This window comes from Zingiber officinale, chromosome 8A, assembly GCF_018446385.1.
Source record: "Zingiber officinale cultivar Zhangliang chromosome 8A, Zo_v1.1, whole genome shotgun sequence".
Taxonomy (NCBI): domain Eukaryota; kingdom Viridiplantae; phylum Streptophyta; class Magnoliopsida; order Zingiberales; family Zingiberaceae; genus Zingiber; species Zingiber officinale.
The window spans coordinates 45523778-45585814 of NC_056000.1; the positions used below are offsets into that span (position 1 = coordinate 45523778).

The window sequence follows — 62037 nt, forward strand, 5'->3', positions numbered from 1 at the left end:
AATCAACAGAGTCTAATTGAGTCGAATTGGTTTTGCTCAATAATTAGAGGTTTGATATAGATGGGCTTAAAGAAATAAATAAATAATATTATAAGAAAAAATAAATATTATATAATTATGTAATGTAGCGATATTATAGATAGACTTATCTCATATAACTAAAGAATATTTAATATTATTATAATATTAATAAAGACGTACCTATGTTTGACGGAGCCTGAACCACATATAAAAAATGACTCTTTTATTATGATAAATAATAATAATGTTTAATTTACAAATAACATATATACTAAATATATAAATAAACTAAACATAAATATATTACATCAATAAAAAATTAATAAATATTTAAAATAATTATATAAATACTATTCGTCGAACTTTTTCTTTCTCAATCGATAGCATTGATAGCTCATTTAGTATATCCTGTAATACTTAGACCAATGTGGTGGTCGCAGGCAGTAGCAAGGCGACAAGTAATAATCACCATGTAATTAGGTCGCAGTTTGCACAAGCGACTGAGGTAACGTACGACAACTCTGTGCTACGCAATTAGGTCACGCGAGCAAAGGCCAATCGCCAATCCGCGTCGAGTGAGATAGTCACTGCAAGAATTGACGCAATTAGATCTCACAAACGATCCTTGATGCACAATTAGGTTACAATTAGTGTCACGTGTTGCAAGACGAAGAAGATGATCGAAGAAGAAGATTATGATTACCTCTTGTTCCGTGGATCCGTGCCTTGGTAGAAAGAACGCTGGAAAAGAAATCGCGTGCAAAGAAGAACAACAATGAAGAAGAAATTACGTGCAAAGAAGATTCATATATATAATTCAAAAAAATGGACACTTCATTGGGTCAGACCTTGAGATGGTTACATCTTCAACATCATGAAAGTTACGGCTCTGAATATTAATTATCCATTCTTTTCTTCCCTAATATAAATCATTCTATTTTTTAAACATAATTATAAACATTAAATTGAAATCTAACTTAAAAAAAAGGTCTAACTAAATAGTTTAACGTGGTCATTATTATAATTGGTGCAATAATGCTCTTAAAAGATTTATGAAGTTTATTGGTGCAATAATAGTTATAAATAATTAGATTTGCTCATATTATTTCGGAGGATATTGTTAGGACATTTTCGAAGCTGGTGGGGGATGTGAATATCTTTTTTCGCTTCGTCTTGATGATTTACAACGGGTACTCGAAGCAAAGATCATAATGCTAATACCTCTGATTTATTAGGCCTCCATCTCATTGAGATGATTAATCTAAGGATTCACATGGTGCACACTGTTCCACTATGAACACTATGAACACAATCCACTATGAACACTCTACTTTGTATGTAACTAATCAATGGTGATCTCTATCAAAAGATAGACTTCATTAAAAAATTTTAAAATAATTTTGAAATGATTTTAAAAATAAATTTTCAATTATGTTCTTTGGGCTAGATGCACATGACTTGTACATTAGCTTTCCAAATGATTAGACTTTACAAAATTATTTGTTTTGATGATACTAAAACTCAAAAAGATACATTAAATCAAGATATTGAATTTTGTTCATCTTCTTAACATCTCACCTGTATCTAATATGTCTCAACACATGTACAAGTCAACCTTATGATTTTTGTGAGATGAATCTCTGGTGTAATGGTCAGGGGTCGATTCTCAGAAATTGATGATCTGGGGTTTATTCCACCATACGTCTAACACTTATGTACCTGTATTTACCTCCTTCCATATTTATAGGGCTGATACTAAGAGTCGTTAAGATAATAGATTTACCTTGATAAAACTGCAGAGCACTAAATAATGCTCTTCTTTGCCGCACATTCACCAAACACACCAGATTATATCTTCAGTTGTGCTAAAACTATACTTTGTAGCTTTGGCTTGTATGTCATTCTTGTGGCAATTGTCTTAGCAACATACAACGATAACCAAAATTTCCATTATTAAATTATTATTTAAAAGTGTGTATAAACATGTCTTTTTTTTTACCAATTTTTTGTGGAAAAATGATGATGATAGGTGTTCATGAGAACTAATATGGATATTCATGAAAACTTTGTTGTTGCTTTGACAATACTCCAGTTATTTGAGAGAATTTATAAATTGTCGATTAGTTGTATGGGAGGAAAAAACTAATGACGGTCATCCCTAAATGTTTGTTCGTTAAGTAAAACACAGTTACAGTATTGAATGGAAAAAAGAGAAAATCCTTTAACTCAAAAAGATTGTGATCCTTATAAATCGAGCGGAAGATAATCCGTTTCAAGCTGTCATTCCACCCTCATCTAAATTCTACAATCATCTACATTGTAATGACATTGAAGATAACACTATAAAAAAAAATAGCATTATCGACAGAATATTCGATCGTAATTCCGTCGGTGAAGATGTTTACCAACAGAAAATAATGTGCCAATATAAAATTCATCGAAAAGTATTTTCCGACCGATTTAGGTATTTCGTCAGTAGTATTACGGATGGAATAGCTTATTCCATCGGTAATCTTAACTTAATTCATCAGTAATCCCATTTACGGATTATCGACAGAATTAGTATTCCGTTAGAAAATACCGACGGAATACTAATTCCGTCATTTAGGGATTATCGACGGAATACCTAATTCGGTTGATATTTTCTGACAGAATTAAGAATTCAGTTGGAAAATATCGTTCGATATTTTCCAACAGAATGCCTAATTCCGTCAGTATTTCGACGGAAATAAAAAAAATCACAGGTTGCCTTCCTATTTAAGTCATAACCTATATACAGTTTTCATACATAAAGAACTATCACAAACGATAATATTTTCATACATACAAATGATATAAAGTGCTCACAATCCACAATTACATTTCACATTCATATATTTATACATTTAACAATCCAAATAGTATCTGAAATAGCAATAGAAAACTCATATATATCCATATCCATAATAGAAAATTCTTACAAATAAACTAATAGAAAAAAAATTACACTATCCATTCATAATCCAAATAGTACATCTATATCTAAAATTGCAATAGAAAATTCTACAGAAAGTCAAATATGATAGACTTATATCATATTTATATATAACTAATATATATATATATTAGTTATATATACCTGGATAGTCAGCATGAGTAAATGATGATCATCAATGACAATAGGTCTGGACTCCTGAAATATATAGTAATACAATATTTAAATATTAGTCTAGTAAATTATCAAAATATAATAAATATATTTTGCATGAGTTATGGTTGAACAAACCTAAAAAAACTAATTATCATGATCTGATGGATCCTAAGTCTCCTATGGCAGCGGGGGCAAATGAGCTATGAACGCTCGCATCTAAGTCATGAGAGCATCATGATCCTATTTTCGCATACAATCATCCTCGGCTTGTTGCCGCTCAGCTGCCATTGACTCATTCATCTTCTGATCTATTGAGGCAATTTGAGTGCGCAGTGCTTGATTTTCTCATCTTAAACGCTGCATCACAGTAAAAGAACAGGAAGAGGAACCATCATGACCCCTAAGAGTCCTCAAACAATCGAATACGACTTTAGCTTAGGAGCTAAGGTCGTAAAGGGTGGAGTTTTTTTCCCGTTCACCAACAACATCATAATAAATATCCTTTAGTGCCTCAATGGATAAAGGTTGTGACCCCCCCCCCCCCCCTCTGCTTGTGGTAGAGATGTCTGAGTCACTCTATCTGTCATTTGATCCTGCGTGAAAAAAAAATAATATAAATATTATTCAATTTAATCATAATTACAAAGTTAATAAAGATAAAAAGTTAAATGTAATAAAGTAAATGATTTTACATGTATGGCCTTCGATCTGAGATCGACAAATGTATATCCATCCTTTTGTGCTTAAGAAAGACCTTTATACAAGTAGGTTGGCGGGTTAGTTCATATTCCTACATTCACAAATAATTTGGGACAAAATTATATAAATTTAATAATAAATACAAAAATTTATTTATTTAACTTTAAATTAAACTCACCAGATTCATGGTGTGTTCAACAATGGATTTGGATCCTAACGTATGCCGAGCAGTTCCAGTGCTCAGGCCACCTGGCTCTGTACTTCTCTTTGTTCAAATCTTTTCTACATTTTCTTGCCACCTCTCTATAGCCCAGGTGGTCGCCCATGCACTCCATGTCGCCTCGAAAACATATGTCAGTCTAGTGCCTTTCTTTCTTATATAGTACATCATGTCTCTTTAAAGTTTGGCACAGTAGTTATTCCATGTCACTTTAAATTGTTTTTCTTGGTCTTCCTCCCATGTATATCTTTTCTACAAACATAAGTTGAACATTTAGTATATGAAAGGATAAATATATTATGGAATACCAAAATATTAAATTTACTTACCACGAATTTATTATAGTAAAATGTCTTCATCTCCTATGTCACGCCCCGAGGGTATACTTGTCTGTCAAATCAGACAGTACCCCTAGTGAGAATATAGGAAATACTTGATATCAAACAAATTCAAGCCAATACAAACTCCAATGCAATAAAATAACACCAAGTCACCAACGACAATACGTGTATGTATGCGTTAACATGTGATCATATTAAACTAACCAAAAACATAACTAACAACATAAATTACTCAATACAAAAGAAAACCAAAATTTTAAAATAGCGGAAGGTACACCAACAACTCAAATAGAAATTCAAACTTAAGTGGGACCGACAGTCAGGACCTCTGAGCAACACAACACCTCCTCTATCTACTAACCTGAAAGTCAAAGGAAAAGCAAGGGGGTAGTGAGTACAACAACTCAGTGGGTAAAAGAAAATAGCGCATGAATAATATACTATCAAGAGATCAAAGAATGCAGTCTCAGGTAAAATACTTACTAACCGATGTAGATGCCCTAACAAAATCACCAGCTAACCAAAAGTATAATCAATTACATAGCACTTCATTAACTTGCTCAACCAAGTATAATCAACAAATCGGAAGTACATACAGTACGTTCAAATCTGCATGAACAAATACATGACCGACATATAGTAAGCACATAACAAATACTGACTGCAAGAGAAACGCTCTACCACGGATGGTCCCGTGGGCAATCAAGGTAAATGACTAGTTACTATATGAGGGAGAACGCTCTACCACCGATGGTCTCATGGGATGACAGGGTAAATAACTAGTCGCTGTCTGCGAGAGAAGGCTCTACCAAGGATGGTCCCATAGGCAAACAGGGTATATACCAATGGTCACTAATGACTCTTTCAACCACACATGGGAGATAAGATATACTAACGATCGCTGACGACTCTCTTAATTATAAATGGGAGACAATAGTCAATAGAATATACCAATGATTGCTGACGACTCTCTCTCAACCATTAATAGGAGACAATGGTCAACAGGATATACCAACGGTTGCTGATGACTCTCTCAACCATAAATGGGAGACCATGGTCGATAGAATATAGCAACCAAGGGTCTAGTTGGATCCTCGAAATACTATACCATAGTATAATTCTACTAATGTATAGGCATGAGCCTATATAACAAGTAAGGGTCTACTAGGATACTCGGTACCCTATATTATGATATAATCCTATTAGTCTATAGGCAGAAAATAGACAATCATGTCCCTAAGTTAGTATTCACCTAGCATTAATATCTTGACTAATTCCATGAAATCATCTCAGATATAATAAACAATGAGATCAAGATCAAATAATCCTAGGGGTTGATTCAAAGGGGAAAGCCTAGTGGAATACACTACCCTTCCATCAAGTATAAGTCAATATAATATCACTAACATATATGCCCTCACACCAGTATACAACTATACTACCTATAATATTAGTGCCTTGTAGGCACGAGTCTAAGTATATAACCATACTATAATATAAATTCATGAACATAAGCTATAGGCCTAAATAACATCAAGGGTATATTAGAATACTCAATATCCTATACCATAGTATGAAATAACAAACACAAGTTTAGCAAGATACTTAATATCCTATACTACAGTATGATTGTCATACACTAGGGTCTGGTAATATCATGCATATATATATGAGTCCAATCATAAATAACAATTATAACTACATAGTTATCAATAATAGGTCAACATATAAGGGCAAGCAATAAGGTATCAACTCAGGAGCAATATAGGATAGATTTAAGGTAGGTGAGTAACTGTAAATTCATCGAACATGGAAGTAAATAATCATGTACTATAATCAAAGCTATCAAGAAGATAAGTTGGATCTACCTACCTGATCTGTAGATCGTGTTAACTATCTTCACATCCGGGAGTCACATCAAGCTCATACAAGTGTATAACACAAAGCTGATATAAGGATGTATGTTTACAACTTATATAATCAATCTATTGATCAATCAGATAACTAATCAATTAATTAATTAATTAATCAACCTATTAATTTATTAATCAATTCATTAATTAGTCACAATTATAGCTAATTAATAAATCTATTATCCATTTGATAATCCCTATTACTTGCTTAACCACTGTAATAAAATTGATTATTGTTTAACAACTCAATCAATTAACCTTATTCATCATTCCAAATCAATCAAATACCCTAAACCTGTTAGTGAGTGCATCCTAAGATAATTATCTGAACTAATTAATCACATACACAATTAATCAACCTTAGCTTCTAATCAAGCTCTTAGAGATTTCTAATACTAATTAATCAATCAAATAAAAATTTGTTACCCTCTTCTCCTTTGGTGGTGGCTCGCTGCGGACGATAGTAGAAATGTAGGGAACAGGCAGTGCTCATTGCTGGTCGCTCTGGCGGTGAAGCAAAGTGGCGACCAACGATGAGGTGGTGACGCACGAGCGCAAGGGGAAGAAGAAGGGCTAATTGGCAGTGCTTCGGCTGGCGCGGTCAAGCAAACTATTAGCAGGGTACACAATGTCAACCACAATGTAGTAGTAAACTCGTGTGGTGGAGAAGCGCGGCTGCTCGTGGCGACGGGGAAGGGGATCAGGAGAAGACCGGTGCTCAGGGAGACAGTTGTCGGTACAGAGATCTGGTCGTGATGGGGGAAAGAAAGGCAGCTTGTGCCGCTGATCGCTCGTGATGGGATCGTCGCTAGTGGAATTGGGTAAAGGGAACCACAGTGTCTAGCGAAGGGAACCACAATGTCGGCGAGGCAGGCATGGCGTCGTGAGGCAGCGCATCAAGCTCTCCACAGGTGCGGCAGTGGCGAGGCATGTAATGCATGTGGAAAGCATTGACAGTGACTAAGGGAAGGAAATGAAAAGCCGCCGGTGTCGGGTACTCACTTGGACGGAGGGCTTGCGCCAGTAGTCGAGCATGTTGTGGCGGCTGTGATGTTAGGATGGTGGGGCTCGCAGCAATTGCCGCGACCACGGAGGGAGGCTTCTTGTTCGCAATAGGAATATTAAGATTAGGTTTTAACTTAGGGTTAAACTATGAAAGCCTAACTTTATCTCAATCAACTCTTACTTTAATTGGATATTCAAAACAGACTTTTCTCTTATCCATTTATACCCCTTAAAATCTAAAAAGTTTCCATTAAAATCTAAACAAAAATCCAATAAATGTCTTAGATTCATATAAACCTATTTCCTGATAAATTATCTACTAAAATATATTTATTTCACTTAAAATAATTTAATTATATCAACCTTTAATTATTTTAAATCCTTAGCTATATTTTTGGTATATTACATTCTGCTCTACATGCCTCCATGTAGTACCAGAAGTGCATATTCTTTCTTTAAATTTTTCGATGATGTAAGATGCAATCCAATGGCTATCAAGAATAAATCTACAAGAAAAAAAATATGAAGATATGAAATTTATTAAAGTAATATATGAAATTGAATTACTAATAATAAAAAATACTTACGTGTCTCCAACAACTCTAATAGCCTTGTAATCACGGGGTGTTATTGCTTGCTGCTCAGCCATAATAATATCTGTAAAATAATATTACAGCACAACATTTATACTAAAGTTTACAAATATGCATGACATCAATACAAAACAATATGGAAATATAACTTATTTGATGAACAATAATACTAATATTTTATCATTTTTAACATCTGACTAATCAATAATAACAGTTTCTACATCCTCATCACTAGACTCTGTTAGTATAACTTCATCCTCACTATTAGACATCTCTGCATCATCTATCTCCTCGTAAGTGATATTAACATCTATAAGTAATTGAGATGTGGATTAGAGTTGTGCATCAACTGAATGTCTCTTCTCTTCGTAGGGTATTCAAGATAAAAAAAACATGGCCTGCTTGTACCTCAAAAATGAAAGGTTCAAACTTATTGAACCTTTTGTTTGCATTAACCTTAACTAAATTATAATTTGGATGTATTCTAGTACATGTTCTTGGGGTATGATCATACCATGAACATTTGAATAGCACACACAGTTTTATAGGTAATGCAGGATATTCAACATCTATAATTTCCTCAAGTCTACCATAATAATCAAACTGAGTGTTATTGTTGTCCATAGATCATTTGAATCAAACACTAGAATTATAGGTTAATCTCCGTGAATCTCATTGTGCCACGTGGAATTTGAGGATATTAACATAGTGACTAGAGTAGACCTTTATTTTATGAAGGGGTCCTGATGCAAGATTCATTATCGTATCATCTACTACATTTGATATTCTATGATCTTTAACCTATAAAATTAGTAGACATTAGGACATTTCTTAATACACATGAACTTAAAGATTTGATAAAATTTCCAACTTATATATATTTCAAATTATAATGCAAATGTGACCTCTAACTTTTCAGCTACCCCACCTGCATCCATTGATGGATTTTGTAGATATAGTTATTGTTCATATAAGCTGGGAAACAAGATAATTTTAAGATAATTGAGTTATCAAGCAAACAAATTAAATGGGGGATACATTTTTTATTAGAGAAGTCAACTTACTTTATGTATGGTTTGACCTCATCACAGTTTAAGAGTATGTATATTCTTACAATATGGTATTTTTTTTGGAGATAAAAATCTAGAAACAAATGCAATCATTGGCTTGCTAGGAAACTTGCAAATAGAAAGCATTGAATGGTCTATTGCCTGAGCATCATCAAAATTTCTAGGACACTTGTGATGTCAGGTTTTCATACATTATCAGTAAAATAATAGGAGCAGAAAGAAGATGTTTCTTCAACCAAATAAGCATTACATATTAAGCCCACAACTCTTATTTTGTTACAAACACTATTCTTTAATTTCCATAAAAATCATTTGAATGGATACATCCATCTGTATTGCACAGGACCAGCTATTTATGCCTCGTATGGTAAATGTACTGGTAGATGTTCCATTAAATCAAAAAATAGATGAAAATATGTGCTTTAGCTTACATAGTGTGAGAGAAATGTCTATTTCTAACAGAAGCATATCATCCATCATAATACACCTCGCTATCAAATCTCTAAAAAATAGATTCAATTCTGTAATTACTTGCCAAATATTATGAGGAAGTAAATCATGGAAAGTTGTTGGTACGGGAAACATCCGACGATCGAACCTGTATTTTGATTATGTCAAAGGGTCCAAAGTTAAGTTGTTTTGTTATCCAATAAGGTTCATTGAGCTTACAGAAAAGTCCCAAGTTATCTTAGGCAAAAGTCCTAGTAGATTCTAGGCAGGTGAAAACCCCTAGGGGGTGGTAACCCTAGGTCTTAGGGGGCGGTAACCCTAGGTGGTGGAAAGTCCTAGCTGTGGTTAGATAGGTGGAAACCCCTAGAGGATGGTAGCTCTAGGTCCTAGGGGGTGGTAACCCTAGGTTGAAGAAACCCCTAGGGGTGGTAACCCTAGGCTGAGGAAAAATCCTAGGGGTGGTAACCCTAGGTGGAAAGTCTTGGCGGGTCGAAGGCTTCGGGCAAAAATCCTAGAGTCGGGGACTCTAGGTTGAAATCCTGGTGTCGCAAACCAAGTGAAAGTCTGGACGGGTCGTAGAGCAGACGCCCAACATGAAGACCGGAAGCTTCGGACGCTGAACAAAAGTCCAGTTGGTCTGGAGGATCAATCTGACAACTGATAACTTCTCCTGAGAGGAGTAAGTGAGGATGCATTCCCCGAAAAGGGAACAGTAGGCGTCGGTTCGACCTAGAGTTTTATTCGAAACTCAAAGTCAGAACCGGACAGTCAGAGGCCGTCGAATTTCAGTTTATATATTGTTTTATGTCTGAACTAACTTTATTTTGCATAAAATAAAGGAGCTGGAAAAAGTTGGTCCGGGCACCCGAAAGGGGTCTGGGCCCCCCGAGCTGGTCCGGGCGCTCGGAGTCAGTCCAAGCACCCGGGACCCTAAAGTTATCGCCAAGCTAATGTGGTGCATGCGGAGGGGTTTCGGGCGCCCGGAACAGCCTATAAAGGAAACTTCAACTAGGAGCTTCATAACGACATTCAGAACGACTTCTTCTCTTACGCATTGCCAAGAAAACACTTCCACGACACCCCGAAGCTCCAACGTTAACCGAGAACAAGAATCTTCATATCTGTAGTCGTCGGTATTCTTTACTTTGGAGTTGTTTTTAATATTGTAATTGCTTACTTGTACTTATTCGGAATTGATAGTGGATTGTCCATCGAAAGCACTCTTACGTGTGAGCCTTGGAGTAGGAGTCGACACAGGCTCCGAACCAAGTAACCAAAAGTGTTAGCGATTTCTTTTAACTTATTTCTATATTCCGCTACGTATTTACTTTGAGTTTTCCGAAACAAACGAAATAGCCACGAGCACTATTCACCCCCCCCCCCACCCCTCTAGCGCTTTACGATCCTACAATTGGTATTAGAGTGGGGTCACTTTGAATCGGTGAAACCACCATTTAAGTAATTTTTTCATGGTAATTTTTAATTTTTCGGAGTCAATCGGAATCGATAAAATTGTCATCTTTTGATTTTTTTTTTCTATCAAATTCTTTCATTTCTCGAAGTAGGTGCAACACCACTCTAGCTCGCCTTTTTAATTCATTATCCCACACTACTGATCCAAGACCAAGTCTTGGAACAAGTTTTCTTATTTTTCTATCGTGCTAGATTTTTAAATTGCCCATCAAGAAGGCTTCAGCACGGCTCGCCCGCCTCTTTTCTCCGACGAAGATTTTGGCTACTGGAAGGGGCGAATGGAATACTACCTCCAAACCCAACTCGAGATGTGGATAATCATCAAAATCGACATCTCACTCCCACTCTACAGCACTAGAAAACTAGTATCTTGTGAGAACTGGGACGCAAGTCTGATGAAGAAGGTCAATGCCAACGCTAAAGCGACATGTACTCTTCAATGTGGTTTAACAAAGGAGGAGCTAAACCGAGTAGGCTCATTCTCAAGTACGAAAGAACTATGGGAGAAGTTGATCGAGCTCCATGAGGGAACTTCCGACACGAAGGTAAGTAAAAGAGATTTGATTTTAAATAAGTTATATAACATAAAAATGCAGGATGGAGAATCTGCAAGTCAACTACATGCACGCATCCAAGACCTTCTCAACAGTCTCCACGCAATCAGACAGAAGGTGGAAAATTACGACGTTATCAGGTATGTTAAATGCATTCCCTAGGAACATCTTGTGGGCATCAATGGTAGATTCTTACAAGGTCTCTAAGGACCTTTCCTCCATTAGATTAGATGAATTATTTTTAGAGTTTGAATTACATGAACAGACTAATACACCTATGGCCGAGAAAGGTATTGCTTTGATTACATGTATGAGCAGAACGCGAGAAGCAAAAGCAAAGTACAGAACTGAACCCGAGTCCGAAGAAGAGCCGAATTTAGATGAAGACGACGATGAAATCACAGCAGCGGTGCTGGTGAATCTGGTATGAAAACTCTACAAGAAGAAGAAGGGATTCATCAAGAAGGACATCAAAAAGGTAATTCAGTCCAAAACGGTGCAACCAAGTCCAAAAATAAAGACCGAGGTAACTTGTTATGGTTGTAACAAGAAGAGGCATATCAAAGCCAGTTGTCCAAATCAAAAGGAAGCGAAGAAGCAAAAGAAGAAGAAAGTACTGTAGGCGATGTGGGATGAGTCTTCCTCTGAAGATTTTGATGAAGAGCTCAAACAGATGAGCTTCCTCGTGCTTACAGCCCGGGAACAAGTCGACAAATCAGAAATCGAGAGTGAGTCAAAAAAAGAGTCCGAGAGAAGCCACAAATCCATATCCATTTCCGAAGGGCCTAACCCCCACTGTAAGTACTTCTCAGATAACTAAACTACACAACTTAGTTAATTATCTTATGCGTAAGTTAGCAAAATCCAACGTCCGAATCAAGTCACTCATTCTTAAGGAGGCGACTAAACTTAGTTTTTCAACTAAGCTAGTTCAAAGTGGAAGTTCAATTCAAGTCCAACAACTTGAGGAAGAAAATTCCAAATTAAAAACTCAAGTTAAAGAACATAAGGACACATTGGAATGGTTTATCTTGGGTTTCAAGAATCTTGATCTGATTCTTGAAAAATAAAGAGTTATATACAACAGATCTGGGCTTGGATTTAAGGCTAAACGAAAATACAAGTCTTACTTATCACTTATAATTAGAACTAATAAAAAATAGTCCAAACATGGGTCCCCAAGTCAAACTTGATTAATTAAGTTAGACTTGGTCAATATTGGATCCCCAAGGATCAAATCCATTACTTTTATAGATCCTATCGAGACTATGATCTAGGGGGAGTCAATAGAAAGACCATCTTTATCGATAAATTAATATGTTTGATGCTTGTTTTTACTGCCTTTATTATACATGCTTAGACTAGGCTAGATAAGGACCTAGGCATGATTTACACTTGACTAGTTAGACCTAGGGGTTTCAAAAGGAAAATTAAATATTCAATTTCTTTGAAAGGCTTTGTCTAGAAGTGGTGGATGATCTCATACCCAAGAAGGTCTAATGCCTCGCCACAGCCTGGAAGTCAATCTTTGAAATGAATATTTAATGGACTGATTGTAAAACCTGAGTCTAACTTAAATGTAAATCAATCCTTAGATGATAATCTAAATCAAAGGTAAAATTAACCATCTCACAAGAACCTATAAGGTTCTCTGATTAAAAATCTAGAAAAGGGTGAGATGGACCTAGGTTTAAAGTAGTTAACCAAACCAAAATTAATTAATTCAATTAAGTTAACTTAATTATTTTGGAAAAATTAATTTCAAAATGTTAACTATTTTCAAAATCATTAGTTACAAAATTATAATTAATTTCAAAATCATTACTTACAAAATTATAATTAATTTCAAAATCATAATTAATTTTAAAATCATAATTAATCTCAAAATTAATTATAATGAATTTCAAAAATCTTAATTTTTTTATTATTATTTTTCAAATCATAATTAAATTTTAAATTATTAATTCTTAGATTTTTAAAATATTAATTATTTTTAAATGATAATTAAATTTTAAATCATAATTAATATGTAAGTTTAAAATTTCAAACTTAATTAATTTTAAATATATTTTCAAAATCTTCAAAATATTAATTATTATCAAATGTTTAAATCTAATTAAACTTATATTTTAAAATTTAAAATTCAAACTCATTGAAAATTCAAACTTATATTTTAAAATCTCAATTTCAATATTTTTTAAATATTGATAAAATTAAAATAAATTTAACTCTGTCTTACACACACTCATAAGCTGAACATGCTTGATAATCTAGAATGAGTGAGATGGAAAATCAAGAAAGTAAATAATAACTTTTATGTTTTTTTTCATACTTGGACACTAGGACTCTAAAAAAAATTTGGCATTAATAAAGGGGAGGGCAAAGAAATTTAAGACATTTTTTTAAATTTTGTTAGAGCATTGTTTTCAAAGTTAAACTTTTCAAAATGAGGGAGTTCAATTTTTTTTACTATTTTTGAAAAGAAAAATAAATTATTTTTTGAAAAGATAGAAACTAAGTATTTGATAAAGTATATTTAAGTATTTTTTTCAAAAAAAAAATCATTTACTTAGCTAAGTATTTTTTTTCAAGAAATTATTTTTAAAAACTAAGTGTTTAAGTAAAATTATTTTTAAAAAGCTAAGTGTTTAAGAAAAATTATTTTTAGGCTAAGTGTTTAAGTAAAATTATGTTTTTAAAACTAAGTGTTCAAGCAAAATTATTTTTAAGCTATGCACTTAACTAAGTTTTTATCAAAAATTTTTTTAGCTAAGTACTTAACTTAGTTTTTATCAAAAAATTTTAACTAAGCTTTAATCAAAATCCTTTTTATGCTAAGTACTTTTAATTAAGCCTTTTTCAAAAACATTTATAAAGCTAAGTTCTTATCAACTTCTCTCGAAAGCTAAAGTACTTGACAAAATAATTATTTTCAAAGCTAAGTTTTTTTTTCAACCGCTTAAAAATTAGCTAAGTTTTTTAACTGATACCCTTCAGGGGGAGCTTAAAGTTAAATAGATTAAATATTTTTTGTCTATCTCTACTTAGTATTATTTTTTATTTATATCAAAGGGGGAGAATAAAGTCAAAGTTAAGAATTTAAACATAATTTTTATGAAATGGGGAGCATAAGGAAGTTTTTTACAAATTATTGTATTTATGCTCATGCTTAAATTTCTTAATTATTTTGTTATATTTTACTTAACTTTGAACCGTGTTGCTATAATAAAAAAAAGGGAGATTGTTGGTACGGGAAGCATCCGATGATCGAACCTATATTTTGATTATGTCAAAGGGTCCAAAGTTAAATTGTTTTGTTATCTAACAAGATTCATTGAGCTTGCAGGAAAGTCATAAGTTGTCTTAGGCAAAAGTCCTAGTGGATTCAAGGCAGGTGGAAACCCCTTGGGGGTGGTAACCTTAGGTCCTAGGAGGCAGTAACCCTAGGTGGTGAAAAGTCCTAGCTGCGGTTAGGCAGGTGGAAAATCCTAGGGGGTAGTAACCCTAGGTCCTAAGGGGTGGTAACCCTAGGGTGAAGAAAACCCTAGGGGGTGGTAACCCTAGGTTCTAGCGGGTGGTAACCCTAGGCTGAGGAAAATCCTAGGGGGTGGTAACCCTAGGCGAAAAGTCTTGGCAGGTCGAAGGCTTGGGGCAAAAATCCTAGAGTCGGGGACTCTAAGTTGAAATCCTAGTGTCACGAACCGGGTGAAAGGCTGCGCGGGTCATGGAGCGGACGTCCAACATGAAGACCAGAATCTTCAGATGCTGAGCAAAAATCCAGTTGGTCTGGAGGATCAATCTGACAACCGGTAACATCTCCTGAGAGGAGTAGGTAAGGGTGTGTTCCCCGAAGAGGGAACAGTAGGCGTCGGTTCAACCTAGAGTTTCGTCGAAACTCAAAGTTAGAACTGGACAATCAGAGGATGTCGAATTTCAGTTTATATATCATTTTTGTAGGACCGTTAGATTCGATAGAGGGGGGCTGAATATCGATTCGAAAATATCGAGTATAAGCGCAGCGGAAAAGTAAAGTAGACACAGGGTTTTTTACTTCGTTCGGAGCCTGTGACGACTCCTACTCGAAGGCCCGTACTCCTTGAGTACTTTCGTTGGGCAATTCACTAGCAATTCGGATAATTACAATTTAAGTACAAAAAGATGCTAATGATAAGAAAAACAAAGCTATACCGACAGACAAGGAATTTAAAAGAGCGGGAACGTGTCGTCGGAGCTTTATATATGAGCATCGTTGGAGCGCAGAGCAGCAGAGCGAGTAATCTCAGAGTTCTCAGATGTGAAAGGTTGATTCTGAAGCTCCTGCCTGGGGCTTCTTTTATATGTTGCTCCGGGCGCCTGGAATGTGACGTAGCTGCTCAAACCGAGATGCTCCAGGTGGCGACGACTTGGCCTGGATATAATTTGCTTTCTGGGCGCCAGGATCCCTTCCGGGCGCCCGGACCACCTTGTTCTAGAAAACTCCCTTTTCCTGCAAAACAAAGTTAGTCCGAGGCAATATATATCCTGCAAAATAGATTGTTAGCACATTTTATAATAGTATGAACTAGCACAAATAGTATTACTTAGATTCCGTCTTTCCGAGACCGGAATCTAGTCATGATCTCGACTTAGACATCCGAAATGGATCTAAGCCGGATCGACGCCTAATGTTCCCTTTCCGGGAACGCATCCTCGCAGTCACTCCCCTCTAGTGACTTACCTCACTTACCTGCCAGACGTCCGGTCAGCCCTACGACCCGTCTGGACTTCTTGCCAGCTATCCGGTCAGCCCGTCGACCTAGCTGGACTTCTCGCCAAGCGTCCGGTCAGCCCGTCGACCCGCTTGGACTTCTCGCCAGCTATCCGGTCAACCCGTCGACCTAGCCGGGCTTCGTGCCAGACATCCGGTCAGCCCGTCGACCTGTCTGGACTTCTCCTGCACACTTGATCAAAGTGTCAGACAACAACAAAACTAACTTAACCCATTTGTCATCCATCAAAACCTAGGTTAGACCGTTAGTACTACCCGCACCAACAATCTCCCCCTTTTTGATGGAATGACAACCTGGTTAAGTTAGTGAAAAGACGCAATAAATAAAATAGGTACATGGTTAGTTTTGGTGTTTTCAATTTGGTTTAGCTAACTTAACCACCTATACCACTTGTAGGACCGTTAGATTCGATAGAGGGGGGGTGAATATCGATTCGAAAATATCGAGTATAAGCGCAGCGGAAAAGTAAAGTAGACACAGGGTTTTTTTACTTCGTTCGGAGCCTGTGACGACTCCTACTCGAAGGCCCGTACTCCTTGAGTACTTTGGTTGGGCAATTCACTAGCAATTCAGATAATTACAATTTAAGTACAAAAAGATGCTAATGATAAGAAAAACAAAGCTGTACCGACAGACAAGGAATTTAAAAGAGTGGGAACGTGTCGTCGGAGCTTTGTGAGCGTCGTTGGAGCGCAGAACAGCAGAGCGAGTAATCTCAGAGTTCTCAGATGTGAAAGGTTGATTCTGAAGCTCCTGCCTGGGGCTTCTTTTATATGTTGCTCCGGGCGCCTGGATTCCTTCCGGGCGCCTGGAATGTGACGTAGCTGCTCAAACCGAGATGCTCCACGTGGCGACGATTAATTTGCTTTCCGGGCGCCCGGACCACCTTGTTCCAGAAAACTCCCTTTTCCTGCAAAACAAAGTTAGTCCGAGGCAATATATATCCTGCAAAATAGATTTTTAGCACATTTTATAATAGTATGAACTAGCACAAATAGTATGATATAGATTCCGTCTTTCCGAGACCGGAATCTAGTCACGATCTCGACTTAGACATTCGAAATGGATCTAAGCCGGATCGACGCCTAATGTTCCCTTCACGGGAACGCGTCCTCGCAGTCACTCCCCTCTAGTGACTTACCTCACTTACCTGCCAGACGTCCGGTCAGCCCTTCGACCCGTCTGGACTTCTTGCCAGCTATCCGGTCAGCCCGTCGACCTAGCTGGACTTCTCGCCAAGCGTCCGGTCAGCCCGTCGACCCGCTTGGACTTCTCGCCAACTATCCGGTCAGCCCGTCGACCTAGCTGGGCTTCGTGCCAGACATCCGGTCAGTCCGTCGACCTGTCTGGACTTCTCCTGCACACTTGATCAAAGTGTCAGACAACAACAAAACTAACTTAACCCATTTGTCATCCATCAAAACCTAGGTTAGACCGTTAGTGCTACCCGCACCAACAATCTCCCCCTTTTTGATGGAATGACAACCTGGTTAAGTTAGTGAAAAGACGCAATAAATAAAACAGGTACATGGTTAGTTTTGGTGTTTTCAATTTGGTTTAGCTAACTTAACCACCTAACCCTCTCCCTTTGGCATTCATCAAAAATAGGCAATGGTAAATAAGTATAGTGTAGAGTTACTGTAGAAATTTGTAAATTTAAGAGACAGCTAAAAAAGATACTGATAAAAGTACAATTTTTTAAAACTTGTAAATAAGCATAGTTAAGTTGACTTGGGGGAGTCTAGAAAAATTGCTTTAGGTTATCAAAAAACTTAGATTGCAGAGTAATTTTCAAAAGATAATATTTGCAATAATGAATTTTAAAAGTTATAAGTTTAAAGTTGATAATCTTTTCAAACGTTTAAAATTTTTCAAATCAGGTTTTTCAAATTTCGAATTTAAGTAACATATACTTTTCAAAAGGTAAAATCTAATTTTCAAATTCCAATTTTCAAACACTAAGTTGAATCTAGTTTTAAGTAAATAAAATTTTAGCCAAAATAAATTTGTTATAATTTTCAAGCATATGTTACAAAACTGAATAAGTTTAAATTTGCAATATTCAACTTTTAAAATCAGGTTTAAAAATTAGGTGGGATTAGACTTCCAAGTTTTTCAAACACTTAGTTAAATTTAACTTTTTGAAAACTAAGTGTAAATTTGTGTTTAAAAATAAGTTAGTTTTAAAATAGATGTACAAAAGCATTTTTCAAACACACAAAATTTTAATTAATTTCTCCCCCTGAACTTGATACTTAAATTTAAACAGCTGTGTAACCAATTAGGTACTAACTAACTATCAGAAGATAGTAGCTTTCACTTGGTTAGTCAGATTAAGGTGATTATAAGCAGTCAGTGTTTGACTTGACTAATGATCTTAATCTGATTACTGTCTGATTTGTATTTAACGTCCAGACTTATGCTGATGCACTGAAATAAGCATCTTAAGTCTAGACAGTTAGCATATGCATCTCACCCCTTTCTATGTTTGTCAAACACAAGCAAGGTAAGCCTAAGGTGTTGGTGAGATGCTCAAAAACTAGTCCTATGGGTACATGCTTTCTAAGGATTCAAAACTAGTCTAAGGCCAAAACTGTTTTTAAAATCTAAAAATGGAAAGTTTTGAAAACAAACAAGTTTAACTTATAATTTGATAAAACCATTTTTGAAAATATTTTTGAAAAATCCTAGTCTATTAAGCACATCCCTAATTTTCGACATAAGTTGCTAAAGTCACTTTCAGGGAGTGGTTTTGTGAAAATGTCTGCTAAATTTGATTTGGACTCAATGTATTTGAGTTCAATATCACCTTTAGTAACATGATCCCTGATAAAGTGGTGCCTAATTTCAATATGTTTGGTTCTTGAATGATGCACAGGGTTCTTGGTTAAGTTAATTGAACTTATATTGTCAATTAATACTTTTACATTTGTGATATTTAAGTTGAAATCTTTTAGAGTATTCATCATCCATAATAATTGTGCAACACATTCGCCTATAGCTATGTATTCTGACTCAGTTGTAGATAGAGCAACACAATGTTGCTTTCTACTAAACCAGTTAACAAGTGATGAACCTAATAATTGGCATCCACCACTTGTGCTTTTGCGGTCTAATTTACATCCAGCATAATCTGAGTCAGAATACCCTATTAGTTCAAAATTATTGGTCCTGGGATACCAAATTCCTACATTTGTTTTTCCCTTAAGATATCTAAAAATTCTTTTAACTTGTGTCAAATGGGATTCCTTAGCACAAGTTTGGTATCTAGCACACATACTAACTGCAAATAAAATATCAGGTCGGCTTGCAGTTAAGTACAGTAGGCTACCTATTGCACTCCTATAATATTTTAAGTCAACTGATTTTCCACTTGGGTCATTGTCTAAGATTGTGTTTACTGCCATAGGTGTTTTTATTTCTTTTGTATTTTCCATTCCGAATTTTTTAAGTAAGTCTTTAGTGTATTTATGTTGATAAATATAATTTCCTTCATTTGTTTGTTTGATTTGTAATCCTAAGAAATAAGTTAATTTTCCTACTAAGCTCATTTCAAATTCTTTTTCCATTAGATTAATAAATTCTTCTAAAAAATCTGAATTTGTTGAACCAAATATTATATCATCTACATATATTTGTGTAATAAATATGTCTGTATTTAATGATTTAACAAACAAGGTTGAGTCAATTTGACCTTGGTTGAATCCTTTAGATGTTAAGTAGGATGTTAGTCTTTCATACCATGCCCTGGGTGCCTGTTTAAGTCCATATAATGCTTTCTTTAACTTAAAAACATAATCAGGGTGTTCTAGACTTTCAAACCCAGGAGGCTGACCTACATAAACTTCTTCTTTAATTAGTCCATTAAGAAAGGCAGACTTAACATCCATTTGGTATAGTTTGAATCCCTTATGGGCTGCATAACTTAGTAACATTCTAATGGATTCTAATCTGGCTACTGGGGCATAGGTCTCATCATAGTCAAGTCCTTCAACCTGACTAAACCCTTTGGCAACTAGCCTAGCCTTATTTATAGTAATTTCTCCAGTTTCACTTAATTTGTTTCTGAATACCCATTTTGTTTCTATTATTTTCTTATTCTTAGGTGGTGGTACTAGGTCCCAAACTTCATTACGCTCAAATTGGGCTAGTTCTTCTTGCATAGCTATAATCCAGTCTGGGTCTAGTAGGGATTCATCCACAGTTTTGGGTTCAATTTTTGAAATTAAGGAAATTTGACTTAGGTTTCTAAAGGATGATCTGGTTTGAACTCTCAAGTCTGGGTCACCAATTATTTGATCAGTTGGGTGATTTGGGTTGACCCTTATTGTTCTAGGGGGTTCATGTTCTTGAGTGTGTTCATCTTCTTCATAGTCTAGGGATTGATTGGTTTCTTCAAAATTATTAATTTCAGTAGGTTGAAGTTGAGTTTGTCCTTGGGTTTCTTCAAATTTTACATTTGTGGTTTCCTCGATTTTTAGCGTAACTTTATTATATATTCTGTAACCCCTACTGTTTAGAGAATATCCTACAAAAATTCCATTTTCTACTTTAGAGGTGAATTTTCCTAAATGTTCTCTAGTATTTAGGATGAAGGCTAGACACCCAAATACTTTAAAATATTTTATGTTGGGTTGTTTGTTATAAAATATTTCAAAGAAGGTTTTATTATGTCTTTTATTTAATGTTGTTCTATTTTGCACATATCAAAATAGCTTCTGCCCAGAAATATTTAGGTAGGTTATATTCATTTAACATGGTTCTAGAGGCTTCTAGTAAGGTTCTATTTTTTCTTTCTACAATTCCATTTTGTTGGGGGGTTTTAGGACATGAAAATTCGTGATGGTAGCCATTTTCAAGATAGAATTTGTTAAAATTATGATTTTTAAATTCTCCCCCATTGTCACTCCTAATTCTTTTAATTTTAATATCTTTTTCGTTTTCAATTTGTTTGCAGAAGTTTATAAAGATTTCAAAAGTTTCATCTTTATGTTTTAAGAATTTTACCCAAGTAAATCTAGAATAATCATCTATAATTACTAAACAATATAAGTTTCCATTTATAGATTTGACTCCATGGGAGTCAAAAAGGTCTAAATGTAGAAGTTCTAATATTGAGTTAGTTTGTGGCTGATTTGTTTGTTTGTGAGTGGATTTAGTTTGTTTACCTTGTTGACAAGCATTACATATGGTTGAATCTAAGTTAGGTAATTTTGGTAAGTCTCTCACAAATCCATTTAGTTTATTTATATTTCTAAAGTTAGTGTGAGACATCCGCCTATGCCATAACCAAGTTTCTTCTTTTTGTGTTAAATAACACTTAATGGAAGAAGTGGTTAAGTTGATGGCATAGATATTGTCTTTTCTAAAACCTTTTAGGCTTATGGTAGGATTATCTAGATGTTTGATTAAACACTCTGTGGATAGAAATTTAACCTTATACCTAGTATCACACAATTGACTTATACTCAGAAGATTATATTTAAAATTTTCAACAAGTAAAACATTTGTAATTATAAAGTCTATTTTTAATTCAATATTACCTATACCAATTATCTTGAGTTTGCCGTTGTTTCCAAAGGCAACTGTTCCTAAGCTTTTGTAAGTGAGTTGAGTGAACTTAGTGTGATCTCCAGTCATATGTTTGGAGCAACCACTGTCCAAAATCCACTTGGTTTCCTACAATAAGTAGGATTTAAAGTTAGTCTTTTTATTTTTGAGCAGTCATTATTTAAGTTAAGTTTTAAAATTAAAGTGAGTTTTAAGTTTGAAATTGAAATTAATTTTAAAATTAAAATTTTGAAATTAATTTTTAAGTTTCAAATTTTAAGTTTGAAAATTAATTTTTAAGTTTTAAAATTAAAATTTTGAAATTAATTAATAAGTTTAAAATTAAAATTTTGAAATTAATTTTTAAGTTTAAAATTAAAATTTTGAAATTAATTTTTAAGTTTAAAATTAAAATTTTGAAATTAATTTTTAAGTTTAAAATTAAAATTAATCTTTAAGTTTAAAATTTTTAAATTTGAAAATTAATTTTTAAGTTTTAAAATTAAAATTTTGAAATTAATTAATAAGTTTAAAATTAAAATTTTGAAATTAATTAATAAGTTTAAAATTAAAATTTTGAAATTAATTTTTTAAGTTTAATTAAAATTTTGAAATTAATTTTTAAGTTTAAAATTAAAATTTTGAAATTAATTTTTAAGTTTAAAATTAAAATTTTGAAATTAATTTTTAAGTTTAAAATTAAAATTTTGAAATTAATTTTTAAGTTTAATTAAAATTTGAAATTAATTTTTAAGTTTAATTAAAATTTTGAAATAATTTTTAAGTTTTAAGATTAAAATTTTGAAGCCTTATTCATCTCACCCGATCTATATTATCAATCAAGAAATCCTATGATTTTGTGAGATGAAATTGGATTTTTAATTATGGAGTTTTAGTTTAACTTGTGTTAGATTCAGATTTAGCTTTGGTCTCCACGAATAGGCAATCTTCGGATAAACTTCTAAGCTTGGTGAGTCACATGGACATCATTAGAAGTAACCAACCTTTCGAGGTTTTCCGAATAGTCCTATCCACGGAGCTTAGTACTAAATCTTGGTCTAACTGGTTAGGGTTCATTTAAGGGTAGCTTCGGTCAGTTCCACTTGGCCAAATGCACCAGATCGAAACCATATCTTTCTAGACATGCGATGCCCAAGCTTCCCTAACGTACTATCATCCAAAAACTTCACCAGTACCATGATTCAAGTTAAACTTGGTCTCTTTTTAACTAATCCTAATTACCCTGCCGGGTTAGTTAATTTTGGAGGTGCCAGCTATTCTGGAGCCTCCCCCTGAATTATTGACCTTTTAATTTAAATTTTCGTTTTAGGTTTGTGTCGATTCCTTTTATAGTTATGGTTAACTTGGTGATAATTTTGTTGATTTTTAAAGTGTTTAAATTTTGATTTAGGTTTGTATTTTGGATTTTGGTTTGGTTTATTCGATTTTATATAATGTATTTTTTCTTTAGGTATATAATATTGATTAAGTCCTATTTGCGTGGTTAAGCACGCTTTCGGAACCCAAGCTAGATTGGTTGATTTGTATTGGGTTATTAATGATTTGAAGGTTTTATTTGAATTCGACTTATATCCTAGTCCGGTTTTATTATAGCATGCTTTTTGATTATTTAGGATTAAGTCTAGATTTTTTGATCTTGTTGTGAATTTTTCTAACATCTCTTTTAAATTGTTTATTTCATTTTTTAATGATAAATTCTCCTCCTCAAGTGTTAGATCTTGAGTTGGATTCGAATTTTTTATTTGTTCCTTGAGGTCTTGATTTTCCTCAAGAAGTGATTTGTTTTCCTTTTCTATTTTAATTAATTTACTATTTAAACAGGAAATAATTCTAAAAAAAATTGTTTAAATTAAAATCTACCTCATTCGGGCCTTCAGAAACGAGTACGGACTCGTGGCTTGTTTCGGGTTCAGACCCGTCTTCATCTTCCGACTCATCTTCTGTTTCAGCTTCGTGGGCCATCAGTGCGAGGTGGCTCTGATGTTTCTGTTCTTCTTCCTCTGATTCGTCCGAGGAGTCGTCCCACGTTGCTTTGAGTGCCTTCTTTTTGGTTGGCTTCGGTTTGTCGAACTTCAGTTTTGGACATTCGTTCTTGTAGTGTCCCTTTTTATTGCAGCCGAAGCAAGTCACGTTCCTTTGTTCTGAGGGAGAACTGATCTTTTGAAGGTCCTTTTTGCTGAAGCTCCTTTTTCTCCTGGTGAACATTTTTCTTACCAAGTTCACCAGGTGTTCTTCGTCTTCGGAGTCTTGGTCGGAATCTTCTTCAAATTCAGGCTTGCTTTTCTTTTCTTTGGAGGAACCTACAAATAAAGCTATACCTTTCTCGGCTCCAGCATTAGTTTGTTCATGTAATTCTAATTCACAGAAAAGCTCGTCTAATTTTAATTTAGAAAGATTTTTAGAAATCTTGTAGGCATCTACGATTGATAACCACAAACTATTATGTGGAAAAGCATTTAATGCATACCTTATTAAGTCTCTGTTTTCCATCTGGTGGCCTATCGCATGAAGCCCGTTGAGGATGTCCTTGATCCTCGCGTGGAGCTGATTTGCCGTTTCTCCTTCCTGCATTTTTATATTAAGAATTTTATTTAAGAGCAGGTCTCGTTTGGTTACCTTGGCGTCGCTCGTTCCCTCGTGCAGCTCGATCAATTTGTCCCACAGCTCTTTAGCGTTTTTGTGTGGACCGACTCTGTTTAGTTCTTCTCTTGTTAATCCGCACTGTAGAGTGTTGATCGCTTTATTTTCTATCGACGCCTTTTTCTTCAAATCTGCTGTCCAGTCTTCAGGATCCAGTATATTTCCGGAGTTGTCCGCTGGAATTTTATAGGGTCTCATAACGCTCATCCACTGGTCGAAGTCTGTTTTGAGGTAAACCTCCATGCGCTTCTTCCAGTACGGAAAATAGTCCCCGTTGAAGAGTGGAGGTCGTACTGTGCTGAAGCCTTCTTGTTGGGACATCCTGTACACAAGTAAATAACCGAAAAAAAATATCCCAAGACTTGGTCTTGGATTAGTAGTGCGGGAAAAAAAATAGTAGAGAAATCTAGATTGGTGTTGCACCAATTTAGATTTAATTAAAAAAATATTAAAAAATAAACCAATTTGGAATAAAGTGTAAAAGTGAAGACCAAAAAAAATAAAAGGTTTCACCCCCAGTCTGATTGGTGGTTGCACCAAATCAGAGCGGTACCTGCTCTGATACCACTTGTAGGACCGTTAGATTCGATAGAAGGGGGTGAAAATCGCATCGGAATAATAAAAAACAGTAAAGTGAACAAGGTTTTTACTTCGTTTGGAGCCTGTGACGACTCCTACTCGAAGGCCCGTACTCCTTGAGTACTTTCGTTGGGCAATTCACTAGCAATTCGGATAATTACAATTTAAGTACAAAAAGATGCTAATGATAAGAAAAACAAAGCTGTACCGACAGACAAGGAATTTAAAAGAGCGGGAACGTGTCGTCGGAGCTTTGTGAGCGTCGTTGGAGCGCAGAGCAGCAAAGCGAGTAATCTCAGAGTTCTCAGATGTGAAAGGTTGATTCTGAAGCTCCTGCCTAGGGCTTCTTTTATATGTTGCTCCGGGCGCCTGGATTCCTTCCGGGTGCCTGGAATGTGATGTAGCTGCTCAAACCGAGATGCTCCACGTGGCGACGACTTGACCTGGATATAATTTGCTTTCCGGGCGCCCGGACCACCTTGTTCCAGAAAACTCCCTTTTCCTGCAAAACAAAGTTAGTCCGAGGCAATATATATCTTGCAAAATAGATTGTTAGCACATTTTATAATAGTATGAACTAGCACAAATAGTATGACTTAGATTCCGTCTTTCCGAGACCGGAATCTAGTCACGATCTCGACTTAGACATCCGAAATGGATCTAAGCCGGATCGACGCCTAATGTTCCCTTTCCGGGAACGCGTCCTCGCAGTCACTCCCCTCTAGTGACTTACCTCACTTACCTGCCAAACGTCCGGTCAGCCAACCCGTCGACCCGCTTGGACTTCTCGCCAAGCGTCCGGTCAGCCCGTCGACCCGCTTGGACTTCTCGCCAGTTATCCGGTCAGCCCGTCGACCTAGCTGGGCTTCGTGCCAGACATCCGGTCAGCCCGTCGACCTGTCTGGACTTCTCCTGCACACTTGATCAAAGTGTCAGACAACAACAAAACTAACTTAACCCATTTGTCATCCCTCAAAACCTAGGTTAGACCGTTAGTGCTACCCGCACCAACAGTTTTATGCCTGGACTAACTTTATTTTGCAGAAAATAAAGGAGCTGGAAAAAGCTGGTCCGGGCGCCCAGAAGGGGTCCGGGCGCCCCGAGCTGGTCCGGGCTGCCGGAGTCGATCCAGGCGCCCGAAACCCAAAAGTTATCTCCAAGCTTATGCGGCGCATGCGGAGTGGCCAAGCCACATGGTCTAGGTGCCTGGAGGGGTTTCGATAAGACTTACCGATAGTATTCGTTGGGAGAACTAGTCGGCCAAGTCCAGCTGGGGGTATTTCAAAATCTGGTCAGCGGTATTTGTTGGCGCAGCAGGGCCAGCAAGAAGGGGTGAATTGCCTTAAAAAATAAATATAAACCTTTCCCGTTCTTTCAACTCTAATTAAAGCAACTATAATAATAAATGAAAATAACAACTTAAAAGATGAGGCACCAGATTTACTTGGTTACAACCTAGGTGATTGTTAATCCAAGACCAATGAAAGCACTAAAAGAAAATCTGCTTCGTTGAAGGCGGAGAAGCCTCTTACACTAGTTGAAAGTTTAGAAAGCTGCTAAGAAATTGAAACCAGAGTTAATTATCTATTTTCTAGGTCTAGGAGTCTTTTTATAGTCCCTAGAAAATCTTATCCGTGGCTTGAGGGTGCCTTCAATAGAGCTGAAAGGCGCCTCTAGTGAGACGACAGTGGATAGAAGTTTATCCACTGCCAATCGGCAAAATCTGCCTGGTCGAAGGCACCTTCTATAAGATTGGAAGGTGCCTTCGTACTGTTCATCGAAGGTACCTTCCAGCCATGGAAGGCGCCTTCCACAGTGAAGGTGCGGAGGCGGGCGAAGGCGCCTCAGAGGCACCTTCAACTTCCTTCGAAGGCGCCTCCAGTAGTATTTCCAGTCTTCTTTTTACTCTTCTACTGCTTTGATCGCCTAGGCGATCGGGCCATCTGGGATAGGGCTCACCCGAACCTATTTCCCGATCTTCTCCTCGAGCAAGCTTCCGCTCCAGTTTCTCGCCCCTCGGAACGTCGAACATGTCCTTCTCGACCATCGGTGTACTTTTCCACAGCACTTCATCCCTCGAATGTACCGATCCCATCAGCTCCCCTTCCCGTATCATCCTTCTCGCTAGTTGTGTCTTCTGCTTGACTTCTATGTTCCTAAGGTCCTGCACACTTACACACAAGGATCAAACATAACAGGATCTAACTTAACCTAGTTGATCACATCAAAACTACCACGGGGTTCCAATAATCTCTCCTTTTTTGATGTGCATCAACCCAGGTTCAAGTTAGGATAAAAACAAAGCAATAATAGTATTGTAAAGAAATTGTAATAATAACATTTTAGGAACATTAAGTATAATGTTACAAAATTCAAAATTTTATAATGTTGCAAAATTCAAAATTTTAAAATCTCCCCTAAACTTGTATTTTTTCCTCCCCCTTTGATCACATAAAAAAAATATGAGAATAACATAAAAAGTTAGAAAGTTTGAAATTAATATTTAGGGGTACTTAAACATAGTAAACAGAATGTTTAACAATTTTTAACAAAAATTTCATAATTGTATTTGACAATAAATAAAAGAGTTAAAAAAACAAAAATTTGACTAATTTTTTTTAAACAAAATAAGTTATTAAAAGATTATAACAGTAAATCATTTAACAGTTAGTCAATTAAATATTTATTTCAATAATTGACTTCCAGGCTGTGGCGAGACACTAGGTCTTCTTGGATATTAGAGTAACAACCACTTTTTTAGACAAAATCTTTTAAAGAAATTAATATTCAATTTCCTTTCTGACATTTAACCCTTTTAAAATTAAAACAATTTTAGTCTAAGTATGATCTTAGAACCCAATCTAAGTTCCTACCTACTGGATTAATCAGAAATTTTAGAGGTACATAATTTTTAGAAATGTTCCTAATTTATCCCTGGTGATGGCTAATATACCAGTTTAGCTTACCATACTTTCTAAATTTTAGTTTTTGATAATTATTCAAATTCAAACATGCATAATCATTATTCAAACTTTTGATTTGAATTTTTAACTTACTATTTTCTAATTTTAACTTATCAAAGAGGTCTAATTGGCTTGTTTTTTTGCTAATTGTCTTTTCAAATCATTATTTTCTTTTTCTAGTTTTACTAAATTCTTATAAAGTATTTTAATGAATTGAAAAGATTGTTCGGGTGAAAGAGCGCATACCTCACTTACCTCATGTTCTAATGCTCCTCCTTCATCGCAGCTCTCTTCTGGTGATTCTCCCCTTTCATCGATGCTCATTTCTAAGCTGCTTTCATCTTCTTCTTGGTGGTCGACCAGTAGGGCTAGTCCGGAAAAGGCCTCGATCTTGGACTCAGAGGATGATGGTTCATCCCATGTGGCCTTCAAATTCTTGTTCTTTGATTTGTTGCCCTTGTCTTTCTCCTTCTTATTTAGTTTAGGGCATTCATCCTTGATGTGCCCTTCTTCGTTGCAGTTGTAGCATCGGACCTCCTTTTGTTTCGATAATCCTTTTTCGTCTACGATTTAAACTTATTAGATCAAATAAACTTATTAAATTTTCTTACCATTAAAGTCATTTTGTCTTCATCAATTGACTCTTCGGAGTTTGGATCGTTCATTCTTGCCTTTAGGGAAATGTTCTGACTCGGTCTCTTTCTTTGGCCTGCACACCGAGATTCGTATAATTTGAAAGTGGAGAAAAGATTTTCTAAAGTACTCACCTCGAGATCTTTGGAGATATAGTAGGAGTCTACTATAGATGTCCATTTCGGTGTTCTCGGGAACGCATTTAAAGCATACCTTAGCGTGCCCCGATTGATTACCGTTTCTCCGAGGTTCGTTAATCTAGTGATTAGCTCCTTGATTCTTCCGTGTAGTTGAGCAACCGATTCTCCTTCTTCCATTCGGAGATTGCTTATTTAGTTCCGGAGTAGATCCTGTTTTACGAGTTTAGCTTCGCATGTACCTTCGTGTAGTTCCAAGAACTTCTCTTAAAGTTTCTTTGTTGATTCGTAGGTGCCGATTCTGTTGACTTCTTATGGAGGTAGAACGGTCAATAGATAGAATTCAGCTCATCCATTTTCCATGAAATATGTTTGCTCCTTTTAGGTCCATGAAAAAAGGTCTACTATGACATTTTCTTAATGACACTAATAAAAAAATGTCATTATAAAATATTTTTAATGACACTCTTTACCATTGATTATTTTTTTATAAAAATAATCATATTAGACCTCTTATGGTGACATATTTTATATGTGTCGTTATATTATAAACACTATTAATTCCCTTCCCACACAATCGTTTCCTTTATCTCCCACTTCTTCGTCTTTCCTTTTCTTTTCTCTATCGCCGTTAGGTTTTCTTTCCTCTATCGCTGTTAGGTTTCCTTCGTCTCCCACCTCTTCTTCTTTCCTTTCCTCTTTGCAATGTAATCAGGTTCTTCCCTCTCCACAGCAAGTAAAGAGAAGCTCAAAGGTAACCTATTTATTATTTCTTCCCTCACCGCAGCACCGCGGATAGACTCGCCAGGCGACGAGGGTCGCCTCGCCGGGTGACGAGGGTCGCCTCGCCGGACGACGGGGGTCGCCTCGCCGGGCGACGAGGGTCGCCTCGCCGGGCGACGAGGGTCTGCTTCGCGTTGCCACATTCTGACGATGAGAAAGAGGAGATGGTGTCAGAGGAAGAGATCAGCCTGCCTTCCTCTTCTGGCTTCCTCCCCAAATCCAAGGATGTCTTCCTCTTCTGGCTCCCTCCCCACATCCAAGGAAGATATCAACCAATGATGCCAAGTCATTGCGAGATATGGCATGGAAGAAAGATTCTCAAAATCGTGATGCGTATTTGGCTTGTGAGAGTAAGGGTGAGTATGAAAGGTTGACTACCTTCCTGAAGTTGACGTACACCAGTACAAGGTTTGATTTCTTATTGCTATTCAGATGTTTTTGTACAACATTCAGTTATGAAAGTTCATACGGTTACTCTTTATTTTTCTGTTTCTCTTATGCAGGCCAGGATTGCACATTATCCATATTGCTGCAAAATGGCACCAGTTGCAAGGGTGAGCCAAACTTGCATCTTACATAATGTGAACTCTTTGTTTCTTGTATCAGAACTTTGCGATCTTATATTCAAAATTTTAATCAGATGAGTTCTTATTCACTGCACTGCTCAGACATGTTGAAGTGGTTTTAGGATACTTTTAGATTCCTCCTTTTGTTTTTTTTTTTTTTGGAAGTGCCTTCTAAGTATTGTTGCAAGTGAGCATTCAACATTTAATGTCTGCTTAGCCTCTTGAGTAATACTAAACAGATATTTCTATTAAAATACTTGTGCATATCACAATATCTGTTTGCTTTTATGTTTTTGTTGCACACTTCCACTAACTCTTGGACCTCTTATCTTTCTATTCCTACATACAAATCTTTTCTATGTAAATTATGAAATTTATGTGGATGGAATAGGGATGGAATAATATTGTCAGGTGCTATAAATCAAAGGCAATTAAGGAAGAAATAACATTGTGAAGTCTAAACTCGAGAATCCAGCTGAAAGTTTGTATTTTAAGTGATTGCCTGTGTACATGCATATGTTCTACCTGAAAATTACCCTTATGAACTTCAATGTTTCTTTCTATTACTTTTAATTATTTTGTGATCTATATTTATTTTTAGGTTGGTGGTTTAGGGGATGTTATCACTGGTCTTGGTAAAGCATTGCAGAGGAAGGGACACCTAGTGGAAATTGTCCTTCCAAAATATGATTGTATACAGTATGATCTTATTGCCGATCTGAAGGTATATTACATTGTTGTTTGTACCAGTTCCTACTTTTGGGATGATATGGTGTTACTGTAGGTTCTCAGTATAGTTGATGTTGCAGGCACTGGATGTTGCGATAGAGTCTTATTTTGATGGACAACTATTCAGGAACAAAATTTGGGTTGGGACTATTGAAGGTGTAAAACTAAGTTTATTCTGGTTTTTAACTTGTACGTATTAGATATACAAATTGAGCTTGACAGAAAGTTAGTTTTCAGGTCTGCCTATTTATCAATCTTTCATGCTCTTTTATGTTTGTCAAAGTAGTCTATATTTCTCGTTCAAAGATTTACCAATTTCTTTATATATGTGCCCATCCATTAAATTTCAAGTAGAATTGGAGTTAAGGTTGATAGTTTAAAGAAGTGTGAATAAACTCAGCTCTATTAAGTTTGTGTAGTATGCATTTTCCCTAGTTGGTTTAAGTGATAATGAGAGGACTAATTGTCGTTGTTGATTGATAAGTAAAGTTTGTTGATTTATTTTGTTACTAATGATGTTTGCTTTGTTGGTGCACATATACTATTATGGAAACAAAAACTTTTCATTGTTTTCTTTGGTGTTTGTAGTTAACAATAAGCGAAGACTACTATTAGGTGCATATGGAATGATACTTTGCATTTTTCTCATTTGGCATGATATATAATATTTTGAACTATTTTTATTAATTTTGTATCTTTATTGTTTTATTTCACTTATACAAATATATACATTGTATTTGCAGATGACAGGTACTTGGATTTTTATGAATCAATATAATGGTTGAAGATGATTCATCTAATTGAGTTTTTATTTTACAAGACTTTGTTAGTATTTACAATTTAATATTTTGAGTGTATTTGTAGGTTGTTTTGGATGTAAAAGATTTATCATTAGTATTGCATTTGTAAATTTGACTCAAATGAGTATTGGATGAATAAAAATATCTATGAGCCTTTTAAATTTTGTTTTGTAATTTTTTTCTATTCTAAATGGTCAATGAATTGTGATGATATGTAAATATTGAATTCAAGTTATTTATTCTAAATAAAAATTAATGATAATTTTTAATGTATTTATAAATTATTATAATGATATTTATTATGGCATTATAAATTAGTTTAGGTGGTATTTATAAATGTCCTTAAAATATGATGTTTCCTGACATTTTTGACTGTCGGTATATCCCTATATTGTGACACTTTTAAAGTTAACATTGATATTGTATAAAGACATCATAAAATGTCAAGAATGTGAGGAGGTCTAAGACGACATCACTTTATAGGGCGTTTTTTGGTGATGTCACTAAAACTTAAGTGTCACCAAAAATATACGATAAGGACATTTATGTGTGTCATTATAGACCTTTTTTCTTGTAGTGGATCTTTGTCTTTCGATGCTACAAATCCATATTTTAATATTAACAATAAATCAAAATCAGTTTTAAAAAATACCTCCATGCGTTTCTTCCAAAACGCAAATTCTCCCTCAAATTTTGACAGGTAGATTGTCGGTCTAGCCATCATTTCGGTGTTTCAGTCGACGATTAGTCCTTCTGAGGTGGTTGGGTTCTTACACCACTTATTGGCGCAATGGGGTCGGTAAGAGGGGGTGAATTGCTTGAAAAAATAAATAGAAACCTTTCCTATTCTTTCAACTCTAATTAAAAGAAATTATAATAATAAATGAAAATAACAACTTAAAAGACGAGGCACTAGATTTACTTGATTACAGCATAGGTGGTTGTTAATCCAAGACCAATGAAAGCACTAAAAGAAAATCTCCTTCGTTGAAGACGGAGAAACCTCTTACACTCATTAAAAGCTTAGAAAGTTGCTAGAAAATTAAAACCAGAGTTAATTATCTATTTCCTAGGCCCAGGGGTTTTTTTATATCCCCTGAAAAATCTTATCCATGGCTTGAGGGTGTCTTCCATAGAGTTGAAAGACTCCTCCAACGAGGCGCCAATGGATAGAAGTTTATCCACTGCCAATCGGTAAAATCTACTTAGTCAACGGTGCCTTCCATAAGGCTGGAAGGCGCCTTCGTACTATTCATCGAAGGTGTCTTCCACAGTGAAGGTGCGGAGGCACCTCAAAGGCACCTTCAACTCCCTTTGAAGGCGCCTCCAGTAGTATTTCTAGTCTTCTTTTTGCTCTTCTGTTGCTCTGATCGCCTGGGTGATCGTGGCCATCTGAGATAGGGCTCACCTAAACATATTTTCCAGTCTTCTCCTCGAGCAGACTTCCGCTCTGGCTTCTCGTCCTCGAAACATCGTGCACGTCCTTCTCGTCTATCGGTGTACTCTTCCGCAGCACCTCGTCCCTCAGATGCACCGAGTCTCTCGGCTCCCCTTCTCGTATCATCCTTCTCGCTAGCTGCGTCTTCTGCTTGACTTCTTGTGTTCCTAAGTTTCTACACACTTAGACATAAGGATCAAACATAACATGACCTAACTTAACCTGGTTGAGAGAAGTGCTAGAAGAGGGGATTGGTGTTAGTTAGAGCCCTAGAGCCAATCATTTGATGATTGTATGGACTCATTGTATCATATTCTTGTATATTAATAAAGGCATTTGTTTGGTTATTATACTTATTTGTATTAGTGCCAAATAGACTAAGTATAATAGTGTCCTTGAGTAGAAGGTTCATACCTATATCAATCGATTAGTTGAATCGATAGTGAGATGATATAGGGAACACTACTCTAAATTATTCCTAGTCGAGTATTAACATTCAGGGACAATGTTAATACAATAAGACTAGCATGTAGGTCAGCTCGATGACTTGATCTCACAAGTCATGGATATAGAGATATCAGGCTGACACATGGGTATGCATTAGAGAATGTATACTGAATGACCCGCCATGAGAAAGTATCATGGATCGTTATATGAGTGTCATATACTTTCTCATGTGGCTATTAGTATGACTATTAGTCCTTAGACCTGAAGTCACCATGGATCCCTACATAAGGAGTTATGTACTTTGGTTTCGTCAAACGTCACCCGTAACTGGGTGGACTATAAAGGCGATTACTGGGTATATAACGAATTATGTAGAGGGATGTGAGTGATGTAGATGGGATCTATCCCTCCCATATGACGGGAGCGACATCGGTATTTTTGATAGAGTGAGACCACTAAGTGCATGGCCATGCCCAAATGAGTCAACATTAGATGTTGAGCTCATTTGATCGAGTGAGTCTACTTGGAGTTCAAGATTTAGATTGATTAGAGGATGACACGGTCTATGCCTCACATTGATCAATCTAGATGTCTAGGATAGAAGGATAATGTCACATATTGTGAGGAGTCACAATTAGTAGTCACAAGGTGATGTTGGATCTCAACATTTCTTGTAACTTGGGTAGCAATGATGTATTGCTAGATGCCGCTCATTGCTTATATTTCTAAAGGAGTTTAGAAACATTGCCAACGTTACAAGAACCTATTGGGTCACACACAAAGAACAAGTGGATGGAGATTGGGTTCATATGATGAACCAATTTGATTAGGTTCATATGATGTACCAAAGATTGGATTCAAATTAGACTTATTGAGTTAGACTCAATTAGATTCAATTGTTGAATGAGTCTAATTTAAATTTGATTCATTGAGTCAATTTATATTAATGAATTGAGATTCATTAAATTGAAATTGACTTGAATCAAAGGTTGGATTTAACTCAACAAGGAAGAAATTGGTCAATTTTGACTTGACCAAATGGAAGTTGAAACATCAAGTTTGACTTGATGTATTGCCACATCATAATGATGATTCATCCTTGCCACATCACCTCCACCTCATGAGGCATGCCACCTCATGGGGGTTACACTCTTCCCTTGGTTTTAATGTGGCCGACCACATTAATGGGGGGGTTACATTGTGTGGCCGGCCACACTAATGCAATGGAGGGGTTTTGATTTTGTGGTATTATGTGTGCATTGATGCTATCATCTTCTTCCTTGTCTTTCTTCCTCCTTGCTCTTGCTGTTGCCGTGAGTTTCAAGGGAAAGGTGAAGGTGGTTGAGTGAGTTCCAAGAGCAAAGGAAGAGTGAAGGTCACAAAGGAGGGATACTACTTCTTGAGTGTAAGACATTCCTTTTGCATCCTTTCTTTTCTTCCTTTTAAATCCTACTCGAGAGCCCTAGAAAGTGCTAGCACACTTGGGGCTCTCTTCTCCATCCTTGAGTGCTAGAGAGTACTCCTTGTTCGTGTGGATATCACTAGAGAAGTATCTACCTTGATACTTTGGAGATCGGACACGTACCTTGGATGAGCGGGAATTTTGCGAGGGCACGTTTCAAAGGTAAAAGTTCTCAAGACATAGATCTAGGAGTAGATCTAAAATTTTGAAACTCGTACTCGTAAGTTCATTCGGTTTTTCCTTGCACGGATCTACGGCTTTAGGTGATTCGGGGTTTCCGCGATGCGAAAAGCGGTTTTCGCGGCCCGAAAAACCCAACAATTGGACACAGCACTTGAAGGGACGGTAGTTAAAACAAAGCGGTGAAAGCATATCGTCCCTTGGATCGCTCCTTGGGGTGAGAAGGGGGTATAGGAGCCCCGGACGATCGTTAGCTCAAGGAAGGAGGAACAGAAGCTGTGGAAGTCCCAGGCTGGCCTTATGCTCGGGAGGATGTCTGCTCCTGGGCTGAGGTAGGGACGGGAGAGGAGGTCGCAGCCTCCGAAAAAACTGGAGTGATTTCCCATGCGGGAGTTTTGGCCTTGGTAGACACCCACAACAGAGGCAGCCTCTAGGGGGAAGACTGGATTGAGGGAGTGACTCATCGCCTCTTGCGTTGAAGGCACAAGAGTCGCTCTGAGATCGGAAGAGAGACTTTCTCAGTAGCAGTTGCCTCAGCAGGAAGCTCCACCGAAAGGAGAGATTCATCCTTGGGAGCCTCATGCTCCCCCGACTGCTTAGAGGAGGCCCTTGCGGAGACGCTAGCCTAGGAAACATCCTGGCCAGATATAATTTCTCTTCCTCACTTCCTTAGGATGTCGCTGGGCATTGCGGAAGAGTCGAGGGCAAAAGCTTGAACATGATGACTTCTGCATGTAAAGGAAAATACCTCAGTTAGTGGAGACATGAAAGGAGAGTCATTTGATCTTACCAAAAGGGGTAGTCAGAGGTGTTCGGATGGGGCTTAGCCCGAAGGTGTACAACACGTTTTCCCGTAGTAAGGAAGAGAGTCACAGTTGCACCCCATCCAATTCCCCAAAAGTTGTGAAACAATCTGGCCGGTGTTGATGGTCACTTAACTCAAAAGGAGAGAGAAGATTGGGACGTCATTCAACAGGCCAAGTCACAGACTCAGACAACTGTACATAAAAGAAACGAGACTTCCAGCCTTTATTGGAAGAAGGTATACCTTCGAAAAACTTATACTCGGTCCTAAATTTCACCATAAAAACACCCGGCTCTGATCGCTTGAGAGAATAGAAATGATGAAAAAATTGAGGAGTTAAAGGAATCTCGTACAGACGACACAAAATTATCATTCCATGTATGGCACGGAAGGCATTAGGGGCGAATTAAGATAAAGGGATACCAACATATAGATTCAACAATGAAAAGAAGGAAGGGATAGAGAAGCGCAGACCGCCAAAATGCTGGTCCTTGAAGAAAGTCACGAAGCCGGGGGGAGGAGGACAAGGATGGTCGTCAGGCCCAGGAAGACGAAGCTTATATGCTTCGAAAAGCTACAGGCTAGAATGTGCCGACTTAAGGTCACTCTTATCAAAATCAGAACGGAAGTATGCGTACCAGGGGATTACCATTTCTCCGGCCATTATCGAATTGAAAAACTCAGGAGCAGGAGATGAGGGAGAAGAAACACTTACAAAGGAGATGTCCGAGGGACAAGCAAGAACAAGTGGAGAAAGAAAGGTCGAAGGAAGAGGAAGCGCCGATGAATAGCCGCTTGAGGCCTTTAGGGTTTTTAAACCAAAATCCTTAAGAGACATAGGGATTCGATCCAGTCAATCGACATAGCGTGACACACGGTAGCCGTCAGATCAAGGGAAGAGAAGCGCCATCGGGTCGTGTGTAGAAATCGTGTGTTAGGCGTCGTATCGGAGGGAGTAAGTGGGGCACATGGTGATTTTCTATGAAATGTCATTTATAATGGAAATGACAGGAAATAATAGTGATGATATGGGAGCATTGGCACCATGCCTCAAGGAGACCGTGCCTCGAGGACTAAAAATTCTATGTGGCTACCTTTGGAAAAGGAATAGAAGGCGATGGGAGTCATTGATCATAATTTGGCACCTTACCCCAACCTCGGAATCAGAAAAAGATTCAAATTTGGTCAAGACCTAATTGTGAGGTCGTGAGGTAGGAGTCATGATCGCAGATTACTTCAAGGGCCACAGAGGTTAGGTCCACAGGCTCATTTCCCTTTATCATCAAAGGCCTCTCGGTCGGTGTCCCAGACTTTCGCTCCAGTGCGAGTTTAAGTAAGCATGCTCTCGCAACCGATGACCTCTCGATCGACGTCCCATACTCTCACCCCCAGCACGAGTTATAAGCGAGCATGCTCTCGTGACCAACGATCTCTCGATCGGCGTCCCAGACTCTCGCCCCAGCGCGAATTATAAGCGAACATGCTCTCGCTACCAACGACCTCTCGGTCAACATCCCAGACTCTCGCCCCAGCGCGATTTATAAGCGAGCATGCTCTCACTACCAACGACCTCTCGGTCGGCGTCTCAGACTCTCGCCCCAGCACGAGTTATAAGAAAGTATGCTCTCACGACCAACGACCTCTCGGTCGACATCCCAGACTCTCACCCCAATGTGAGTTATAAGCGAGCATGCTCTAGCAACCAATGACCTCTCGGTTGGCTTTCCAGACTCTCACCCCGATGCGAGTTATAAGTGAGCATGCTCTCACGACCAATGACCTCTCTGTCGGCTTTCCAGACTCTCGCCCCAGCATGAGTTATAAGCGAGCATGCTCTCACAACCAATGACCGCTCGGTCGGGCTACTAACCTCCACCTTAGCGCAAGGTATGAGCCAGCACTGCTCTTGCAAACACTTGTCAACAACATGAGTGTTGGATCGTCTTCATCTGCTCCAACATCGTCGGGCCAATGACAATACTATGACCAGCCACCTTCACTGGGATGATAGCAGCATGGTGACAAGGATATCGGTTTCAGTCTTGGCAAAGATAATCATCTACACGTCAGTCCCTTGTACGCAGGTGGAGTCACAAGCGTGCTAGGGTCTAGTCAGTCGAACTTGAGCCTCCTTCGACTAGACTTGGAGGGGAGGCTTGTGATACGGTGCATAAAGGTGGGGTCGATAAGGTCAGGCAGTCAAAAGTCAAGGGGATATGGCAGTCAAGGGCAGTCAATAGTCAAGGGGACGTGGCAGTCAACAGTCAGGAGAAAGAGAGAGTTAGACCACCTCACGTCATCAGCCGTATAATTCTTGGTCGGGCACAGGCAGGACAAGTCCCCCAGATCTGAGACATAAGATAGAGCTCGTACTCTTCCTGACCTCTCCCCGACTTATCGGACTTCCCCGGCTCAGGCCGTGTAAACAAGCCTGGTACTTTCACTAAGACAACTCTCAGCTGGCCCTTCAACGATCAAGACGTGAAGGATGGGTCCCTCACCACAGTCTCAGATATAGATAAAGCCCGGGTGGGTCGCCACGGTTCATCCTCCTCATCAAGACTCAAGCCGGGTGGTACATCTGAACGGTCATCCCGAGCTTTCTGTAGATAACCCCGGGTGGGACGGAAAGCACTAAGTGACAACAATATTAGGGAATCGTAACCTCCTATCAGAGAATAACTGTCATATGTCAGGAAATATTCCAGTGGTATGCTATCACCTATGAATGGAACCTTCCTTCCGCCAATAGGAGGCCACCGTACATCCTCTCTCATCCGACAAGCTCTGAACGTACGCAGCGGCATATAAAAAGGGAGGTATTCTCCCTTGAGTAGGTATGCACACATTCGCACTCGTCTTCTACAATTATTTTTTCTTCGTACACTGTTCTTCTGAGGAAAAAGTACTTGACTTGAGCATCGGAGGGCCTGCGTCCGGGATTTTTTTCTTGGTTTCTGGTCTCTAATGCTTCGTGTGCTTGTCTGAATGTGCACAAAGCCTAAGCACTGTCGGTTTCACCACTACTGTCCCTGAGTTCCACGCGGGGGTTCATTTTTCTGGTGCACACACGCTAGGTGTGTCAAAGACGCATCTCCGTCAACGCCAGCACCATCTCAGTCGACCTTCGTCTGACTCAGATTCCGGACAGGATCATCACCTATTACTCATTTCATTCTATTTAGTGGGCACTAAGTATTAAGTGTCCAAACCAATTAATCTTGTAAGTAATCGATTTAATTTTATAAAAGTTTTTCATCGACCACTAGATCAATGGGGGAAGTACACATAAAGATCCATCCTGACAATAATATTCTCGGATCTTCTATCCACTTAAGAAAAATCCCTCCACAATGCATCATAATTGAGTCGCGACATATGGTTGAATTAAGTTAATTTGAATTACAAGTTCGATCTCTAAGTATGACGTATTTGCAGAAATTTTTCCTCCAAATGGGGGGCGCAACCAAAGGATGATGGGCTTCTAGCTAACCGCCGCGTGCGCTTCTCGATTTACCCTTGTCGTCGGTGGAAAACTTCTGTGAGGTTAGACCAATCACCCCTAGGGATAGTCAATAAAATTAACTGGGATTATCATTATGATCAGGTTGCGGATGTAATTGATTATGATGATATTATAGAGTTTGATAGTCACATGCGCCAATAATAATAATAAAAAATTTGACACATGGAGGCCTTCCTGAGAGATTAACATTTTAAGTATTTTGGGAAATACTTGATTCATGTGAGTCGTGACACTAGGAAAAAAATTATATTAAGGTTCTAAACCTACAAGAACATCTATATATTAATAAATATGTTGAAATCGAAAGTCGAATTACAACTAAGTTGTTAGCGATAATTTTGACTAATTACATATAGTAATGGATAGAGGCATCTCCTTATCTAATAAAAGGTCACTCACTCACTCCAAGCGCGTCTCACCTTAAACCCCACAATGAGATGAAAAAAGTAAATCATGGTGATCGAGCGGACTCTTTGTGTGTATGGGATTTTATTTTCTAAGGAATTATTCTCCTAGGGATTTGATTTTTGTTCTCATGTGATAATCTATCGTTTAAGTACTAACTCGATTATGTCCGTGGGAACGATAAAGGCATCTGATTGATGAGGTTAATAACTAATTTATCTTATTCTTCACAAATCAAAGGAAGATGGGAATGAAGTATTATCAACCTAACCAGGTAAATGATGAACACAGTGTTGGTGTCCCAAGTGGAGTGAGCCACGATTTAAATATGAAAGTCAACTAGGTTAAGTTAGGCCTTACAGATTTAATGTCTTATGTTTAAGTGTATAGGGACTTAAAAGCATAAGAAGTCGAGCAGAAGAAGCAACAAGCGAGAAGGATGACACGGGAATAGAGTCGATGAACTCAGTGCATCCAAGGGAAGAGAGTATATTGTGGAGCGAGAAGGACACGGTCCGAGGGACGAGAAGTTGGGAAGAAGTTTGCTCGAGGAAAAATGTCAAAGTTAGGTTTGGATGAACTTAACTCCAGACAATCAGACAATCACCCAGGCAAGTGGAAGTCAAAAAATGGTTGACACAGAGGTTGACCATTCCAGATTCCTAGAACAATTACAAGCACCTGGAACGATTCTAGGTGCTTGGACTCCATGCGCCTAAATCCATCAGGTACCTAGATTGGGTGGCCATATTACCGAGAGTCATTGTCGAGACGCTATCCACGTCAGCATAATCTAGGCACATAGATCGCTTCTAGACGCCCGCGATGCCCAGAGCTATTGAATAGACCGTCGCCAAGTGGATCGAGATCGAATGAGTCTAGGCAACTGCATTGCTTCTAGGTGCTTAAGTTGCTACGTCAGCAAACGGTCATTTCAAACACAATAACTATAAACAAGCCCGGATGCTTGAGGTTTAGAAATAACATACTATGTAATTTTCATTTTCAAATCTGTTTTACGATTGTTGCTCTTAAACACTGCAAGGTACTACTCTGTCTCTAACCATTATCGAAGGAGCTTGATAGTACACTTCATATTATTTTAAATTAATAATCATATAAATTGTAAATCAAGTAAATCTGTAGTCGTCTTATTTTATTTTATGCATTACTTTTATTATTAATTAATGTGTTCTTAGGCCAGAGAAATTGTAATTTTTTATTTACAGATTATTCATCCTCACTAATCGGACGAATCCAATCCTACCCACAGAACAAAGGAAGAAAGAGACAGATTGATTGGAGCTGATTTAAAAGGAAGAGAGATATATGATATATGATTAATAATAAAAATGTGCCTAGGTTAGCACGTAGATTGTTTAAATAATATATAAAATATTATAATAAGAAATATGATATATGATTAATAAAATCAATTTTTTGATTATTATCTGGCCTTGATCTAATAATGCAGCAATCCGATCGATGGATCGATCGATCTCTCTCATGAGACTAATTTCTTATCGAGAGAGAGTGAGAGTGGGTTGGTGGTTTCATTTCTGATCTTCTTGACAGCCCTGCTAGCAAGCGACTTGTGCTGGAACCCATACGTCTTCAATATCTGGTTGTCGCCAAAGTTGAAGGCCCGGTCCATCTGCTTGAGGCACCGCTCCACCGAATATTCCGCAAACTTACCGCACGGCTTGCACCCCACGAAATGGGTCACAAGGGGCCATCGTTGATCCCCAAACCCTGGGTGGAAGATTGCCATCATCTCCTCGTATCGATCGACGACGATATCATAGAATCCATGGAGGTAGTAGGCGCTCTCCAGATAGACCTTGTCCCCCCATCGGTCGCGCCGGGTGGCGAGGAGGTACACCATGGCCGACTGGTCGTCGGCCTCGAACACAGGGCGCTCCGCCAGATAGGCGGTGAGGACCTTTCCGGCCTCGATGCGGATCTCGCCTTTAGGCCCCATGGGGGCCCAGACGTCGAGGAGGTCGAGCGACCACTGGCAATTGCGGAGAAGGAAGATGCCGGTGTTGAGCCCGATCCAGTTGTGTTCTTCGTACACCATCTCATCCCACCCGTGCATGACCAGGTTGTGGGCGGCGTAGCGGTCCCATGGGATCTCGAAGGTCATGTCGGTGAACATGGCGTCGCTGTCCATCCACCACAAGAACTCCACCTCCGGGTGGGCGAGGAGGAGAGTGCGGAGCAGGGGGAGCTTGGCCCAGAAGCCGGTCATTTGAGCGTCGAGGAGGGCCGTGTTGTAGAAGATATCGATGCCGTGGAGGCGGCAGTAGTCGATCTTGTTCTTGAAAGCCTTGAGGAGGAAGTGGTCACCGACCGGGTTCTCGCAGGGGTTGGGGGAGGAGCCGGTGACGAGCAACACCCGGGGCTTGCTGGGGGCGAGGAAGCTCGGCCTATCCGGGTGGCGGCTTAGCCACTCGGCGCGCTGCCGGTCCCAATCGGAGATCTTGGGCCCCAGCGAGTAGGGTTCCGGGGGGTCGAGCGGGGCCTCCTCGTCGCCTTCGCTGGAAGAGCTACCGGTCGCTGCCAAGGCACGGCGGAGGCGGATCTGGGGGAAGCGGTTCTCGGCGCCGGCGATGGCCCCGCAGAGGAAGAAGACGAGGGTGAGGACGAGGCGCAACATCCTCTCTCTTTCTTTCTCTCCTTGCAGCTTCTCAATTGCAAGCTCCAAATGTCGATAGATGGACATGAACTCAACGCAGCTGCAGATAGAATAAGTAGAAAGTCAAAGCTGCGCGCGAGAAAATGGAAGAGAGTGGCCGGCCACTAAACTTAAATTTAAAATTACTATTTTTGGTCAAATCAGTCTTAAATCGAATTTTTTTTAATAAACTAAATTAATTAACTTTTTTTATTAATTCAATTATAATTGAATCAGTTTTTTTATCGATCCAATTGTGTAGTTATTATTTAATTGAAATATATAATTTCAATTAAATATAATTGAAATTTAACATCAAGTGAATGAAAGAAAGTGCCTTTGACTCTCATCATCGAAGAGGGCATTATTGTCCGATCTGATCCGGACCGGGCCGTGTCTGACCAGGTCAGATATGGGCCAGCCCGATTGCCTATTCCTTTCTTCCCACGTTTTCTCCGTAATCGTGGGCGCCAAGGAAGAGGACTACGATATAAGACAGAACACGCGGATCGACTGCATAGCCCCCGCCAAACTCCATTGATCGGTGGTGCTCGAGAAGGAGGAGATGGTGTCCCTGAAGCTGCAGAAGCGGCTAGCGGCGGCCATCCTCCACTGCGGCCGGCGCAAGCTGTGGCTCGACCCCGGAGAGGTCGACCACGTCGCCATGGCCAACTCCAGTAAGTAATCAGTATATTCCATCGCTTTCTGTCCTGTCTGAATCGACCGCAGTCAGCTTCCCATTCATGGCCAGAAGAAAACTTCCTCCTCCAGCGAGCCGGCCCCTCCTCCTCTGCCGGCGTCGTCTAAGACTCTGGGGATGATGCAATTGAGTCAGAAATGGAAACTCTCAAAACAATTTTGATTAGTGAACTAAATATATGTGAACAAATATTTGAGCAGTTAATTCTTGACGAAATTAAAACATCCATATTAATGATTAAATTTAGCACTTAATTCGAGTATAGAAATGTGTTTTTAATTTTTTTTTTTTCTTTTTTGTATGGATTTTGCAGGGAAAGAAATAAGGAACCTGATCAAGGATGGAATGGTTCTAAGGAGACCTACCAAGTTACACTCTCGGTTTCGCGCTAGACAAGCACTCGAAGCCAAGAGGAATGGACGGCATACCGGACATGGTTAGTATACACATTGGCACGAAAAAGAAACTAGCATTGAGGGCACTTCTCATGTAAATCACATAACTTGCTTGTCTTTTTATTTATTCATTTGTAAAGGGAAGCGTAGTGGTACTAAAGAAGCTCGGCTACCAACTAAGGTACTATGGATGAGGAGAATGAGAGTACTTCGTCGTTTGCTAAGAAAGTATCGAGAATTGAAGAAGATCGACAAGCATGTGTATCATGAAGCATACATGAAAGTGAAGGGAAATGTGTTTAGACATAAAAGAGGGCTCATGGAGAACATTCATAGACTCGAAGCCGATAAGAGAAGAGACAAAGCTTTGATCTATCAATTAGAAGCTATAAGAATCCAAAGCAAAGATAATTTTCAAAGAATGAAGGTGAGTCATAGAAGGGAGGAATGTGCACCTCAGCTACGGTTGCTTGCTTAATAATCTTTTTTTTTCCCCTTTGTTTTCAAGAATATGATTAGTGGTTTAGGCGTGTAAATATAAAAATATGTAGTCTTGTATAGGTCATACTGACCAATTCATAGTGTGTTACAACTCTTGTTTTAAAGATTTATTTATTTTCCAACTTTGATAAAAAAAAACATTTACAGTAAGTATTAAAAATAAAGTAGGATAATAAAATGAGGCCAATAAATTCTTCCAAATTCACCAAAATTATTAATAAGGAAAACAATTAACCTGGGAACAGACGTCAGCAAAAAAAAATTAACCTGAGAGAGAAATTTTACCCAACATATTTTTATCATGCACACTCATGAACGATTGACTACAAATCCGATGACCGAAAGCACGTTCAGATATCCCGATTCACTTTTAAGGATCGAGGCACCCGATATTTAAGGATCGAGGCACCCGATCGAAGGTCCAAATTTACGCTCAGTCACTCATGATGACAAAAGGCTAGAAACATACATGATATGGATGTACAAGGTGTGTGTATATATATATATATAGACGATCCAACTCCATATTTAGTAAAAAAACATGACATCTCTTGAAGTGGCATTCATGCATCACCAGAAATTTAATCGCCGCAAGTGCACCTTGAATGAGAATGAAACCCTCATTGCCCTTGGTACCTGATGCGATGATAAGTCTACCTTAGGAAATGTCTTCGTCACAATGAAAGTTAAAGTCAAGACAGTCAACGCCCCACTATCACTGGTTGGGTGGGTGAGTAGTTCGCCCGACCAAGATATGAAAGGTCCGACCCGACATCACTACTAGCTCAGCCACCAGCTAAGCTAAGACGCTCAAGACAGGAATGATCGCCAAGTGTTTGCAGAAACAGGCCAAGTGGCTACCCCGCTCGACCTTACATCGGTGCTCAGATCAGCGGAGTAAAGGCATGGCCGAGCGAACCACACGTGGACAACGCTACTATAGCTGAGCGGCTATCCCGCTCGGTCAAGATACACGTGCGGCAACCAGACAGTGGAAGTATCAGCCGAGCGACTGCCACTCGACAAGTAATTGACTCATCAGCCAGATAACAGACTCTGGGTGAGCGGTCATCCCACTCGGCCCACAACAGGCGACACTACAGGGGACTCTCAGACGAGTGGCCATTCCACTCAACCCACAACAGGAGACACTACAGGAGACTTTCAGCCGAGTGACCATGTCGTTCGACTGAGCAACAGATACTGCATGATATCCTTCAACATCCTTTTGGGAGTTAGTGTCGCCGACAGGCGGCATGGTCAGGCAGAAGATCGTACGGCGGAAGCTTCTACTATCACTTTAGAGATATGCTCGGCTCGTTAAGGTATTATGTCAGGGACACTTTACTGACATGTTTCTTCAGGGAAAGCTTGGGATATTGTGCCCACTTTAAGAAGCATGCACACATGCTACAGGAGCCCTATATAAAGGGGGTCTAGGCATTTGATACGGTGCATGATCGTGGGGTCGACGAGATGAGGTGGTCGCGAGTCAAGACCACAAGATGGTCAAAAGTCAAGTTTACGTAGGGGTCAGAAGTCAAGCGTATGTGGCAGTCGGAAGTCATGCCAACATGGAGGTCATAAGTTTGGCCTACGTGGGGGTCAAAAGACTGGCTTGCGCGAAGGTCAAAGATCCGACCTACGTGTAGTGCTAGGGACCCAGTTGCAAGATAGGCTAGGTTAGGCACGAATGGCGTCTTAAGAATGGACATAGCGTACAAGTCCGGATTGACCAACCAAGGATACAGGTCGGGGCTTCCAGTCTTGCGGCACAGAACATAGCGTACAAGTCGGGATTGGCCAACCAAGGATACAGGTCGGGGCTTCTAGCCTTGCGGCACAGAACATAGAGTACAGGTCAGGATTGGCCAACCAAGGATACAAGTCGGGGTTTCTAGCCTTGCGGCACGGGACATAGCGTACATGTCGGGATTGGTCAACCAAGGATACAGGTCGGGGCTTCTAGCCTTGCGGCACAGGACATAGCGTACAGGTCGGGATTAGCCGATCGGGATTAGCCAACCAAGGATATAGGTCGGGGCTTCTAGCCTTGCGGCACAGGACATATCGTACAGGTCGGGATTGGCCAACCAAGGATACAGGTCGGGGCTTCTAGCCTTGCGGCACAGGACATAGCGTACAGGTCGGGATTGGCCAACCAAGGATACAGGTCGGGGCTTCTAGCCTTGTGGCACAAAACATAGCGTACAGGTCGGGATTGGCCAACCAAGGATACAGGTCGGGGCTTCTAGCCTTGCGACACAGGACATAGCGTACAGGTCGGGATTGGCCAACCAAGGATACAGGTCGGGATTGGCTAACCAAGGATACAGGTCAGGGTGTCTAGCCTTACGGTATAGGATACATGGGCAAGCGTACAGGTCGGGATTGTGTCGACTGGCGGATACAAGTCGAGATCCAAGATAAGCGGAAGTCGATTGACGGATATAGATCGGGAGCCAGGATAAGCGGAAGCCGACTGACGGATACAGGTCGGGATCCAGGAGAAGTGGAAGCACACCGAGGCATATAGGTCGGGACCCAGGGCATGTGCAAATCCAGATGCATAAAGCAGTAGAGGATAGATACAGGTCTACGCTCACAGGTCGGGACCAGCAAATACAAAGAGCCAGTACAGGGATAACGAGAAGAGGAGGTTGGGCGCTATACGACAAGCAGTCTAAAGAATCGTAACCAACTGTCAGAGAATAATCACTGCCTGTTAGAGAATATGTCAATGGTCGGGTACTCACAGCACTTTGGTTCCCTCCTGGACTTATAAGAAGACGCCACGTGTCATCCACCGCCAGACAAAGTCTGACATCTGACATTCCCTGACACCCGTCAGACTCCAGAAGCATCCGTTGCGGTATAAAAAGGGATGTTTTATCCCTTACGCAGGTATGCTCACTCGTCATTTCTTACTCGTCTTTACTTTTCGTCCTTTCTCTGTGTTTCTGGGGAAAAAGAACCTGACTTGAGCGTCGGAGGGTCTAACCCAGGGACTTTTTCCCTGGTTTCTGGTCTGTAACGACCTGTTGGCTTGTCTGAGTGTGAGCAGCATCTTGCTTCACCATCCCCGTCATCTACCCTCGTCATCCGTTCATGTCAGTGCTCCCAGCGGGTGTCAGATCGACTAGGCCTCACAATGACTTTCCATCAACCTCGACTCCAGGATCACCTGCCTCTGTCTGACTCAGCTTCCGGACGGGATCAACATCGGCGGAGGTATGCTTTTTCTCGCGATCTCTACAGTTACGCTACAGCTCCTTTTGCTTCTTGCTTCGCCGGATACTGACTTGAGCGTCAGAGGGTCATCGTCGAGGACTCCTTCCCTGGCTCGGCACTGACGTTGCTTGTGTTGCAGGCGGGAGCAAAGCCCCTCAGAGGTCAGCAGGAGCGTCACGTCCCCAACATCCACCTCCTCGATTTTCGAACAGAATCATATTTGGCGCCATCCGTGGGAACGTCACCTGAATCCGAGCCGAGGAAATGGAAGACGCTGGACGGCTAACCACTGTGACGCTCACACAAGAGTTGGAGATGCTCGTGCAAGCACGGAGCAGCAAAGATGATGGAGCAACAACAACAAGCGATAGTCGATCGGCCAGCACCGCAACCGATAACCTCGACGGTCGATCGGCGAGCAGGGCAAGAAGACCGAGCGGAGCAACTCTCAGTATGGGGACAGAACAGTAAGTCGACCGGCACCCAAGGGGAACCGTCGCCCGCGTCAATCCCCTTCAATCGGGCTCTGTTCCAAACCCCCTCGGAGATAGCTCAAGCGCATCAGGAGCAGGGGTCATCTTCTTGTTGGGACTGAAATGTAGCTAGAGGGGGGTGAATAGCTCGTCGCGTGCTCGTGGTCGGCGTTGCTTGTTTCTTCAAAGATGTGCAGTGGAAATATAAAAGAAACAACACACACAACGCTAACAAGTAGATTTACTTGGTATCCACCTCCAAAGGAGGTGACTAGTCCAAGGATCCACACACTCACACACCTCCACTAATAAACACTCCTTTTCGGTAACTACCGAAGACGGAGAAGCCCTACAAGTTCACACTACAAGAAGAAAGGGAAAGGATACACAAATACAAGCAAAAGCTTACAATGAGTATAGAAAACTCTAACACTAGCTTTCTTCCTCAACTGTAGATCCGCCTCTTGACTTGGAAGACCTCCAAGAACCTTCAAGAACTGGCGATCTGAACTTTGTGGAGAAGCTCTGGGAGCACAGTGAAGATATGAGATGAATCGGGTGAGTTCTACCGAAGGAATCGAACGCCTGCAGCTAAATACGACGCCAACAGTCGGATCCCGATTGATTGGATTGCTCCCAATCGATCGGGGAGGCTTTGGATCGATAAAATGATCGATCCAGAGCGCCTCTGTGCTCTCTGGAATAGCCTGGATCGATCGACTGATCGATCCAGCCTTTATCGCGTAAAAACGCGCCACCCCAATCGATCCACCGATCGATTGGGGTCTCTGGATCGATCGACTGATCGATCCAGAAACGTTCTGTGCGCTCTGTGACTTGCCCACTCGAGGCTTGTCGCGGGGACCTTCCCAATCGATCGGCCGATCAATTGGGCATCAGCCAATCGATCGGTTGATCGATCTAGACATTGGTTTTTACCCAAAACCAAGTCCCAAGCCCCCAAACCAACATCCGGTCAATCCATGACATGTTGGTTCATCATGCCTAGCATCCGGTCACCCTTGACCTGCTAGGACTCCCTCACCAAGTGTTCGGTCAATCCCTTTGACCCACTTGGACTTTTCCTCATCATGCCAAGTATCCGGTCACTCCCTTTAACCTACTTGGACTTTCACCAGATGTCTGGTCAACCTTTACCCATCTGGATTTCCCCGTGCTTGGCTTCACTCACCAGGACTTCCCTTCTGCCTAGTTTCACTCACTAGGTCTTCCCTTCTACCTAGTTTCACTCACTAGGACTTCTCTTCTGCCTGGCTTCACTTACCAGGTCTTTCACCTAGCTTCACTAACTAGAATTTTCTTCTGTCTGGCTTCACTCACCAGGACTTTCACCTATCTTCACTCACTAGGTCTTTCATCTGGCTTCACTCCCCAGGTCTTTCACTTCTGCCTAGTTTTACTCACTAGGTCTTTCACCTGGCTTTACTCACCAGAATTTCCTTCTGCCTAACATCCCAGTTAGGACTTCCCAGTCAAGTATCTGGTCAACCTTGACCTACTTGGCTCTTCTTCAACCAACCTGATCAGACCCTGATCAGAGGGGAATTGCACCAAGCAATCTCCCCAAATGAACAACTGCACCTGCACTTGTCCATATCATCGAAGTCTTGTATTGTCAAACATTGAAACTCAAACCAAGACTCAAGCTTGGTCAACCAAGTCAACCTTGACCTGAAGGATATTGCACCAACAATCTCCCCTTTTTGATGTTTGACAATACCTCATTTAAGTTAGGCTAATTCTCATAGCCTCAACTTCCTTCATGCCACTAGGTAATGAAAGCGTAAGTTAAACCCTACATTCTCCCACTAAGAAGGCAAACTCCCCCTTAGATAATGAAGGCCTAACTTAAACCCTACATTCTCCCCCTATTGGCACACATCAACAAATTCACTTCTTGAAAACTCTCCCCTTTGAGACTCTCCCCCTGAAGAGTTGTTCATCGTTGTTCACAACTTCACTCGTTGTGATCAACACGATAATGAAGGTCTCATACCCTTCATTATCATCAACCCTACATTCTCCCCCAATGTAGACAAATGCTCAACCTTGAGCATTTACAACTTAAACAATGAAGATATCCAACCTCCATTGTAATCTAATGCTCAAGCTTGAGCATTTTTACTAAAGAAGGTTAACCATCTTCCAAGGTGTATGAAAAATAATTTTCATGTCTTTAAAGAGTACCTCCCCCTAAAGACATGGTCGTACCTTCAGTCATTGCACCAACAATGACTCGGAATCCCTAAACCTTTAGAAAACCCAAATTTAGAAGTTTTGATGTTCAAAAGTTCAAAATTTGAATCAAACCTCAACCTAAACTTCAATTTAGTCTTCTTCAACCAATCCATCCTTGTTTTCATCATGAAAACACTCTTTTTATGTATACAAATGTATTTTGAGGGGTTAGGAATGGTTACCTAGACTAAAATAGGTTCAAAATGCTGAAAATAAGCTTTTCCAGCTAAATTCAACATCTTCGATCGATTGGAGTTGGGTTCCAATCGATTGAACCAGCTTGAATCGATCCACTGATCGATTCAGGAGGGCTGGATCGATCGGTGGATCGATCCAGAAGGCTTCTGTTCGTGAGAAGCCTGCTCTCAATCGATCGCCCGATCGATTGAGACCCTTCAATCGATCGGGTGATCGATTGAAGGCCTGATAGTTCTGAAATTCACTTTCAGTGAATTTCAGAAACCCTTAGAAAAATCTACAAAATTTCAAAAATCGTAAAAATTTGTGTAGACATTATTTAGGGTATAATTTATCATGGAAAAATAGTTTTCTAAGAAAATACATCATATTTTCAAAGATTGACACGAACTTGAAAACTTGCAAAAACTTTAGTATTTTCTTCAAGTTTGTGTCTAACTATTCAATGGTGACTACTATCAAAAGATAGCCTTCACCATGGTTTTCCAAAAGCATTTTAAAAACGTTTTCAAAACCAATATCCAACCATGTTCCTTGGGCTCAATGCACATGACTTGTACATTAGTTTTCCCAATGATTGGAAAACACATAACTATGTATTTAGATGAGCCTATAACTCAAAAGAATACACTAAATCAACATCTTGAGTTTTGTTCATCATCCTAACATCTCACTTGTATCTAATGTGCACTAAAACACATACAAGTCACCTTATAGGTCTTTGTGAGATGTCGAATTTGGTTTTGCCCTAATCTAAGGATCATGCATATCTATCTAGGCATTTTGTGGATATTGAATATCCACCTAGGATGTCACTTGTTGAATACCACTTGTTGGTAAATGTCATTTGTCCTTAAATTTCAAAAAAAAATAAACATAATGTATGATAATGTTATGGCATACATCAAAAAGAACTAATTTTCAAAAGAAAATTTCTTATAACTACATGATGTATGTATGACATGACATGGTATTTTTTTTATATATTTTTCATAATAAAATGAGAATGTAAAAATAATCATGATGTCATGGTATATAATGGGCAAACAATCATGGCAATGTTTAGCATAAATAAAATATACCTAGATTATCTATCTAATTATCCTTGATCTTAGCTAACTTAAAATCTAACCTAGATTTGTCCAAAGTGCTTCAAGAAAGTGCCAAAACCTAAATTGGCATTTCTAACTCTCTTGATTAATTTATGCCAATTGAAATTAAGCCTATTCCTCAAGTGTTGGCATATTTCATTTTTCCACAAGAGCAGCACTTTAAATTAAGGCTTAGATTTGCCTTAAATTACTAAGAAAATACCAAAGTCTCAACTTGGTATTTCTTATGCTTTCCCAAATTGTGCCAATTAAGATTAAAATCAATATCTCCGGAATTAGGCACATTTTACTCTTCCAAAGAGTAAATGATAAATCTATTTCATTTTCAAAGGTTAATAATAACCTTGAAAATGCTCTTTGAGTGTCAATTTCTTCAAAGTTGGGTTAACTACCCTTCTTCTCAGAGTTGACACTCTCTAACCCATCTATGGGGTAGAGAAAATGCTCCTAGGAACCCAAAACTTATTGGTGCTCCTTGGATGCTCTAGGTATTCACTAGGGATAACTTCCCTAGATACCTTCCTAGTGACCTTGTTTGGCTTCTTAGAAGCCTTGGTCACCTTTTCTAGGTCAACTCTAGGGATTACTTCCCTTGTGACTTTCTTAGACTTCTTAGAAGTCTTAGTCACATTTGTTGCAAAAATACTCTTAGGGATGACCTCCCTAGTATTTTTGGTTTGCCCACTAGGCCTAGAGTTGGTTCCATAGTTATACGGAACACTATGGTAAGAAACTACATCCTTCTTGGTTTTAGGTTTGTATCCCAAACCCTTATGACCATTGGATGACTTTGATACTTTTAGACCTAGGATTTGACTCTTGGACCCTTGTGTCATATTTGTGATTTTTCTAAGAGTTCTCTCTAATTTGTCAAGTCTTGACCTCAAGACTTGATTTTCCTTGCATAATTCTTCAACCTTAGGTTTTTCACTAAAACCTTGATTTTTCTTTTTCTTAGGCAAATACCTAGAATCCTTAGGGTTCTTGCTTAAATTCCTATCTACCTTTCTAAACCTAAGTTGAGAGGTTTTAGCATGATAAGCTACATGATTTTCCTTAACTTTGTTATGCCTCATATTTTCATGGTAAATAGCATTGAAATGATATAAGTTAGAACTAGCATGCTTTTTACCATAATTCAAAGGGGTAGGCTCAATAAAAGTTACCTTTCTTTTTACCTTGGAGGCTCCCCCTTTAATTGAGCTTCCTCCTTGAGTCTAGACCATCTTCTTCCCCTTAGGGCATTGACTTCGGTAATGCCCTCTTTGTTGGCACAAGAAGCACGCAATGTGCTCCTTGCTCTTCTTTGTTGTAGGGATGGTCTCCGTGGGCTTCTCCTTGCCCTTGGTTGCCACTTGGCCCTTCTTCTTGGCCAAGTTGAGACACTTGCTCTTGTAGTGCCCATTCTCCCTACACTCAAAACATATAATATGATTTTTATTATTAATTGAGATATTTTTACCTTCACATGTAGGGATGACACTTGGTCCTCCATGTGATGTGGATGTAGAGGCTTCCTCTTGATCTGATAGTGATGCTCCTCCATTAGATTTGACTTGACTTGTGGAGGTGGAAGCTACTTCATCCTCTTCTTCTCTTGATCCGGATGTGGAGACTTCTCCTTCTTCTTGATCCGGTGTCACCGAAGATCGCTCCCCCTCAATCCTAGAGGTGGAGGCTTGATCTTCTTCTTCATCCTCTTGTACATGAAACAAGGAATATGCTCCTTCCTTGCTCTTTTGGTTGCATTCCTTTGAGGATGAAGCTTCTTGAACTTCTTCTTCGGAAGTTGAGCATCTCTCAACTCCGGAATTCTCCTCCTCTTGGTCTTCCTCCAATGAGTCGCCCTCTTTATATTCCTCTTGATTCGGTACAGTGGAGGGTTCTTCATGGAGCTTAGCCAACTTGCTCCAAAACTCTTTGGCATCTTCATATTGTCCAATTTTGCATAGAATTGTGTTAGGCAAAAAATTAACCAATAATTTGGTTACCTTGTCATTTGCTTCGCACCTTTGGACTTGCTCCGGGCTCCATTTGTTCCTCTTGAGAACTTTGCCCTTTGAATTCGTTGGAGCTTCGAAGCCTTCCATAAGAGCAAACCATTTCTCTATCTCCACCATTAAGAAGTTTTCGATCCTTGATTTCCAAAGATCGAAGCTTGTAGATATGTACGGTGGAGCCACCCTTGTGTCAAAACCAAGTCCATCTTGGAATTGCATCTTGAAGTTGAGCTTCTTGAATTCTTTGACTTTGATAATTTTGCTCCAACTTCTTCACCCTCTAGCTCTTCTTGTTATGTTTGCCCCTTCCGGCGATGATTACGGTGAAGAGCGACCTCGCTCTGATACCACTTGTTGGGACCGAAATGTAGCTAGAGGGGGAGTGAATAGCTCGTCGCGTGCTCGTTGTCGGTTTGCTTGTTTCTTCAAAGATGTGCAGTGGAAATATACAAGAAACAACACACACAACGCTAACAAGTAGATTTACTTGGTATCCACCTCCAAAGGAGGTGACTAGTCCAAGGATCCACACACTCACACACACCTCCACTAATAAACACTCCTTTTCGATAACTACCGAAGGCGGAGAAGCCCTACAAGTTCACACTACAAGAAGAAAGGGAAAGGATACACAAATACAAGCAAAAGCTTACAATGAGTATAGAAAACCCTAACCCTAACTTTCTTCCTCAGCTGTAGATCCGCCTCTTGACTTGGAAGACCTCCAAGAACCTTCAAGAACTGGTGATCTGAACTTTGTGGAGAAGCTCTGGGAGCACAGTGAAGATCTGAGATGAATCGGGTGAGTTCTACCGAAAGAATCGAACGCCTGCAGCTAAATACGATGCCAACGGTCGGATCTCGATTGATTGGATTGCTCCCAATCGATCGGGGAGGCTTTGGATCGATCGGTTGATCGATCCAGAGCGCCTCTGTGCTCTCTGGAATAGCCTGGATCGATCGACTGATCGATCCAGCCTTTATCGCATAAAAACGCGCCACCCCAATTGATCCACTGATCGATTGGGGTCTCTGGATCGATCGACTGATCGATTGGGGTCTCTGGATCGATCGACTGATCGATCCAGAGACGTTCTGTGCGCTATGTGACTTGCCCACTCGAGGCTTGTCGCGGGGACCTTCCCAATCGATCGGGACCGATCGATTGGGCATCAGCCATTCGATCGACTGATCGATCCAGACATTGGTTTTTGCCCAAAACCAAATCCCAAGCCCCCAAACCAACATCCGGTCAATCCATGACCTGTTGGTTCATCATGCCTAGCATCCGGTCACCCTTGACCTGCTAGGACTCCCTCACCAAGTGTCCGGTCAATCCCTTTGACCCACTTGGACATTTCCTCATCATGCCAAGTATCCGGTCACTCCCTTTGACCTACTTGGACTTTCACCAGATGTCTTGTCAACCTTGACCCATCTGGATTTCCCCATGCCTGACTTCACTCACCAGGACTTCCCTTCTGCCTAGTTTTACTCACTAGGTCTTCCCTTCTGCCTAGTTTCACTCACTAGTGTAGGACCGTTAGATTCGATAGAGGGGGGTGAATATCGATTCGAAAAAACAAGAGTTTAAACGCAGCGAAAAAGTAAACGAACACAGTTGTTTTTTACTTCGTTCGGAGCCTGTGACGACTCCTACTCGAAGGCCCGTGGTCCTTGACCACTTTCGTTGGGCAATCACTATCAATTCGAATATTACAGAGTTAAGTACAAGAATTGACAGATAAAGAAAATACCGACAATAGAATTGAAACAAAACCAGCACTGAGTCGGAGAGCTTTTCGTAGCGTCGCAAGAGCACAGAGCAGCAGATCTTGGATTCTTAGTTGATATCAAGCTCCACCCTTGCCCCTTCTTTTATATGAAGCTCAGGGAGCCCCGGATCCCTTCCAGGCGCCCTGGTGAGACGTGGCAGGTCCAACCAGTGAGCTCCACATGGCGACGCGCAATCAGGATAAAGTTTGCCTCCTGGGCGCCCGGATCCCTTCCGGGCGCCTGGATTCCTTCCGGGCGCCCGGACCCTGTTTTCCCGCAGAATCCGTCCTGCAAGACAAACGTTAGTCCGGAGGCAAATATATATCCTGTAAAACAGATTGTTAGCACAATTAAAGTTCAACAAAGTAATAACAAAGAGTATGACTTAGATTCCGTCTTTCCGAGACCGGAATCTAGTCACGATCTCGACTTAGATATCCGAAATGGATCTAAGTCGGATCGACGCCTAATGTTCCCTTCCCGGGAACGCGTCCTCGCAGTCACTCCCCTCCAGTGACTTACCTTACTTACCTGCCAGACGTCCGGTCAGCCCTTCGACCCGTCTGGACTTCTCGCCAGCTATCCGGTCAGCCCGTCGACCTAGCTGGACTTCTCGCCAAGCGTCCGGTCAGCCCGTCGACCCGCTTGGACTTCTCGTCAGCTATCCGGCCAGCCCGTCGACCTAGCTGGGTCAGCCCGTCGACCCGCTTGGACTTCTTGCCAGCTATCCGGTCAGCCCGTCGACCTAGCTGGACTTCGTGCCAGACATCCGGTCAGCCCGTCGACCTGTCTGGACTTTTCCTGCACACTTGATCAAAGTGTCAGACAACAACACAACTAACTTAACCTATTTGTCATTCATCAAAACCTGGGTTAGACCGTTAGTGCTACCCGCACCAACAATCTCCCCCTTTTTGATGGAATGACAACCTGGTTAAGTTAGTGAAAACATATGCAAGAAACAACATGCATTTATGTGGTTTTAAAGTTTGTTAGTTTGTATTTTCAAATTGGTTTAGCTAACTTAACCACCTAACCCTCCTCCCCCTTTGGCATTCATCAAAAAATGAACAAAGGTAAACAATCATAGTGAAGAGTTACTGTAACAGGTAATCAAATTTTGAAAGATATCTAGGTTTGGTTCAAAATTTGAAAGATAAAAGTGCAATTTTTAACACCAAGTTAAAAAATAGTCAAGTTGACTTGGGGTAGACAAGTTGAGTTTTGAAAAGTTAAAGTTAATCAAGTTTAACTTTTCAAGCGTGTAGAAATTTTCAAGACAGGTTTTTCAAATTTACTTTTTATGTTTAAGTAACATTTAATTTTCAAAAAAGGTAAATTTTTCAACTTCGATTTTTCAAACAAAGCAAAAATTAAACTTTTCAAGAAATAAAATTTTTGCCAAAATTAATTTTTAAGGCTAATTTTGGAAATAGTTAATTTTTCAAATCAGGTTTGAAAATTATGTGGGATTAAACTTAGTTAAATTTAACTTTTTGAAAACTGGTGTTTTAAAAATAAGTTAGTTTTAAAATAGATGTAAAAAAATATTTTTCAAACACACAAAATTTTAATTAATTTCTCCCCCTGAACTTGATACTTAAAAGTTTGAAAATATTTGCTAAAAATATTCAAAGTAATTTTTTTTTTTTAAATGAGGTAGAATTTTCTAGAGAGATTTTAAAGAGAAGATTAAAAAAATAACGCTTAAGGAGATAATTAAAAAATAAACCTCCCCCTGAATTTGATATTCCTTTAATTTGATATTCCTTTAATTTGATATTCCTTTAATTTATTAATCCTCCTTATTTATTAATTTTTCTAGGGGATTTAAAAGAAATTGAACCTCCCCCTGAATTGGTTACTCCCCTTAATTTAATATCTCCCCTTTAATACTAAGGTTTGGTTGTGTTAAATTTCAAAGCCCTAACACATTTGTCTAATTTAGTAATACATATATTATTATCTCTGTATCCTTGGTATAACTGTTTATTTGAATTTGATTAATCAATTATTAATTAATTTTAGATTCAGGTGCTTAACTTTAGTTTAAGGTTAAATAAGATAAGATTTTATTAATTCAATAACAGTTAAGCATTATCAATAATTTATTGATTAGTTTTCACTTGATTTAATAATTTAATACTTAGTGAAATAATTTAAATTTCATATTACTTGATTGAGCTGGTCAATGAGAGTGTTAGTTATAATTATGATTATTAAAAAAAATTTTAAAGGGATTACTAAAACAGCATTTAAAAGGAATTTAAAATGATTTTTATAATATGTTTTATGTCAATTAACATATATTTGATTCAGTTTTGATTTTAGATTTAAATTAATATTAGTGGTTAATTTAAGTTTAAGTTTAATTTCAAGTTCTAAGTTAAAAATTTTAATTTTAATTTTAATTTCAATATTAAGTTTTAATTTAAGATTTAATTTTTAGTTAAGTCAAATTAAAAATTAATTTTAAGGTTAAAATGATATTTAAGATTAAAAATGAGTTTAAAGTCAAAATAATAATTTTTAAAGTGAAAATAATCTATAGAAATAATTTATTATTACTATTTTTAAGTTAACAAAATTTCATTCAAAATGATACAAAATTTTTAGATAGTTTTAAAATGATTTTTAAAATATTTTTTAAATGATTTTTAAAAGTTGTTTTTTTTAAATAATTTTTGAAATAATTTTTAAGTTAAAATAATTTTTAAGTTAAAATAATTTTTAAAATAACAATAATTTTTAAAAGGTTTTAAAAGAATTTTTTTAAAAGAATTTTTAAAGTTTTTTTTTTTAAATGATTTTTAAAAGAGTTTTTAAAATAATTTTTAAAAATGTTTTAAAATAATTTTAAAAAAAAAATTTTTAAAATGATTTTTTAAAAGAGTTTTTAAAATAATTTTTAAAATGATTTAAAATAATTTTTTAAAAGAATTTTTTAAAGTTTAAAATGATTTTTAAAATAGTTTTTAAAATGTTTTAAAATAATTTTTAAAATAATTTTTTAAAGTTTAAAATGATTTTTAAAAGAGTTTTTAAAATAATTTTTAAAATGTTTTAAAATAATTTTTAAAAGAATTTTTTAAAGAGTTTTTAAAGAATTTTTAAAAAGTTTTTTAAAGAATTTTAAAAATAGTTTTTTAAAGAAATTTAAAAATAGTTTTTAAAGAATTTTAAAAATAGTTTTTAAAGAATTTTAAAAATAGTTTTTTTAAAGAATTTTTAAAATAGTTTTTAAAGAATTTTTAAAATGGTTTTTAAAGAATTTTTAAAATGGTTTTTAAAGTTATTTTAATTTGAATTTGAAATTCGAAATTTTAATTTTAATTAAATTTAATTTAATTTGAAATTTGAAAATTAATTTTAATATAATTTGAAATTCGAAATTTAATTTTAATTTGAAAATTATTTAATTTAATCCTTATTCATCTCACCCGATCTAGATTATCAATCAGGGAATCCTATAATTTTGTGAGATGAATTAGATTTAATTATAGAGTTTGGTTTAACTTGTGTTAGATTCAGGTTTAGCTTTGGTCTCAACAAATAGGCATTCTTCGGATAAACTTCTAAGCTTGGTGAGTCACCTGGACATCATTAGAAGTAACCAACCCTTCGAGGTTTTCCGAATAGTCCTATCCACGGAGCTTAGTACCAAACCTTGGTCTACCTAGTTAGGATCCGTAAGGGGTAGCTTCGGTCAGTTCCACTTGACCAAATGCACCAGATCGAAGCCATATCTTTCTAGACATGCGATGCCCAAGCTTCCCCAACGTACTATCATCCAAAACTTCACCAGTACTACTTGTCAAGTTAAACTTTTTGTCCCTGTTTATTCTATTCCTAACTACCCTGCCAGGTAGTTTACTCTTATTTTACCCTTGTCAGTTTGTTGGGTAAATTATTTTTGGAGGTGCCAGCTATTCTGGAGCCTCCCCCTAAATTGTTGATTTTTATTTTTAAGATTTCTTGTATAATTAGAGTTAGTTTTAGTTAAGTTTTAATGTTTAATTTGTAATTTAAATTTAAGTTTTTAATTTTGAATTAATTAAATTGGTCAAATTATCTTTCTTTAAAAGAGTATATTTAATATTTAAATTTTCTTTCAATTTTAATTTTATTGGGTTAATTGACTTATCTTTCTTTAGTAGCTTATTTTTAAAGTTTAGGTTTTTATTTAATTTTGAGTTAATTAAATTGTTTGAATTATATTTCTTTAAGGGTTTATCTTTTAACTTTTTATTAATTGTTAATTTTGAATTTTCTAGATTATTTTTGTTTAATATGTTATCTTTTATATTTAATTTTAAGTTTGTTAACTTCCGTTTTGATTTTATCAAAGTGTTTGATTTTATCCTTATATTTTCTTTACCTTTTAAGTTGATATAATTAGTGGAATTTATTAAATAAGTCTTATCATTAAAATTTAATTTTTTGTTAATTAAATTATCTTGGGTTTGGATAGAATTTTCTAGATTGATATTGTCTAGATTATTAAACAATTTATTAATTGTGTCTAGATTGATATTGACCTTGTCGTCCTTTTTGTTTGAATTTTCAAATTTGTTTAGGTTTAAATTCGAATTTTTAGATTTATTAATTATTTTCAGATTTTCTGTATTTTCTAAATTAATTATATTTGTTTTATCAGAAAATATCCTAGGGGTATTTTCTGTATTTTCTGAATTAATTATATTTGTTTTATCAGAAAATGTCCTAGGGGTATTTTCGCAAGTATTGTCATGTACACTATTTTCACATATACTTTCAGATATATCCAAATTAACATGCACATATTTTAAACTACTACTAGCAAGGGTGTTTTGGTAAATATTACTAACCTTCAGCGCAACCCCTAATTCAGCAGGCTTCTCCGTTGGATCTGACTCGAGTCCGGATTCGACTTTAACTTGATCTTCTAGCTCCATTGGCGTCTCGTGAAGCTTGATCAACTGGGTCCACAGCTCATATGCATTCTTGTATTTTTCTAGTCTGCATATGATATTGTTAGGTAAAATATTACAAATAATTTTACTTACGTTTTTATTCAGTTCCGAGTTCTGAGAAGGTTTTTTCAATATTAGCATATAATCGATATCTACGCTTCCTAAGAAGCATTCCATTCTTCGCCTCCAGTAGTTGAAATCTTCATCGTACGGTGGTGGTTCATTGGGGTTCCATCCTTCTTGAAAAGACATTGTTCTTGCACACAATGAAACAAAGACAAAATCCCAAGACTTGGTCTTGGATTAGCAGTGCTGGAAAAAATAATATTTCACTAATTTTTTTTTAAAAAAAAATAATAAAATATTGTTAAAATATTAATAAAAAATATTATCTCAAATTTTTGAAAATGTAATATTTTGTCGATACTAAATAATAGTGAAAAGATGACAATGTATTTTTCAAAAACAGTTTTGGAGGGAAAAAACGAAAGGCGTAAAGTTTTATTTTAAAGACAAACGATATTTAATTTTTCTTTCAAAAAGTCCCCCCTTTGCCTGATTGGTGGTTGCACCAAATCAGAGCGGTACCTGCTCTGATACCACTTGTAGGACCGTTAGATTCGATAGAGGGGGGTGAATATCGATTCGAAAAAACAAGAGTTTAAACGCAGCGGAAAAGTAAACGAACACAGTTATTTTTTACTTCGTTCGGAGCCTGTGACGACTCCTACTCGAAGGCCCGTGATCCTTGACCACTTTCGTTGGGCAATCACTATCAATTCGAATATTACAGAGTTAAGTACAAGAATTGACAGATAAAGAAAATACCGACAATAGAATTGAAACAAAACCAGCACTGAGTCGGAGAGCTTTTCGTAGCGTCGCAAGAGCAGCAGATCTTGGATTCTTAGTTGATATCAAGCTCCACCCTTGCCCCTTCTTTTATATGAAGCTCTGGGCGCCGGATCCCTTCCAGCGCCCGGTGAGACCTGGCAGGTCCACGTGGCGACGCCGCAATCAGGATAAAGTTGCCTCCCGGCGCCGGATCCTTCCGGCGCCTGACCTCCGGCGCTGGATTCCTTCCGGCGCCGACTGTAATCCGGCCTGCAAGACAAACGTTAATCCGGAGGCAAATATATATCCTGTAAAACAGATTGTTAGCACAATTAAAGTTCAACAAAGTAATAGCAAAGAGTATAACTTAGATTCCGTCTTTCCGAGACCGGAATCTAGTCACGATCTCGACTTAGATATCCGAAATGGATCTAAGCCGGATCGACGCCTAATGTTCCCTTCCCGGGAACGCGTCCTCGCAGTCACTCCCCTCCAGTGACTTACCTTACTTACCTGCCAGACGTCCGGTCAGCCCTTCGACCAGTCGACCCGTCTGGACTTCTCGCCAAGCGTCCGGTCAGGCTTGGACTTCTCGCCAGCTATCCGGTCAGCCCGTCGACCTAGCTGGACTTCTCGCCAAGCGTCCGGTCAGCCCGTCGACCCGCTTGGACTTCTTGCCAGCTATCCGGTCAGCCCGTCGACCTAGCTAGACTTCGTGCCAGACATCCGGTCAGCCCGTCGACCTGTCTGGACTTTTCCTGCACACTTGATCAAAGTGTCAGACAACAACACAACTAACTTAACCTATTTGTCATTCATCAAAACCTGGGTTAGACCGTTAGTGCTACCCGCACCAACAACTAGGACTTCTCTTCTGTCTGGCTTCACTTACCAGGTCTTTCACCTAGCTTCACTCACTAGGATTTTCTTCTGCCTGGCTTCACTCACCAGGACTTTCACCTAGCTTCACTCACTAGGTCTTTCACCTGGCTTCACTCACCAGGTCTTTCACTTCTGCCTAGTTTTA

The 62037-nt window shown here is 38.5% G+C and overlaps 3 protein-coding genes across 4 annotated transcripts; 2 read left to right on the forward strand and 1 right to left on the reverse strand.

The window, feature by feature from the left end:
* The first annotated feature begins 29341 nt into the window (after window positions 1-29341).
* On the forward strand, window positions 29342-31803 carry LOC122008771 (probable starch synthase 4, chloroplastic/amyloplastic). Of its 2 annotated transcripts, XM_042564612.1 has the most exons (5): window positions 29342-29952; window positions 30048-30098; window positions 30712-30834; window positions 30920-30995; window positions 31583-31803. In XM_042564612.1, the coding sequence occupies exons 2-5, from the start codon at window positions 30081-30083 to the stop codon at window positions 31615-31617; spliced, it is 252 nt and encodes an 83-aa protein (XP_042420546.1). In that variant the 5' UTR covers window positions 29342-29952; window positions 30048-30080; the 3' UTR covers window positions 31618-31803. The 2 variants fall into 2 exon arrangements, with proteins under 2 accessions (XP_042420546.1, XP_042420545.1); XM_042564611.1 differs by lacking the exon at window positions 31583-31803 and having other exon boundaries at window positions 30920-31093.
* A 9556-nt stretch (window positions 31804-41359) lies between these two features.
* LOC122008772 (xyloglucan 6-xylosyltransferase 2-like) lies at window positions 41360-42695 on the reverse strand. Its single transcript, XM_042564613.1, has one exon. It carries the CDS (start codon window positions 42625-42627, stop codon window positions 41407-41409), a length of 1221 nt encoding a protein of 406 aa, XP_042420547.1. The 5' UTR covers window positions 42628-42695; the 3' UTR covers window positions 41360-41406.
* Window positions 42696-43102: 407 nt separating this feature from the next.
* Window positions 43103-44322, forward strand: LOC122008773 (60S ribosomal protein L19-3-like). Its single transcript, XM_042564614.1, has 3 exons — window positions 43103-43256; window positions 43593-43715; window positions 43815-44322. Exons 1-3 carry the CDS (start codon window positions 43145-43147, stop codon window positions 44150-44152), a joined length of 573 nt encoding a protein of 190 aa, XP_042420548.1. The 5' UTR covers window positions 43103-43144; the 3' UTR covers window positions 44153-44322.
* Window positions 44323-62037: the final 17715 nt, after the last annotated feature.

Coding starts and splice junctions, on each gene's coding strand:
- LOC122008771 (XM_042564611.1), top strand. Junction 30,835..30,919: donor ATCTTATTGCCGATCTGAAG/GTATATTACATT, acceptor TTGATGTTGCAG/GCACTGGATGTTGCGATAGA.
- LOC122008772 (XM_042564613.1), bottom strand. CDS start 42,627: ATGTCCATCTATCGACATTTGGAGCTTGCAATTGAGAAGCTGCAAGGA.
- LOC122008773 (XM_042564614.1), top strand. CDS start 43,145: ATGGTGTCCCTGAAGCTGCAGAAGCGGCTAGCGGCGGCCATCCTCCAC. Junction 43,257..43,592: donor CGTCGCCATGGCCAACTCCA/GTAAGTAATCAG, acceptor TGGATTTTGCAG/GGAAAGAAATAAGGAACCTG. Junction 43,716..43,814: donor TGGACGGCATACCGGACATG/GTTAGTATACAC, acceptor TCATTTGTAAAG/GGAAGCGTAGTGGTACTAAA.